At 34.5% G+C, this 72,089-nt stretch overlaps 2 protein-coding genes across 2 annotated transcripts; one reads left to right on the forward strand and one right to left on the reverse strand.

The window, feature by feature from the left end:
• The first annotated feature begins 1,250 nt into the window (after positions 1 to 1,250).
• Positions 1,251 to 4,112, forward strand: LOC127080529 (cation/H(+) antiporter 14). Its single transcript, XM_051020849.1, has 3 exons — positions 1,251 to 1,549; positions 1,705 to 2,703; positions 2,997 to 4,112. Exons 1-3 carry the CDS (start codon positions 1,307 to 1,309, stop codon positions 4,110 to 4,112), a joined length of 2,358 nt encoding a protein of 785 aa, XP_050876806.1. The 5' UTR covers positions 1,251 to 1,306.
• A 7,662-nt stretch (positions 4,113 to 11,774) lies between these two features.
• Positions 11,775 to 12,605, reverse strand: LOC127084465 (uncharacterized). Its single transcript, XM_051024919.1, has one exon. The coding sequence runs from the start codon at positions 12,489 to 12,491 to the stop codon at positions 11,985 to 11,987; it is 507 nt and encodes a 168-aa protein (XP_050880876.1). The 5' UTR covers positions 12,492 to 12,605; the 3' UTR covers positions 11,775 to 11,984.
• Between the last annotated feature and the right edge of the window lie 59,484 nt (positions 12,606 to 72,089).

Here is a 72,089-nt window from a genome sequence, read left to right on the forward strand (position 1 = left end):
TATACAATTATTTAAAAATAGTATATTTTTTCGTATTTAAATATTAATTTTGATTTTGATCAACCCTATGCAAATATTTATAATAATAGTCATTAAACAGTGTGTTTAAATTTTGTAAATATCCCTGATAACATATATTTTATAGGATGGATATATTTATTCCTAGAGTAAATAAAGAGTTATTTTGAATCATGACCTTTGAGTTTAACATCAAAGCTAAGATTTGCTTTTTTATTTCTCTCATAAAATGGTACGTTAATTTTCTCTTTCTTCTCTTATTGTTTTTTATTTTAACATCATGACTTTTATTATAATTATTGTTTTAGTGTAAAAAGAAAAGAAGCACGACGATGAAGGTAATCGAAGACAACAAATTTCATCTAAAAATGAATTTGTAAGGATGCATTCATTTGATCTGGGCATATCTTTGTTAGATATGGGTAGATGTACATCCTAAACCAAATAAAAGGAACTAATATTAAAAACTCAACAAATCCATCACAATACTCAGAAAATCATCTATCATCACTCAAAATCAACAAACTTAATTTCTATTCTAAAAACCCTAACCACAAATTATCCCCTTTTTATTACCTCCATTTGTGATGAACCCTAATAGTAATTTTTCACAACTCCTTGTCTCTGATGTCCTTTATCATCTTAAACGATCGAGTTATCATTGTAGATAAAGTAAACAAAATAAATACAGTTTCGATGAAAGAAGAAGAAGAAACACGGGGAGAGAAAATAAGAAGAAAGAGAAATGAGAGAGGAGATTGCAAATTAGAAAAGAAGAAAAAAGAGAAATAAAAAGAAAAGAGACATGGAGACATTAGAAATCGCAAAGAAAAATGGATAAATTGCAAAACATATTTTTATATAAAAGATGACACCGATATAAGATGACTAAACAAAATAAAAACAAATATTTGTGTACTTGGATCTCCGTATTACAAAATAACAATCTTATTTTATTTGATTGTTAAAAATAAAGCGACAAAGATTTACCCTACTCATGGTTTTACCAATCTCCATCCTCATTTTCACTAAAGAAAAAAACCATAAAAATTCATTTTTTGTTAGGAAATTTCTATATTTAGCAACTACGCAACTTTATCGGATAAAAACAATTGCTATTTTTCAACCATTAAGCTTCTAACTTCCTCCTTCACTCATTATCAAAATTATTGCAATTCACTCTCTTTTCATTACCTTTCTCACAAACACATTCTCTATATTCCATTGTTTTGAGGACATCATTTTTGTTAATCCTTTGGATGATTAACTTTCATCAATCAATAGAAAAATGGATGAAGCATCAAATAAAAGACTAGATCAATTGACTTCGTATGGAATGATTAATAATAAAAAATTAGCTTGTCAATACATTGCAAATACCGCAAACAAGGGTGTATGGTATGGAGATAATCCCCTCCATGCAACCACATCTATTCTAGTATTCCAAATTATTCTTATGTTCTTTGTTAGCAGACTCACTCATTTCTTGTTAAGCCCTTTTCATCAAACTCTTCTCATTGCACAAATTCTGGTAACTTATTCCTTTTAAACATAATTAACATCTACTTTCTCTTATCCTATTAATACATTGATTATTCAATTAATTTAAATAGTAATTTTTCGTATGATTTATCAATCCTTTATCATCATCATTGTAATAATGTTTTTTTTTGTCTATCTTATCAGACCGGTATCATAGTTGGTCCATTAGTCTTTGGTCGACACGATACAAGTTTTGAGATACTATTTCCAGCATCAAGCATAATGACACTTTCAACATTTGCAGAATTTGGAATTATTATTTATTTCTTTAAGATGGGAGTGCAAATAAATTACAAGCAACTGATGAGGATTGAAAAACGTGCAGTAATAATTGGAGTATTTGGCCATATATCTGCTATAGCATTTGGCCTATTCGTTTTAAGTATTGTTGAAAGGATATCACCTTTAGGATCTGAAAAATATGAAATTGTAGGTTTAATATTTTTTGGGGCATTAACCTCATGTCCAGTTATAAGTAACTTCTTGAGTGAAATGAACATTCTAAGTTCAGAAATTGGAAGAATGGCACTATCAACATCAATGGTTAGTGATGCATGTATGTGGATAATTTATTTTATCATACTAACTGGAGCTAAAGCAGTTGGAGACAAATCATTTCAAGTTCTTATAGAAAGGGCTTTATCATTTTTATTTTTTGGAATCTTATATTATTTGTTAAGGCCATTGGTTATATGGATCGCTAACCGCGAAACGGAAAGAAAATCCATGACACAAGGCCAATTTTTGTGTATAATTTGTATAATTTTGTTCATTGGATTCTTCGGAATAATTGTGGGACTACCTACTTTCATGACTGCCTTTTGGTTTGGTGTGATTTTGCCTGATGGTCCTCCTTTAGGTTCTATTCTGGTTGAAAAGCTTGATATCGTTGGTTCTACCTTGATTGTACCAGCTTATTGTACTATTAGTGGTTTAAGGACAAGTGTTCCTAAAATAGTAGGATCAAAAACACCTTACATGGAGGTTGTTATCATTGCAGTATATGCAGGAAAGTTTCTTGGAACCATATTACCATCACTTCATTATCATATTGAATTTTGGGATTCTCTTGCTTTGGGTCTAATCATGTGTTGCAAAGGTTTAATGGATCTATCTATGTTCAACATATTATTAAATGCTAAGGTACTACTTTTCTTTTTCTCTCTAAATATAGCACTCTTTTTCATATTTATTTATCGGGTTAATAGCATTGTATCCCCTATTATATAGACGAATTCTAGGTTAGTTTTATAAAAAAAATATTTTTTCTGAATCTAAAATAATAGATGACAAAGTTAGATTAAAAAAAAAATATTCACCTATATGATAGAAGGTAAATAATATTAACCCTTATTTATTTATTTTTGTAATATTTTTTTCTTAAAATATTATAATAAAAACACAAACTAATTATCAGAATTCTCTATATATGACAGAATCTAGGTGAAGTTTTGTACACTCTAATGGTATATACAATGGTGCTGATGACAGGATTCGCGAGTCTAATTGTTTATTACATATATGACCCTTCAAGGAGATACAGAGCCTATATGAGAAAATCAGTAAAAGACTCAGAAAGAGATTTTGATTTCAAAGTACTGGTATGCATTCACAATGAAGAAAATGTTTCTCCAATGATTGACCTTCTTCAAGCCACAAACCCAACAAACACATCACCTATTTCAGTCTTTGTTCTACATCTCATGGAATTATCAGGAAGAGCAGCTTCAATTAGTACAAAAAATGAGTATGCTCATAAATCAAATTATTATAAAGATACTTCAACTCAAACTATAAGCAATGTGTTTAATAAATTTCTCTTACACAACAAAGAATGTATCACGTTGAAACTTTTTACAGCAATTGCACCACATGCTAGCATGCATGATGATATATGCTACATGGCAATGGATACAAAATCAAACATCGTGATTGTGCCATTTCACAGACAATGGTCAATGAATGGAACTGTTGAAGTTTCCAATGCTTCAATTAGGTTGGTGAACCAAAGACTACTAAACAAAGCTCCATGTTCGATCGGCGTCTTAATCGACCGAAGCCAAATGAGTGGAAAATTAGAAGTTGAACACAAAAAGTGTTTCTGTAAAATTGCTATGATTTTCTTAGGAGGCCCAGATGATCAAGAAGCATTGGCTTACGGTATGCGAGTCGCGGAACATCCGAACATAAGACTCACCGTGATTTGGGTGAGATGCAAAGCGCAGCAAAAGAATTGTAGCGTAAAGAGTCCTTACATTGATATGATGGAACATATAAAGTATAGAAGTAACCTTAAAGACAAAGTTTATTTCAACGAGGAAGTTGTGGAAGATGGTGAAGGAACGACACAAGCTATTCGTATGATGGAAAATATTTTTAATTTAGTTATAGTGGGCAGACATCATATACCAGATTCTCCATGTACTTTGGGAATGACAGAATGGTGTGAACTTCCTGAGCTTGGGCCTATTGGGAACCTCTTAGCAACATCAGATTTTACATTTTCTGTTTTAGTTGTGCAACAACAACCCTTGGATAAACATTTTAGATAAATATATTTATATATATCTCTATATATGCCAATACATAATACAAAACTAGGTCTTTGTTGTTTCTTAACTCTGAAATCTTTGTTCATAAAATACTTTTTTATTCATAATCTTTGTGTCAAAGATTACTTGCATTCACCATAAGATCTATTGCGATTGATTAATCTGCAGCAGCGTATATGAGTGCTGTAAATTTAAAAATATTCAAAAATTGTTCACAAAACACAATCATTTTAAAGGGATAAAGTTTCATACATTAAAAATATATAGAATTTCGCTATTGTAAATATATTGTGATAGAAGAATTTCTCTATTTTAAAGACCGTGTATAATTTTATACTCATTGATTTATAAAATTTAAACTTGTATATTTAAGATCTAATGAAGTGATTCAAAATTATATATTTAACTAAATTGAGACAATGAGGAAATATAATGTATCTTTTGAAATTTTTACTATATTTTATATATTGAGTTGAACGAAATTTATTTTAAAATACATGCATTTGTTTTTTACTAATATAGGTATTTCATAAATAAAAAATTGTTTAATAAAAAAAAAATTGCATCATCTAGAGAAGAATTACAATCTAATAAGAAGTGAATGTTACGAATTTGAAAAGGAAACAATACAACGTGTTACTTTCTTTTTAATTTTTTATTGTTCACCATTTTCTTTTTGAGTTATAATTGTTTCGCTAGATGATGCAAGTTCTTCTTTGCTAAACAAATGGTTATAATTTTGTGAAATAGATAAATTAATAAAAAAATACTTATATTTCAAGATAAATTTTATTTTGTTAAGTCAAAAATATCTAAAACACAATAATGTGACAGAAGATACAAAATTTAGAAAGCCACAATTAACAGGAGGAATACACAAATCTAAAATATTACCTTATCATTCAAATGAACCATAATATAAATAATTTCACTATGTCATCCATTGATGTCATTACCTTATAAGGACTTTAGTCTTCTTCTTGTTTAAGATGTGTTATATCAAAATCAAATATAAGGAGTTGAGTCATCTCAACAACAACAATAACACACAACAAGAATAATAATAAACCTTAAATATGGTGTTATATCAGGAACAACAACATCAGAATCAATAGATTCTTTTCATCTTAAATATAACTAACGAACAACAACAACACTAAACATTACCCTACACAACAAGAATAAAACAATTTAAATTGTTAAGTTAAATATGTGATTTCATTGCCTCGATAGAGTTGGAGAATAGATGATGGCTCTCAAACTCAATAATGGAATAAATGTTGTTTTCGAATTTTGTTTATGCTTTAAATTATATTTTCGAGTTTGGTTTAGTAGAGAAGTAGGATTTGGTTAATGGAAGCTGAAGTTTAGAGGTAGAGGAAAGCAAGTATGTCTAAGGTTTCGTTAATGAAACTGCAAGAAATAAAGAGCGTAAAGCGTTATATATACCTTTGAAACTGGTTGACTTCTTCCCACGGTTGGTAATCCCGACCAGGGGAAATATAATGTATTTTTAATTTAAAAATTAACAAAAAAAGAAAAAAGAAAAAAGAAAAAAAAAAGGAGGCATCTCTATTTTATAAATAAAATATAATTGTTGTAACTCATAATCTTATTTTGGAAAATAAACAAGTTTGTTAGAAAATATATATTTTATTGTAGTATCTGTTGGAAATCCCCAAAAATCTATGGAGAATTTCAATCAATCTTGATGACCAAGATTGTAACTACCCACACAATAACAACGAAAAGAGAAGAACAATGGAGAAAGAAAGAAAATAAAGAATGATGAAGGAGAAGAGTAATAAAATTCTACAGAGTTTCTCTCTGCCCATAACAAACTGTGGAAAACTTCTTATTCCCTTTGCAACTGCAAAATACTGTGAATTACAAGTGTTGTGAATACTCTATTCATCTCTGTTACAAAATAAGGGTTACTCCCTCTATTTATAGATTTAGGTTAACTTGGACCTCAAGCCAAAGCCCAAAACTATAAAAATCTAAAATAACTAACATTACTTAACACACTAGGTGGTTGGACACTTCCTTGATTTGTCGAGCAACCTGCTTCGACACAAGGAATTACAATTCAACACACCACCTAATTAATTGTGTCTAAGCTATCTATATTCATCATAGCTTTTAGCCTTCTGAACACTTCGTCCTGCACTCCCTTTGTCATGATGTCTGCAATCTGATTCTCAGTTCTGCAGTGTTCCGCATTCATCTTCCCATCTGCTACCTGCTCTCGAAGATAATGGAACTCATCTCGATGTGCTTGCTTCGACCATGTGCTATCGGATTCTTTGCCAGATTGATAGCTGACATGTTGTCGATCTTCATGGCAATTGCTCCATGATTCTTTGTTGTTATCTCTTTGACCAGATTCACCATCCATGTTGCTTGACATGCACAAAGAGAAGCAACTATGTATTCTGCTTCGCATGACGATAATGCCATTACTGGCTCTTTTCCCAAACTCCAAGCAACTGGTGCACCACCTAACATAAACACATAACCAGCTGTGGATTTTCGATCCTAAGCATCACTACACCAACTTGAGTCGGTGTATCCCACTAATTTGCATTCTTTTTCTTCATCAGCTACAGGAAACAAAATGCCATAGTCGAGAGTTTCTTTCAGATACCTTAGTATCCTCTTCACTGCTGCTAAATGTGATACCTTTGGCTTTTGCATGAACCTACTCACCATACCTACACTGTATACTAAGTCAGGCCTTGTGAGGCAAAGGTATCGAAGTGACCCAATAAGTCTTCTGTATTGGGTTGGGTCGACATCATTTTCATCTAAATCTTTCGACAGTTGTAATCTGGGCTCAGCTGGAGTCGAAGTTGGGTTGCAATCTTGCATCTTAAATGTCTTGAGAATTTCGCTTGCATACCTTCTTTGGTACATCATCAAACCTCTACCACTCTTGTAGAATTTGATGCCAAGGAAATATGAATGTCATAAAGATCTGACATTTCGAATTCCTTATTGAGATCACCTTTGAAGTCTTCGATCTCCCTCTTGCAGCTACATGTTATCAACAGGTCATCGACATAGAGACATAATATAAGAAATTTACTATTGCTTCTTCTTACATATACTCCATGTTCAGATTTGCACTTCACAAATTCCTTCTCCCTTAGAAAGCCATCTATCTTCTTGTTCCAAGCTCTTGGAGCTTGTTTAAGTCCGTATATGGCTTTATGCATCCTGTACACCTTTCTTTCTTCACCTTGTTTCACAAACCCAGCTTGTTGTGCAACATAAACTTCTTCTTCTAAGGGGCCATTAAGGAATGCACATTTCACGTCCATCTGACACATATGTCAATTGTTCATGTTTGCTAGACCAACAACCAACCTGATTATTTCGATCCTAGCAACAAGTGCAAGATGTTGTTAGAGGTGTTTGTTGTCATGGTAATCTACATAAGAATTAATGAAAATATAAGTATCAATAACATATTTAATTAGGCCTTTAATTAAATATGCTCCCACTATTTTACTCAAAACAAATGACCCTCACCATTTGATTCGGAAAATCCCGTTGGAAGATTTTCTAGTGGGTCGAAATCCATATTTCACTTCGTTTTAAGTCTGCGTAGGCGGATTACACAAAACTAGGTTATTTAGGTAGGAACTTCTTCCAATTGTATCTAATACAACTCTCGAATATTTTAGTTGGGTGAATAACTCCTTATTCCAATCCATCACATGGATCATTTCCAACTCTTGCTTCTAAACATATATAATCTTATTATAATTTGTTTAGTTAAGTTTGACCCATTGTTTTAACAATTGGATATTACAATTATCCCATCGCACCTTACTAATATAGAACATGCACCTCGCATAGGCGAAACCTACATTATCCGATACTAGTCTTGATGAGTGTTAAAACTTGGAAAGCATAAACTTAATATTTAATTTGAGGGAATTTGCAATTATTCTGATCTCACCGGCTTATTTATCATATAAATCGTCTCTCACATACATCAATATACATTCACATGCATCAACATACATATATAATGAAACAGTTATGGCCCCTAGCGCAATTGTTCTCCCAAGCCAATGAGAGAACCTAAGCTAACCTAATAACGATCTAAGCTTCTCCAAGCAAGATCTTCAAGGTTGTCCTCCTTTGGCACTGACTTCTTTGCTTTCTTCATAACATTACATTACATAAAGAAACTCGTTTTACATACGAGGGAGTGAGATGAGAAAAGAAGTTACATATGATGACAAATCTCGTTGGCATGGATCAATCAAATACCTTGGCTCAGACATAAATTGTAGCGTTGTAACCGACCTAAACCATGTCATATAATGTTAAGTTGGTCTAGCACCCTGTATGACTGGTTCGTTTAAGATGTGTTGTCGTCGATTCCTCCAATGACGACGCATCTCTTTTGCGAAGTCTCTTAAGTTGGAATAATCCCATTGGGCATCGACTCTTTGTTGATGCCAATCTCCCAAACACGTTGGAGGTTCTGGAATTTGTTGTTGCATGCCGAACTGCAGTTTTACATGGTCACTCTGGTGCATCTCCATAGTAGTGAACCGAATAATTGGTGTTTTTGTTGTCCAAGCTGCATCATCATCATGGTTAACCTGGTGATCAAGACCCAGATATGGCCTCCAGATAAATTGTACAATAATATGACATGATTAGATGATATGTAATTGGATAATTTTTTTAAAAATCAAATGTAGAGTTGTGTAGTAGTATTATATTGTCTGGTCCAATGTGGTCTAATAGATTGCGATAGACTATTACAGCGTGTTTCAGACACATGTTGTAGTTTATCCCTTTAACTGACCACCTAGATAGAAAACATTGAAAATATTATTTACAGTTAGTTATAATATAAAGTCTAATAAATTAGATGGTAAAATTTAAACTTACTTTATTGCAAAGGGGAATATGAATGACTTCTCGTTTACCGGGGCGAGTGACGACATTCTTGACCAACCCCATGCTTGTAGCAAATGCGCATATGAATAAAACTTACAAGTATTTTTTTTGGCATTTTTACACAACACACTATATAGATGGGTCAAAAAAGTTGAACCCCGACTATATGTGTTTACCTTGTTTATGTTTCGTAACAACGGTAAATACATAATATTTACCGTATTACTAGTACTTTCAGGAAATAAAAAATTACCAAATAGAATCATAATATAACACCGAGCTTTAATTATTTTTTCATACTCGGTAGATTCTTCGGTTAATGTTATACTCGCATAATATTGTTTAAGATATTTTAAGTTGATACTTTGACCCCTAGCTTAACCAGAAGTCTCTCACGTAGTTGTGTCACCACACAAAGGGGCAGCCAACAATTCCTTGCATATAGAGTTATCCTGGTTAACTCTACCATTTACGACCTTACCATCGATACGTGGACCTAACAACATGTAGACATCCACAAGTGTGATGGTACACTCACCGAAAGGAAGGTAAAATATGAGGGTCTCGGGTCTCCATCTCTCTAACAAAGCAAGAATAAATTTGTAGTCAACCGAGTATGAGACTATGTTGAGTAGATTACTAAAACCATATCCTCGAATATATGGTTCTATCAAAGGATCGTGTGGTACATATTCATGTAAACGACATCAAAATCGCTTTGGGTCCTAATAAAACATAAGTAAGAAATACCGAGGGGACATTATCATGTACACGACATCGAAATCGCTTTGACCGTACTAAAGGTTGGTACAATGTTGTTGAGTCCATGGATCACAATGAAGGCATACCGAGGGGATAATCTAGAGTGGAACTAGATAGAGGTTGATGCGATTGCGGAAAGTTATGTTCAAAGGTTCGACGGGATCTATCCTACTTACTATCCAACGTTTACAAAGTCATAAGTCTGTCCAATATTTACAAAATTAGCTTTTCAGTGGTAGCAAAAGAGGATTATTGGTCGGGATATCAAGTGGACATTCTTTGGCACAATGAAGTAATGCGAAGAAAGAAAAAGGGTTGTCCAAACAGCACCCGTATTCGAACCGAAATGGATACGGCGAACAAAATGGTTCGATTATGTAGTTCATGTCGCCAGCCTGGTCATAATCGTACTAACTGTCCCAGTGTTGGAGCAAGTACAACAAGATAATTTTAATTGTACCTCTTTTGCTTTATATTAAAAAATAACATTTATTTCATATGATAACTTTGTGAGGAAAGACCATCACAAACAAATACAACACATTCAACACACAAGCAACAACACAACAGACTACAACAAATAAAATACCATTACTATAACTATGCGATTACAACCATCAAAACAATTTTGAACATATTCTACATCATCCTGTGAACGTCTCACTCAGTCTTAATATCCACCCATACACGAACTTCTCCATTTTGGTTGAACGTGGACTCAAGTCACTGCATTCTTTTAATTCTTTCACTCTCTGCAATTTCTCTATCTAACCAACGGTTCAACGTCCGATTAAGATGTTCAAACGATTCTATATTCCAAAGTCGAATCTTTATCGGAGGTTGCACTGCTGAAAAGATTAAATCGACATTTCTCTTGTGAATAAGGTGGTAAGAAGTTGTGTGAAAAAATATGAAAGATGCGTATGATATTTATAGAAGAACCAAAGCATGCATGCGTCAATGCACTAGGCTCCACACACACATAACACATGCATGCGCCAATGCATGTGACACACACATGCACACATGCATGTGGTGCCTACATGCATTAACTTTGCATGCATGCGCCCAGTGCCTTGGCGCCTCCTATGTAGGTTAGTTGGATGCGTCAGTTCAACTGACGCATCAATGAAAAAAGTGGTTATTTTGATTTATTTTTTAAAATTTTGATTATTTGAATATTTTATTTGAAAAAACTAGTTATTTAAAAAAAAAGTCTTATAATTACTCTATTGGAGGATGCTTGGAAAATCACAACTCCGTATCCTAAATTTTCATCTCCTTTTAGTTTAGGGAATAGTAAAAAAACTCTAAAAATATAGTACAACTGAATAATTTTGATATTTTTAATTCTTTTAAAATAAAATTAATTTTATCTTTAAGATTAATTCTACTATAACTAACATTTTTAGTTTTGCAAAAAATGTTCCTTTTATATTAAAATTTATTGTTTGATGAAAAAATAAATGATGTATTGACTCTGTAAATTTATTTTACACCGTCAATAAATCATGATCACGCATCCCATCAAATCAATTTAAAATTTTTAAACTAATTAATATGATAAAATAATATATTTGTATTAAATGATATTATAAAATATTTATACTGTCAGAACATTATTAATAGACCTTTATTTAATTCATTTATACATAAATTTATATATGCATAAATTAATTTACCTTCAACTTGTTTACTGATAAAATTACGAATTTCTCTAAAATTAATATTTTTTATCTTAGAATTAATAATTTCGAATGGTGGGACACAAAGAAATGCTCATTTCAAATGGTGGGACACAAAGAAGTGCTCAGCACTCATTTATTTTAATCCTTTATTTATTTATCACCAAACTGAAAAAGAAAAGCAAGATCCAAACTTATTAATTTTTCACATTCTTGCATTTTTTTCCTCTTTCTTTTAAAGGAAGCAAATAAATATCATATGATTTTAATAAAATTTAACTCACCCATATTCGAGAAGCAAGGTAAAATAATTTTATCCACAAAATAAATCCTCACATACACTTATAAAACAATAGAAATTAAAAAAAAAAAACTTTGCTATAACTCAATAACTGAATCATTAATTTAATTAATGATTCTTCTTCTCTTCTTCGACCAATGTCATGATCGACATGTCTAAACGTGATCATGATATTGATCGAAAATTCAAAAGATTATTTTAATCTTCTGAAATACTTGTTAAATGAGGCTGCCATATTCCAACACGACCTTTCTTACGATCTCGTCGCGATGATTTCTTCTCCATATATTGTAATTGTGATGTTGATGAGTAAAAATGACTAGTATCACCACTTTCATCTTTATCTTCATCGTTGTTACACTTACTGTTTCTTTTCTTTGAAGATCTCGACGTTCTCTTGTTGAGGTTAGAGTCATTGACAACGGATCCGCTTCGTTTCTTCTCCGGTAAAGACGTTGTCGGGATCAAGAAGTAAATGCTGCCTCTCTTGAGCTCGGTCTCCGGCGAAACAATCAAAATCCGGCGAACAACGCCTTGAGAGCTTGGTTTGCTTAGAACATGGTTAGGGTTAGCTTTGAGAACTTCTCCTGCTGTGATTGAATGTGTAATCTCATCTACACAGCCATTCAAATGCACTATTCGGATTAAATCTAGTGCTCCACAAGGAAGAACACAAGCCAAACAACACCTTAAGCTATTTCCCATACTAATAGCTTTTTCTATGTGGAAAATTTATGAAGCTTTTTTTATAATCTAGTTTGAACCGAGGAAAAAGGTGTGAGATGAGTTTGGTATATATAGCAACAACCGTACTCATTGCTCATAATGCAAATGGAGGATTGGACTTAAAAATAATTGTGATGTGATGCTGTTGTTAATAATTATTAATAATTATGAAACTGTACGTGGATGTGAATTGACAAAATTGTCCTTTGAGATTAGGGTGTCTTTTTTCAATTTATGTGGTTTGGATTTTCACATGGTGGGGTTCATTGTTTTTTGTAATTATAGCTTCTTGGAGGTTGCTTTAAGGAAGTGATTAGTACTTTTATTATAGATTCTAATTAAACAATAAACTAGACTAACACTTTCAAGCATTAAAGGGTATAGTATATTAGTATTTTTAATTAATTTATTGGGTTTATAGTTTTAATATGGGTTATGGTTGGTAACACAGCTATGTAACATTTGTTCTATATATATTTTTTAAAGTGAGTTTGACCAAGTACGATTAATTATTAGTACTATTAAAGTGAGTTAGATGCAATATACAATATCAAAATAAATAAGAAAATATTCCTAATTTACTATATGTATTTGTGTGTTGGATTGTACTATGGAAAAATTAGTTTTAAAACTAATTGTTTGTTAAAAGTAATTATAACTTTATCGTGAAATAGTTTATGCCTAGAAAAGAACCAAAGTAACTTCATCCGGTAAGGTAGATCCACACCCTAAAAAAATAGGTAGGCAAAAAATTGATTATACTATTCAATTAGAGAAAGAACAAGCACACTCGATCTACCAAATATTATTTTCAAGTAAATGAGATACATTTATCTTTAAATATCTCTTAATTGTTGATCCACACCACTGAATGTCAAATCACGATAAAAACATCCTTAATCCTAATAAAAATCCAAAAGAATAAAAAAATTATCAAACAGAGATAGAATATCACTAGATAGGACAACTATCTTCCCTAGCCAGCGAAAAAAAGATCTTATACCATGGGATTACAAACATATTACAAATGACAAACAAGTGAGGGGTTGCCTTTAAAGATCAAGAACATAACCTGCATGAAAGAACATCAAGATTTAGAATAACCTACATAATACAGAGATTCACTCTAGTCGAAGTATTAGCTTGGTGAAGTTGTCAAGAAAAGATCACCACTTTTAAAGGATCACAACTACACCAAATGGAAACCTAGAGGAAAAGATAGAAAGACAATAATGAGACTAAAAAAGATCAGAGTAGGTAGAGGCGATAATGTAGATATTATTCTCCTCCCAACGACCATCACCAACAATTGCTTTCCAGCGAGAGGGTGACACTTTGAATGGTCAGGATAATATCATCCACCAAATCTTGCTTGTAGTCAAAGAGATGTCCTCCAAAGAAAATTCTAAAGCATGATCTCATTTTCCCAAGTACCAATATCACATACCTTACTCCTTTTTTACTAAGAAATTGGGAAAAGCCTATCAAAAGTAACTTGAGGGTGGGCCCTGCCCCAAGGTCATCCCAAAAAGATGTGAGCATACTCGGTCCCACCTTGCTCTTTGACCATCCATAAACCAATCAGAGTAATCAGGAGATTTAGAATCTAAAATGGAAACTCATATCCACCAACGAGAAACAGACTAAAGCATAATCACCTAATCTCCTTTAAAGGAGATGACAAAGTGAATCTCATAACTAGCATCAAAATATCTTTCAAAAGATCGGTGGAGTAAGAAAATCAAACACCAACTTCATTTGCTTAGGGGAGCTAGATTTATTAAGCGAAGGTCACAGACTTCAAGTCCGTCGTTCTTCTTGGGTTTACACACATATCTCTAACTAATTTAGGGGATGTTTTCATCATCATTCACCCCACCTCATAGGAACCACCTTTGAAGCTTAATAATACTCTTCCACACCTTAACATACAATTTCATTAGTAGTCACCGTCCAACTCACATGTATTTTAATCCATATTTAAAGACATATAGAGTTAAAATATATGACTTAATTTCGACCCTCTGATAACAATAGGACGACGATTGTGATTTATGTTAAACATCATTTATGTTAAACAATAGGACTCACATGTATTTTAATCCATATTTAAAGACATATAGAGTTAAAATATATGACTTAATTTCGACCCTCTGATAATAATAGGACGATGATTGTGATTTATGTTAAACAATAGCACGACGACCCTTTTTAACATATCTTATTTTTGTCTTTAGCTTCACTTCGAATTAATATTGTTTGTAGAAATAGAGGTTCTAAGAGACATAAGGATGATTGATAGACCTTTTAATCTCTTAGTTTTGTTTGAGTATTATTACTCAGATACATTTTAAAGTATCATATTATTTAAGAAACATATTTGATAAAGCACAAAACTAAGAAGAATTTATGCGTGTTGTTTATTACGTGGTGAAAAAAAATAATTTTGAATGAACTAATTTTATAAAATTGATTATCATTAAATGCAAGTTAAAAGAAAAATAATTTATTTTTGGATAACTTTTTACAAGAATTGATTTTTTCTTTCAATTATTCTACAAAATTGAGTTAAAAAGTAAATTTCATTATTAATTCTGAAAATATTACATGAATAATAAAAAAGATACAAATCAATATTTAGATGTAATTAATTCTGAAAATCATAATGAAGTTACTGAACAACAATCAAATACATCAAATCAATTATACAATTTCAAAATTATTTATATTTCCTCCTTTTTTTACCCTATACGTATTACATTAACTTTATGTTGTGACAACAAATACATAAATAAAATAAAAAATAAAAAACAGAAGAAACAAATCACCATTTCCCATAAACTGTGATCAGAGATTAATCTAGATTCAGAAACTGCCAAGAGAAGTAATGTGCATGACACCTGATCTGAAACACATTCACCGATGAATAAAAACAAAGAAAGAAACGTAAAATAAATTTAAAAATGAATGAAATACAGCTTCAAATAAAAACAAATAAAACTCGTAAATTAAGAAATCCGCGTTTAAAGGTAACCGTGTTTACTGGCAGAATCTTCAGACTTCAAATTATTCACCAAAGTAGGTAGGAAACTAAGTACACATCTCCAAATGTGTACGGTAGTGTGTGTCTAAAAATTAAATATTAATAGTTTGGTATTTGTTGCCCTATGTTCATCACAAAATTAAAATACAACTGTAAAATTAGTTATATTTTTTTAACTAAATGTTTGATTTGTTTTGCATATGATATGATATAAATGTCGTTTAAATTTTTGAAGAGATTAAAAATTTAATAAAAATGTGTACATGATACTTTTATATTATTGTGTTTATCATGTTACCGAGGTTTTACATTAAAAAAAATATAAAGATTAATAATTTTACCAAATTATCTTGATCAATTATTAGTGTATTCAAATTAGTATTAATGCAAAGTGATAAAATAATAAATTAAATATATTAATTAGATGGTAGAGTTGAAAGATAAAAATTAAAATTACTTTGACAAATATTCTAAAACAAATAATTTTACTAAGGATAATATTAACTTGTGTCCTAAAGGCACGCAATAAAAAATCCATTTATAAAAAATTTATATAGGAAAAAATAATTAAAAAATTAATTTTATATTTTTATTAAAATTAATGCACAATTTCTAATACAATATTATTTTATTTAGTTCTTAACTTGTGTCCCTAAGACATAAGTTAGCATTACCTTTTTTTTAAATGTGACACTTATTTTGAGACAAACAGAATAATATTTTTAAATAGTTCAGATGATTTTAATTATATAATAAATTAAAAATAGTTAATTTTACATTTAAAATTAAAAATGACTTTATTAATTTAAAGATTTATTTTCTTTATTAAGATAACACCGGTCATAAGGATAAAAAGAATACTATGCTTTTGACAGCTTGTGAGATAAAGTATGAATGAAAATATATTTATTTTAAAAAAATGACATTTCTAATGGAGCAACAAAAGTTCTTAGAGAGAACCATAAGGTTGGTAAAAATAGTTGAATGTAGAGAGAGAATGAGAGAGAGTGACAATTGAGGGTGAAAATATGTACATTACTTCATTCATAAGATACTCAAAATGTATATATACAACATTATAAGATGAGGTACAATTAACAAACGAAAAACTTGAAAACTCGTAGGTGTAATATCAATCATTTGCACTTTGCTTATGACTTAGTTTTTACATAAAAGTTATAGTATGTAACCGGTTACACTAATATGTCAATCGTTTACAACATGGGAATTACTCTTTTTTCTCTTAACACACCACCTTAACTCATGTGCTCAAAGTCTTTTATGCCCATATTGTTCTTCAATCTCTTGAACACTTCAATTATGATTCTCTTGATCAATAAACCGGTCACTTGGTCTTCACTTCTACAATACCCCAATATTAACCTTCTTGCACTTACAAGTTCTCTCAAGTAGTAAATGAAAGTGTAGTCACATTATCGTATGATATTGTTTAGTTATGTTGATGTGTTTGCTAATTTGAGTATCGTTGTTAAAGTTTCTTTGCGTATTTATAATTTTCTTACCATTTAATATTCGTGTGTTTATACTTTATTCGCATCTGAATTATATTATAATCACTTTGGTTATTTAGCAAATTGTACCATTAAGATTCCTCATTATTCAATATATTTAGAGAGTTTGATTCCTTGATAATGTTTGTTTTTGAGCCTAGAAAGTTGTCCTTTTGTCGTTTCATCAAACTTGGCTTAAATCATAAGTTAGAACTATTAAAATCTAGATATTGAATGTTTGATTGGAATCATGTACTAAATGTGAGTCGAATCATAAACTTGTGAAAAATTGGGATTTACTTATGGACTGCTTGATTCAAATCATAAAACAGACCTGATTCGAATCACTAACTCTTGTGACTCGAATCAAGTGATATCCATGAGTCGAATCATATGTTTGAAAGAAAGCATATTTGGGCTCTACTTTCATTGACTCGAATCAGGAATCTAACTTGATTTGAATCATGATTTTCTCTTGACTCAAATCATGATATCACAAAACCCAATTTTCCATCTTTGATATGTATAGTTGTTTTCTTGGTGAAAGTAACAAGTGTGTGAAAATCCAAAAAGGGTGAAAATCATTTACGATAGAAAATACGATTTTTCTTCTCTTCTTTAGTGTGTCTATATCCAACACCATTATTCTTTCTCTTTTTCTCTAGAACAATAAGTGTTAATCCATGCTAGATTCACTTATTTTTTGTTGCACTTTGTTCTTGTGCAATTTTGTTATTGTTGCTTGTGAATTAGAGAAAGTGAGTTGATTGATCTTGTGTGTTCATCATGATTAATCAAGTTCATGATATGAATCAAGAACCAATACCCATTTACCCAGATATTAGAGAGAATCTTGTGTATGTGTGTGTGCACGTGTGTTCTTCTTTCACCTATATCTAATTACTTAACTAACACCTTGTGAATTAGAGTGTCTGTGAGATATTTTGACATTGTTCATCATCTTCATCCTTAGTCTTTTTTCATTATTGAGGATTTTCATCTCTAAAGATTGAGTGTTGAGGGAGAATAGTGATACATTAAGGTATCTAATATTTTTGTGTGAAGTTTGTTGTGTGCATATCTCATTTCTTGAATCTAGTTTGATCCTTATTGATATCTATCAAGAAGGCAATTTCAATATACTTCAAAGAAGACTTTGGCGAGATCAAGTATCAATGATCCGTAAGGTGGAATTTGAATTTTTCCTTCTTTGATAGCGCCGGAGAAAAATTGATTCTTATTCATCCAAATTAATTCAGATTATCTTCAAAATTGAAATTTAACTTCAAGATTTGAGTTTAACTCCAACAATATATTTATAATAAATGATTGTTCTTAATAGCTTAAGTAATATTAAATCATAAAATCTTATCGAATAAAATGACTTTTGAGTTGATGAATTCTCTCCTCATCTGATGAACATATTTAAGAATAAATGTAAAAACATAATTAAATAATTCAATGATATTGCAAAGAAGATTATTAGAATCTTAGTTGTCTTTTTATAATCGAAAATTCTTTATTACCGTTTATATACTTTACGTCTTTTGAATGATTCAAAATTATAGTTTCTTTTGTTTTATATTTAAAATTAATGATAATTTATGTAGAGACGATTTTTACTTATTAGTATCATCTATTCGAATTAAAGTGATAATGTGGGAGTTGATACCAAGTTAATTTGCAAGGATCCTCTCTTGATTTTTGAAAGGATGGGTAATTGGACTCGGATTTATTGATGTTTCTTTTTCTCTAATATTATGTTCTTGAATTTATTTTTTATTCTCTTGTTTTGGTTTGATTAGTGAGTGGCCTTTGTACTCCTCATTAATATAATTGTTTATTTATAAAAAGTATTATTTATATGAATTAATACACTTATTTAATTGTTATATTTTTTATCTTTCACATTTTTATATAACTGAAAATAATTATTTCAGTTTTTTCATGAATTTTTACTCATAAACTAATAACTTTATCGTATGGCCTGCACAAACTCGCGCGTTCCGTTTGCAATTAATTCTAAAATGAATAAGTTAAATTTATTATTCATTGATTTGATTAAAAAAATTGTATGTAATTAAATAATAGAAAATAACGATTTTTTTTTTAAAATAATCATATTTTAAAAAAAAAAATACGAAAATAATCAAATTTTCAATTTTTTTCCAAAATAACCATGTTTGGGGAGGATAGTGAAACACATTACCATTGCACCACAAACCCTTCATGTTAATTTGTTTCATCATATATTTAATGAGCCATTGTTCTTAGATCATAAGAGAAAACACATAGGCGCCAACTATATTGACGCCTCCTCTTGGAGGCCCATGCATGCGCCAGTTGTATTGGCGTCTCTTCATGAGGCCCAATGCCAATGCATCTGGCGCCTCCTCTTATTTTTTTTGGGTGCGCCAACTCCCCCGACGCATGCTCCCCTAAATATGGTTATTTTGGAAAAAGATTTGAAAAGTTGGTTATTTTCGTATTTTTTTTTAAAAACATAGTTATTTTAAAAAAAATTGAAAATAACATTAAAAAAACATAAATTATAATAAGCATATTCGATCCATTAAATAATGTGGCATGCAATGTCATGATGTGGAATAATCAATACCAATAATGGAATAGTCCAATTTCATAAATTATTCTACTAGGTTATTTAGATAATGACATAAATAATTAATTTATTGAATCAATTCTACATCATCGGATGATATATCACATCATTTAAAATACAGTGTGTTATTACTTTGAGTTTAAAACACTAATAAATGAACTAAAACTGTTAAACTAATTTTATAAAATGATAAAAATAGAGGAATCAAAATAAAAATCAAACCTAAAATCATTAAATATTTTTAGCTCAAAACTGACTCTCAAATTATTCAAGTCATAGTTACTATTATACTCATTAAGTTTTTCCTTTTAATTAAAAGAGTTAAATAAATTTTAAACTCATACAAATTTTTAAATTTTAAGTTTTCAAAATAATTTTTTGAGTCAAAGCATTACTTTCTTTTCTCAAAATAATTATTCATTTTTAATCTTTATTATGCATTTTATAAAGATTATTTTGATATTTAAATGTTTTTAAAATATGAATTATTTTTATAAAATTCAATATTATTAAATACTAAAATTAAAATTTAATAGGGACTCAATTTCAAAGCCCATGATTTTATAAATATAAAACCATACTTAACTCTAATTAAAATGTTAATCAATTAAGCTTCATAAAAAAGAAATAAAAAAAAGTGGACCTGTCTACCATTATAATATGTCATTTCTATGTCCCAAACTACTTTTCATTTCATGTAATTGGAAGAAATGGGGACTACTCTGATGTGATACTTCTATTACATCAAAATAATTATTTTTTATGACAGATATTTAATTTCTCTTTTATATTAAAGAATTTAAGTGATGATATGTACAACTCATCATTGATGGAACTGATAAGGTCCATATATAAGAAAAGAAATAAATAAAAACAAACAAACAAATAAATAATTATAAGTTTTATGGATAAATTTTTTTATTTTGTTGAAAGCGTGTGAAAATTAGACAGCTCTTCAATACTAATTCGGTGATGAGATTTCTCCATCACACTTTATTTTTGTTTTCTTTTTCTGGTATGATCATTATTTTAAATCAAATGTTGCATCATATTAAATATTTTCTCAATTTTTTACCATCTGAATTTTATGGACTGAATTCTAAAAAGAATAATAGTCGTGGACTAAACTTTTCTGATAGAGAATTACTGTTACTGTTTTTTATATATAGTAAGTTTGAAAAAGAACCAAAAATTGTAATCAAATTAAATCTACAGAAAACCTTTATAAAATATTTAAATGTTAATTTGTACTTTTTTTACATTTTAATAAGATAATATATTTATTTATCCTTTTTATTAAAAATAGGTAAAAATCCGCCCTTCAAATTCTTTTTGGGAGAATTTATATTATACAAACTCTTAAAATGAAAATACTTATATTTAAGTGATGAGACAAAGTGAATAAGGTTTTGAATTTATTCAAAGTGAACCCAACACCACTTTATCAATACAATTTTGAATTTATTTTGTTTACTTTGTTCTGTTTCTTAAATGATCACAATTAGAGTCTGGTTAAAAAAAGGTTTTTACCTCGATTTTATTGACGAATTAACAAATGATGTCATGAAAACTTACCACTTTTTCCTTAAATAAAGTTCCACCGAGGGGGAGACTGTACTCACCATGGGTTCGATCTCCAGCAATAACATTTTTTGAATTTTCAAAACTACGCTGCTTTTTATTTTGATTGGAAATAATACCCAAAGTAAAATAGTCTGTTTATATAATTTTTGTTTTAACCTATTTTATTTTTTCGTTTCAAAATTGTAAAACATCAAAATTGTTAAAAAAAATTGAATCCTCCTCCTCATCAACAACAAGAACAACAACAATAAATAAATAAATAGAATTGTTGAAAATCAAATCTCAACAAAAACAAAAACAAAAACAATAACGAAACAAAATAAATAGAATCGTTGAATATTTAATCTCAACAATAAACACATTAAATATTTTACTTGACACAACAATAACAATTAACATTGATAGGTTACATCCATGCTTTCCTAACTTATATTAAACATTTTTAACAAGAAATTATAAAAGAAGAGATTACATTAGGGACCCAACCTTAAATTTTTTTCCTTCTCTTGCAATCAATCATAGATAATAGTGTTGTACTTCATTATGTTACTTCATTATCATTGCTTTCATTATATTAAATTTGCATTTCATCACTTTGGATCCAATATGGATCGTTAAGACACTCACGTTCTGATTGTTTGGTGAAGGTTTTACCTGGATCACTAATGTTTCATGTGGACTGATGAGTTGACAATATCTTGAAAATTGTTACTATATAAATGGATGACAAACATTTGTTACTTAATTTTTCGTCAAACTGGATACAAGTTTTACCCTCGGTTGTTAGTTCAACCGAGATATTATGTCATAAATAAAAAATAAAATAAAATACTTTTTCCCTCGGTAGTCAGCTAAATCAAGGAAGTAGGTCATAAAAAAATTAAAATAAATAAACGAAACTAAAATGAAGTTGTTGGGATTCAAAGACATATCCACTAAATACTTTTCTCCTGGGTTGCCAACTCAACCGAGGTAATAGATCATAAACAAAAAAAGTTTCTAAAATTTAGCTGTTGGAATTCGAAGGCGTGTTCCCTCAATAACTTTCTTTCGATTGTCAGATCAACCAAGAAAATAGGTAGTATTTTTTTAAAAATAAAATAAAATATGTGGTTTACACCTCAGTTATTCGTTGGCTGAAGTGAAAGATTTGTCATAGAATGTATTATTTACAATAGTGATTACACAAAACTTTTATCTCAAGTTCAACTTGCAACATTTATAATAATATCGGAGTCACAAAAGAACAATATTCTCTTGATTTACAACTACAATCCAAACAGATTAACCAACAATTACACAAGAACAACTTTTACTAAGTATTTTGCTCTCTCAATGCTAAGTGAATATGAAATTTCTAAGAAGAAATTAAGAGAAGAGAAGAAGTAATATCCAAATTTCATTTATGTTTTTTTTCTTCAATTGAGCACAACACCTCCTTTCAATAGTAAATTCACAAAAAGGAAACAATTTGAAAAAACCCAAATCTAAACCATAATTGATAATGATTTAGAAAATAAGAAAATATTTGTTTGGATCCGAAGCATAATTGATTACAAGCTCTTCATAATCGATTTGTAAGAAAAATACACCTCATAATCAATTACATTACAATCATAATCGATTATAGTATGAATTCGCTTCATAATCGATTATATGACCGATTGCATAATTGGTTATGCTTAGTTAAAAAATTGCTTTTCCAATTTTTTTTAAAAGAGTTTGAAAAGATATGAAATTTTGAAATAGAAATTATGGGGGTGTTTAGATATTTTATGTCGTTTTGAAAAACACGCCGGATAATACAAACTAATTATCTTAAATAGAGAAATGTAACTAAACAACGATATTAAATGGCTAGCATTTTTTTATAAATGTTTGTTTCTTAGCATTTGATTATTTTGCCTCCAAATATCAGAACTTTCTTACTTTTCTTACTTTTTGATTTGCTTCAATATTATTTTGGGATATTTTTTATCTATTCCTTTGTAATCATCAAAGCTTATTATACATTATGAACACATACAACCACACCCACTTCTAGTTTATTGACTATACTTTCAATGAGTTTGATTTTCAACCTTAATGTTAATAGCTCTTATTTAAGTGAAGAAAATGATATGTTAAATTGTAAAGTATACAAAACTTATTTTAAGTATTAAGGTATTTCTATTAGGGATAATTTGCATGAATCGGTGTTTTGGACTCATATTATTCATAGAGATCAAAGTAACAATGCCTTCATGGAAGACTCATAATTTATTTATGGGAGGACAACTTATTATTTTAAAAATTATTATTTATATTTATTATCGATTACCTTTTTTTTTTTTTTTGTTAAAACCTCCTTCAAAAACCATTTTAAATTTAGTCTTTATTTAAATATATTTTTATGGGAAAGGGAGCGAGAACATTTTTTGAATTGAGTTAAGTTGAAAAAAGTTTATTTATCTAATGAAAAAGGTGGAGTGGGGATCCTTAATCTAAAAACGTTTAATTAGACATTATTGAACAAGTGATCTTAGATGTTGAGATGGGGAGAGAGAAGTGTCTCAGTTTAAAGTGTTCAGAAATAAATAAGAGACTTATGAAGGATTTGGGGTAGTGGAGAGATGTGTGTGTTTTGATAGATGAATGAATATCCTTGTTTGCAAGCTTGGAGGTTATTAAATGACCGAATTTCAACGAACGATGTGGAATCACTTCTAGTAGTCTCCCATTGCACTAGTGATTCTTAAACACATAGAAAAAAGAGACAAATAACGATTCTCCACTTGTGATTCCTTTTCAACCAAAACTCCTTATGTATTGGACACTATTTAGATGGAAAGAATAGTCCATATGCAATGTGAATGATATATTATGGATCATATATATATATATATATATTGATGATTTATTATTTTGAAACAGAATATTTTCATATTCATTCATATTGAGATCAAATCAATTAGTTGAATATACAATGACTCAATAAAAATATAATTAATTTTATCGTTAAACAAATAAAGTTTTAATCGATAAATAATTCATATAATTAAATAAAGATATAGACTCACATAATAATATTAAAATAAATATTTAATAAAATATTTCAACATTTGAAAGTAATTATTCAAATTTATTTAACATGGTATAGGAGAAAAAAATGATAGTAACATGGAAATTAAAACTAAAATACACACTAGGTGTGAGAGTGAATTTTTTTTACCATAATTCCCATATTCCACACCCCAATTCTTCAAATATCCAACATTCCAATTTAAATCTTAAAGTACTCATATTTTAAATAAAAAATCTACATGAAATGACTACGTTAGATCAATTGGCGCAAGCAGTCCGTCTTGAAGAAGCCACACCACTTCAACTAGAACGTCTTCCTATCTTTAATAGGTCGTGACAATTGGATTTAAGTGTCCTCTATTTTATGTTTTTAAAAAATATTTTTATTAATTAATTATTAATATTTTAGTTTTTAATAATTAATTAACAAAAAATATTAATATTATATAATTAAAGTTGAATTACATATGTGGAATTTTTTTTTTATATTATTGATTACGACGCAAATATTTTTTTATATTATTGATTACGACGCAATTGATTGAAGTGACCCCTAGTTCTGCTTAGACGAGCTTATATTTTTCGTATAAGTCTTGTTCGATTCTCCTCAAGTGCTTGATACGAAGTCCTTAGGTTTGGACCACCCATAAGCAATTCACGTAATTCGTGAAAGCTCTGTGCGTGAATGTCAATGCTACAATGATTGAGTTCGTTTCCCATATTTTCATATTGTGGTTATGTTGTTTGACTTGACGTGTTCACGGTTGGGCGATAACAAGATTAATTGAGTGGGAACATTGGTGAGAATGTTTCATTGGGGAAAAATAAATTTATGTTATGGTGTTTGGTAGTTTATGTATCTTTGAGGTGTTTGTTGTGTGTTTTGGTGTGTGTATGGTAGGTTGGTGGATGATGTTTATTGGTGGGAAGATTGATAAAAAAATATTGTGTTTGTTGTTGTTAGTATGATGCATATTTTTGGTTTTGTGATTGTGTGTGTGACATCTATTGGTTTTTGGTTATGATGTTTGTGGGTTGGTAATTTTGTTGGGTTGACAGTTGAGTGTAAGTTTGTTGTTGATTTCATTGAGTGTTTGATGAAGATGCTTGTTGATGTGAGTTAACGAAATATACGAGTTCAGAAAAAAAATCCAATTGTAATTGACTTATAATAATACATGTAATGATAAGTTGGTTTAGATTCAGTTGGTATTATAAATTCGTTTAGGAAAAGGTTGTAGGAGTACCTCCATTGATGACACTCTGCTTTGGTGTAGTAAGTCCATTTGTCTGAGACTTTATTATTTTTATTTTTTGAATCACCTCGGAGGATTTGGGATTTATTGATGCATGCCGAATGTTAGGGACCAATTATCACTACTTTTCATATATTATTATTGATCCGTTTTACCATTTTCTTATCAAATTTACACACTTTTATTCTCACAATTTAGTAAATATGCAATTAAGTTTATTTTAATTATGTTTTGAGTAGATATTTCACTTATTTGTTAGTTTTGTAGAAATTGTGGACAAGAGAACATTGGATTACATGAGCAAAATTTGGAAGGAGCTTGATGGGCATTTTGGAAGCATTTGAAGAATAAAGTTTGGAAGAAATATTATTGAGGAAGCTTGCAAGGCAAAGAAGCTGTACTTCCTTCAGTTCGCGCCGCGACCCATGTTGGCGCCGCGAACCCTGCGAAGACAGCAAGCTTTTTTATTAGTTTGGGCCACTTGTTATGTTTTGAACCCAACTTAAGTGTGACATTTTTAGAACATTTGGAGATCACTTTTCTATTTTAGACCAAAATGAGATTATTAGGGAAAGAATGAACTCTTTAAACACATAATGGGAGAAAAGGAGAGATTATCACAAGTTTTGGAGAAGAAAAACAAAGGCCTTTTTTGTGTATTCCATTTTGCTGTCAAACATGGTGATGAAGAGCTAAACTCCACCTTGTCAAGATTGGAGGTAGTAGCTATCCCTTATTGATTATGTAATCCTATTAACTCTTGTATGTGACAATTGATTATTGATGTAATGATTGATACTTTTACCCTATTTTGAATATTCAGATTTGAGTTATTGTTGAGAAAGATTATTCAAGTCTTGACTTAAAGTATGCTTTCAAGTAGTGAATAAATTGTAGAAATAGATTTATACACTACTTTTCTTTTGTATCAAACATTAAAGATTGTTATATTAATAGTTAGATGGAGAAATCGTCTAAAGATTAATATAATGATTATCACAATCTCATTTAGAAATAAATGTTATTGAGAGGATACTTGAATATTATCAATAATCTTGAATCCATATAGTTGTCACTAGGGAAACATAAGAAATTGGGATATTGAACTCCAATCTTGGCAAGCCTTTTATATTTGATTTTAAAACTAATTTCATTGTCTTAGTGTCATTTTAATTAAGAGATAACAATTCACTCAAAAACAACTTGGTTGCTTTTCAAACTTACAACAATTGAAATTATAGAACGGCAGTAATATCAACCAATCTCTGTGGATACGATATAAAAATATTTGTCGGAAATATACTTTTCAACAAATTGGCGCCGTTACCGGGGATTGGTGTTCGATATTGCAAGCATTGCAATAATTCATTGTTCAAAGATTTTTTTTATTTTACTACTATCACTCTTGTGTTTCACTTGGTTTGTTAGTTTTATAGATTCTAGTGCATGCGAGGAAAGGCTACCGAGGAGCAATTTCAATTCGATTCCGAAATTGAAAGAACACTTCGAAAGCTCAATAGCAAAATACGAAGAAGAAGGAAACTAGCCGAAGAGAGGAACCAGAGAGAAGAAGTATCTACTTATTCACTTGTTCAAATTGAAGAAGTGGTTGTAGAAACTTGTGAAGGAAACATGGCGGATGAAGCTCCTACCGAAATGTCCGGCAATAGTCCAAGGCGGAATGCCCAATTTGCTCGTGGTGGAAGGAACACGGAGATGAAAATCGGAATCCTCCAACTCCTTTATGCAAATCCATTCATCGGAATGGACCATGAAGATCCGTATACCCATCTCATCAAATTCTATGAGATTGTGGGTTCTACGGGAATAGAGGAAGCGAGTGAAGAAGCATTATTCAAGAGAATGTTCCCACATTCCTTAGTGGGGAAGGCAATAGAGTGGTATCTTGATCAAGCACCAAGAGTGATGACGAATTGGAATTTATTAGAAGAAAAGTTTCTAGAAAGATATTTTCCTCAATCCCGATTCATGGAAGCCAAAACGGCTATTGCGGTATTCACTCAAGGGAGCAACGAGACTCTAAACGAGGCTTAGGAAAGATTCAAGTCAATGTTGAGAAAATGCAAAGGCCATGGTTTTGATGAACTCACTCAAATCCATATTTTTCTAAATGGGCTCCAATCGACTCACAAAACACTTTTGGATGCTATCGTGGGTGGCTCTCTTATGTCAAAGAACACGGAAGAGGCAAAAGTCATTATTGACCGGATGACACTCAATGATCGTCAAAGTCAACATGATCGTAGTCCTCACAAAGGAAACCGGGAGTCCTTGAATTAAACACCAATGATGCTATTCTTGCCCAAAACAAGTTACTTTCTCAACAAGTGGAGTTACTCACTCAACAAATGTCCAAACTTCCACAACAAATGAAGGAAATTCAAGGATCTCAAGCTAGACATCAAGTAGCATATTGTGAACTATGTCAAGGAGATCATCCCACTGGTTATTACCCTCCATTGGAAGAAGTGAGTTATGTGAACAACCAAAATCAAGGTTATCGAAGGCAACCTCCACCCCACAACAACTCATATCAAAGGAACAACCAAGGCTATCAACAATCAAGATTCAACAACCAAAATTTTCAGCAACAAAGTCCATATCAAAATCCAAATTCTCAAGTCCAAAAATCACAAGGCGGAAGTTCAAAGCTAGAAGGCGCCCTCACACAATTCATGCAAGCCTCCATGGCAAACCAGAAGAGCAATGAGGCAGCTATCAAAAATTTGGAGAATCAAGTAGGCCAACTTACGAAGCAATTGTCGGAACAACAAGCGGGTTCTTCTTTCTCCGCCAACACTCAAACTAATTCGAAGGAGCATTGTAAAGCAATTGTTACTAAAAGCGGTAAAGATGTGACAAGTGGAAGAAGTGAAGATGTTGCATTAGAGGATGATATGAATGTCGTAACTGAAAATGAAGAGAACGAAGTGGTGGTGGAATATGAAAAGAAAAAAGAGGAAAAAACTGTTCAGTTCGCGCCGCGATCCCCTTTGGCGCCGCGAAAAGAACATGGTCAGAATGGTTAATCAGAACAGGAGGGTGAAGCAGGTGAGAAGAAAGAAGTAGAGGCAAGAAAGAAGAAAAAAGGAGATAAAGGAGTGAGTGCTATTCCAGCTCAACATCTACCTTACCCGCACGCACCATCAAAGAAGGAGAATGCTAGACACTATGCACGGTTTATGGATATATTTAAGCAACTTCAAATAAATATTCCATTTGCCGAAGAATTAGAGCAAATGCCAAGGTATGAGAAGTTCATGAAAGATATTCTCACAAAGAAGAAGAGATATGTGGAAGACGAGACAATCTTGCTTGATGCACGTTGTAGCGCCATAATCCAAAAAACTCTCCCAAGGAAGGAATCCGATCCGGGCCGAGTCGTTTTACCGGTAACCATTGGAGGCACTTACATTGGCAATGGTTTGTTCGATTTGGGATCTAGCATCAATTTAATTCCCTTATCCATTGTTAAAAGATTGGGGAATTTTGAGGTGAAATCTACGAGGATGACTTTACAACTAGCCAATAAGTCTATCACTTCACCATATGGAGTTGGTCAAGATATGCTAGTGAAGGTGGAAAAATTCTTGTTTCTGGTAGATTTTGTGGTAGTGGACATGGATGAGGATTGTGATGTTCCTCTAATTCTTGGAAGACCATTTATGAAAACAGCCCGAATGATGATTGACATTGATGATGGACTCATGAAAGTAAGAGTGCAAGATGAAGAGGTAACTTTCTATCTTTTTGAAGCCATGAAGCACCCTAATGACAAGCATGACTCTTTCCGAATCGATGCCACCGAGGAGGAAATCGTGGAGGTTGCAAATCAAGTTCATCTTTCTAATCCGTTAGAGAGATCTCTTATAGGAGCTTACAATGTTTTAACCGAAAATGAAGAAAAAGAAATTGAAGCAATTTTGCATGAATTTGAGTCTTGCGGAGAGATTGCTTATCATGAGGAGAAAAATGAGGACTTGGATGTGAAAAAGAAAGTGGAAGAACCAAAATTAGAGTTAAAGATGCTACCTCCACACTTGAAATATGTGTTCCTTGGTGATGATTTCACTAAACCGGTAATAATTAGCAATGCCTTGTCCACAAAAGAGGAGCATAAGTTGATACAAGTGCTGAAAAAGAATGAAGGTGCAATAGGGTGGGTATTATCTGATTTAAAGGGTATTAGTCCGACTTATTGCATGCATAAGATCATGATGGAAGAAAATTACAAGCCCGTTGCACAACCTCAAAGGCGCTTAAATCCATCAATGAAAGAAGTGGTGAGAAAAGAAGTTGTCAAATTATTGGAGGCCGAAATGATTTATCCTATCTTTGATAGTGAATGGGTGAGTCCGGTACAAGTAGTCCCAAAGAAGGGTGGTATGACGGTTGTTAAAAATTATAAAAATGAGTTGATTCCAACTAGAACGGTAACCGGATGGAGGATGTGCATTGGCTATAAGAGGCTAAATCAAGCTACAAGGAAAGATCACTTCCCGCTACCTTTCATGGACCAAATGTTGGAAAGGTTGGCCGGAAAGAATTTCTATTGTTTCTTAGATGGTTATTAGGGTTACAACCAAATTTCGGTCAATTCGACGGATCATGAGAAAACGGATTTTACATGTCCTTTCGGCATTTTTGCTTACCGAAGAATGCCTTTTAGATTGTGTAATGCACCGTCAACATTTCAACGGTGTATGCAAGCAATATTCTCAGACTTGATCGAAGAGTGCATCGAGGTGTTTATGGATGACTTTTCCGTTTGTGGGTCATCCTTTGACTTATGCTTGAAAAATCTTGATGTGGTTTTGGAAAGATGTGTGGAAACAAATTTAGTGCTCAATTGGGAGAAATGCAACTTTATGGTCACCGAAGGTGTTGTTCTTGGCCATAAAATCTCTTCTGAAGGGCTAGAAGTTGATAGAGCAAAGGTGGAAGTCATTGAAAAACTACCACCTCCAACAAACATCAAAGGAGTAAGAAGCTTTCTTGGACATGCCAGATTCTATCGAAGATTCATCAAGGACTTCTCAAAGATAGCAAAGGCCTTGAGTAATTTGCTCAACAAAGGTACGCAATTTCTTTTTGATGAGTCGTGTCTAAAAGCATTCCATGAGTTAAAAGAAAAGTTAGTCACCACACCCATAATCGTTGCACCTAATTGGACACTTGATTTTGAACTTATGTGTGATGCAAGTGATTATGCGGTTGGTGCGATTTTGGGTCAAAGAAGAGCTAAATTTTTTCATGCCATCCACTATGCTAGTAAAGTTTTAAATGAGGCGCAAGTCAATTATGCGACAACCGAAAAGGAGTTACTAGCTATAGTGTATGCATTGGAAAAATTTAGAGCTTATTTGATCGGGTCCAAAGTTGTAGTTTACACCAACCATTCGGCAATCAAGTATCTGCTAACCAAGCCGGATTCCAAACAAAGACTAATTTGTTAGATTTTTTTATTACAAGAATTTGATTTGGAAATCCGGGATAAAAAGGGTTCCGAAAACTTGGTAGCGGATCATTTGTCCCGATTGGTTAATATGGAAATTACAAATAAAGAAGAAGAAGTGAGGGAAGAATTTCCGGACGAAAAGCTTTATGCGATTCAAGTGAGGCCTTGGTTTGCCGATTTTGCTAATTATAAGGCAACCGGTTTGACACCGGAAGACCTAACTAGTAATCAAAGAAAGAAATTTTTAGCGGATGCAAAGTACTATGTGTGGGATGACCCGTATTTGTTCAAAGCGGGCGTGGACAACATTTTAAGAAGGTGTGTGACACTTGAAGAGTCAAAAGACATCCTTTGGTATTGTCATAACTCTCTGTATGGAGGTCATTATAGCGGTTTGCGAACAACCACTAAAGTCCTCCAAGCGGGATTTTATTGGTCGTCCGTGTTTAAAGACACACATGAACATGCAAAGAATTGTGACACATGCCAAAGAAGCGGAGGGATAGGCAAACGAGATGAAATGCCTCTAACCAACATGTTGGAAGTGGAAGTCTTTGATTGTTGGGGCATTGATTTTGTTGGCCCATTCCCCTCTTCTTTCTCTAATGAGTATATTCTTATAGTCGTTGCATGTGTCAAAGTGGGTGGAAGCAATTGTTTCACCTAAGGTCGACTCCAAAATCGTGATAAGATTTCTAAAGAAAAACATATTTTCACGTTTTGGTGTGCCTAGGGTGTTAGTAAGCGATGAGGGATCACATTTTTGCAATACACCCTTGGAAAAAGTCTTGGAACATTATGGTGTAAAGCATAAAGTGACTACTCCTTACCATCCACAAGCAAATGGTCAAACGGAAGTGTCAAATAGAGAAGTAAAAAGGATACTTGAAAAAACTGTTTCGAGCTCAAGAAAAGATTGGTCTTCAAAATTGGATGAAGCTTTGTGGGCGTATCGTACCGCCTACAAAGCTCCTATTGGACTAACCCCGTTTCAGATGGTTTATGGGAAGACTTGTCATCTCCCGGTAGAGATGGAACATAGAGCACTTTGGGCTCTTAAATTCTTGAACTTTGACTCCACTCTAGCCGGTGAGAAAAGAAAAGAGCAACTCCATGAATTAGAGGAATCAAGGAACAATGCTTACCACTCAAACAAACTTTACAAGGAGAATGTGAAAGCATACCATGATGGAGAGGTCTGTCACAAGGATTTCAAAGTTGGACAAATGGTGCTCCTTTTTAATTCAAGACTCAAGTTGTTTCCGGGTAAGTTGAAGTCCAAATGGTCGGGACCATTTGTAGTGAAAGAGGTGCGAGATTATGGAGCCATTGTGGTTGAGGACCCAATGTCAAAAGAGAGCTGGACTGTGAATGGGCAGAGATTAAAAGTCTACCATGGTGGAGAAGTAAACCGAGACGTCTATGTCGTTTCGCTCGCCGAAATGTGAAGTACCACCGAACCGTCGAGCTCAAACGACGTTAAACAAAGCGCTTGTTGGGAGGCAACCCAACTTTGTAAGCCTGCATTTCAAGTTTTGTTACTTCATTTGTGTAAGGTATTTTGTTTTGTTTTTCGAAAGTAGAATGGAGGTTAGTCCAATTTCCAGCATTTTTTTGAAAATTCCTTCAGTTCGCCCTGCGAACAGCTTTCGCCCTGCGAACTGAATGGAAACTTAATGTTCGCGCTGCGAACCAAGTTCGCCCCGCGAACTGAGCGGGGCAGACCCTTTTAATTTCTGTTGTGTTTTACTTTTGTTTCCTTATTATATTTTATAACTTCATATCTCTCTTCACCACTTTCACTCTCTCACTTCCAAACTCAAACTTAACCCTCTCAATCTCAAAAATCCCAATTTTTTTTAGCAAGAATCAATTCAATCTCCTTCTCTCATCAAGGTATGTTTACTCTTTTTCCTTTTTCCTTCTTTGTCTCTCATCAAGGTGAACTAGGGTAATTGTTAAAGGATGATTTGTTTGTTAAAATTCACTTTGCATGTGTAGAGATTCTTTAAATTAGGATAGGTTAAGAGTTTGTGGTATCAATTTTGAAAAGATTTGAGCAGTAGGAAAAACCCTAGGGCTGCTGATTTTTCTGGTTTTCCCAGAGGTCGTGCCGCGATCTGGCCTTCGCACCGCGAACTGGAAGAATTTCGGCTTCATTTTTGTTGTTGTTATGTATGCTGACTTAAGTCTTGGCTGTTGTGTGGTTGCTTGTGGTTTTATTGCAGATGCCTAAGCGCACAAAAATAGTAAGCTCCGGTCCCTCAAGGTCCGTGCGGAGATTCATTAGTGATGAGCATGAGGAAAGGTTTGAAAAGCTGATTAAAAGAACCATTCAGTCAGAGAGATTCATTCTTTTGTCATCAGGTGGCAACTATAGGAAGCTTGTGGTAAACTTTGAAAAGAGAAAGTGGGGCAAAATTTGTGAGCCGGAAGCGGAAATCAACTACGACATTGTGCGTGAATTTTACGCCAATGCTCTTCAATTGGAAGAAGGTGTAGCATACCATTATCAAACTAGGGTGAGGGGGAAGATCATCACTTTCAATAGGGATGCAATCAACGCTTATTTGGGTCATCCTCTCACCTTGGCGGATAACATACGGTGTGAATACCGTGCCAAAGAGATCGCAAATGATTGGGATCTTGCCGTTATTAGTGCTCACCTTTGCCTTGAGGGAAGGACATTTGACTTGAATGATCAAGGATTTCCAAAATCTTGGAAGAGGGAGAACCTGAATTTGGAAGCAAGGGCTTATTTGGTTCTTTTGTTGAACAACATTCGGTCGAGAAGCCATAGCACCACAATTCCACTCGATGTCGGCTGCCTTTTGTATTAAATCATGATTGGGAAATCGGTGGATGTAACGTCTATCATCGCGGGGGAGATGAGAAAAGTGGCAACTAACGGGACAAAGTTCGGAGGGAAAGCTGGTGCGCTCATGTATTCGGGGCTGATTATGGGACTTTTTTGAAGGGCAAATATGCCTATTCCGGATGAGGTGCACCTTTCCATTACTAGTGTAATTAATGATGCATTTTTGAACAGGTTCTGCCAGAGTCAGATGGATAGAGCTGAGGGAGCAGGCACTTCTTCATTTAGACCTCGCGCCCGCAGTACACCAGTTTTTGATCAGATGGCGTTCGCCACTTATTGCTGTGAAAACTTTGAGGCTTCTAGGAGGTCTCAATCATTCTTATTTGATGCCATGCAGCAGCAGTTCTAGAACACCTTCTTAGCACCCAAAGCGTGCACTTTTTCGACTCAGGCGGAGTATGTATCTTATTCTAATTGGCCTGAGGGTAGGCCAACATTCATGGGAGGTGTAGGAGGTAGTGGTCGAGCTAGTGGTGCGGGTCATGATGAAGACATGGAAGATGTCATTGGGTCCATAGGCGGTGGTGTTGATGAGGAGGATTGAAGACTTTGTTTTGAGTAGTATTAGATTTTTATTTGTTAGTTTTTATTATTATTATTGTTTTGTGTTTTTTATTATGGTTGTACTTTTGGTGGCTCTCGTTTCACCGTAAACTTTTGTTTTATTAATTGCATGGATCTTTATTGTGAGGTTTAATTGTGTGTTTCTATGAACTTTGGTATGCCCCACTTTTTTGTTTAATTGTTCTCATTCTTGAGTTAAGCTTGAAAGAACCAAGTGATGCTTGCAAGAAAGGAAGCGTAGGAAACTTCGAGTGGTGATGATAAGAATTGGTTGTCGGCATTTCAAGGTACACTTTACCGCTTTCTAGACTTAACATGGATAGTTTGATGGCGTGTTGCAATTTTCCTCTCATAAATTCCTTGAGATACATGTCAATTTTGAATCAAAGTAGAACTTAACCAATTGCGAGGTAGCCTTCCATTGTGCACTAAATGCGGGAGACCGAATATTATTTCAATTCATTCTTATCATGCTAAATCATGCATTAGTCTATTTTTGTGAAAATTGTGAAAGTGATAGAGGCATTGTTTGTTATTGAGAAAAACCACTTGGCCAAAAAAGTTTTGAATCAACTAACCTTGTGAGGAGTGATCCTTAGTTTAACCCCTTTGAGCTTGTATTAGGATTCATTTGATTGATAAGTGCAAATTCCATTGAAAATATTGCGAATAAATGAATCCTAATTTCTTTCGTTTCAATTGAACCTTCAACCGAATTTGGTTGCAATTCTTGTCTTTTGCCTATGTCTAAGTAGGGAGCATTATTGCATAAATTTTGTCTTGAAGTCTAAAGTTGGGGAGAATAACTTAGAAGAGATGATAAAAACTTGAAAAAGTGTGAAAAGAAACAAAAACAATAAGTCACCTTTGAAATTATGGAGCAAAGAAAAAGAAAAGAAAGAAAAAACAAAAAGAGAGCTCATGGTGGTGTTGTTATTGAAAAATAAGAAAAGAAGAAAAATTGGGATCAAAAATAGAATTTGTTGTTGAGTTTGAATTTATGGGAATGCTCCCTTGGGATAAGCACTTTTGTTTGAATTCTCTTAATCATATCCTTTCTTTGTAACCCAAGCCAAATTACAACCTTTGAAAGACCTTTTGATTCTCATTTTTTCACATGATTTAGTGTTTGCTTTGATGACCGCATGATTCGAGTTGATGTTGATTTAATTGTTCAGATGAGTGAAAGAAAACCCTCATGTTTATTCATCATTACTATGACGTGTGTGTAGGTTTGATTCAATTTTGACATGCACTGCTTTGAATTTCTTGGTATGTCATTTGCACTCAACCATTGTTCTTATTCATGTTTTGTCTAGCATTGAGGTAAGTGGATTGAGAAAGGGCCGTACACTTCTGAACCATTTGAGTGTCTTTGGTTGATCCTTGTTTCATTACTTTGGTTACTTTGGTGAAAAACTTTTGTTTAGGGACAAACAAAATGATAAGTTGGGGAGAGTTGTTAGGGACCAATTATCATTACTTTTCATATATTATTATTGGTCCCTTTTACCATTTTCTTATCAAATTTACACACTTTTATTCTCACAATTTAGTAAATATGCAATTAAGTTTATTTTAATTATGTTTTTGAGTAGATATTTCACTTATTTGTTAGTTTTATAGAAATTATGGACAAGAGAGCATTGGATTGCATGAGAAAAATTCGGAAGGAGCTTGATGGGCATTTCGAAAGCATTTGAAGAATAAAGTTTGGAAGAAATATTGTTGAGGAAGCTTGCAAGGCAAAGAAGTTGTATTTCCTTCAGTTTGCGCCGCGACCCATGTTGGCGCCACGAACCCTGCGAAGACAGCAAGCTTTTTTATTAGTTTGGGCCACTTGTTATGTTTTGAACCCAACTTAAGTGTGACATTTTTAGAACATTTGGAGATCACTTTTCTGTTTTAGACTAAAAGGAGATTATTAGGGAAAGAATGAACTCTTTAAACACATAATGGGAGAAAAGGAGAGATTATCACAAGTTTTGGAGAAAAAAAACAGAGGCCATTTTTGTGTATTCCATTTTGCTGTCAAACATTGTGATGAGGAGCTAAGCCCTACTTTGTCAAGATTAGAGGTAGTAGCCATCCTTTATTGATTATGTAATCCTATTAACTCTTGTATGTGACAATTGATTATTGATGTAATGATTGATACTTTTACCCTATTTTGAGTATTCAGATTTGAGTTATTGTTGAGAAAGATTATTCAAGTCTTGACTTAAAGTATGCTTTCAAGTAGTGAATAAATTGTAGAAATAGATTTATACACTACTTTTCTTTTGTATCAAACATTAAAGATTGTTATATTAATAGTTAGATGGAGAAATCGTCTAAAGATTAATATAGTGATTATCACAATCTCATTTAGAAATAAATGCTATTGAGAGGATACTTGAATATTATCAATAATCTTGAATCCATATAGTTGTCACTAGGGAAACATAAGAAATTGGGATAGTGAACTTCAATCTTGGCAAGCCTTTTATATTTGATTTTAAAACTAATTTCATTGTCTTAGTGTCATTTTAATTAAGAGATAACAATTCACTCAAAAACAACTTGGTTGCTTTTCAAACTTACAACAATTGAAATTATAGAACGGCGGTAATATCAACCAATCTCTGTGGATACGGTATAAAAATATTTGCCGGAAATATACTTTTCAACACCGAACTGAAATTTCACATGATCACTATGGTGCATCTCCGTAGTAGTGAACATGATAATGAATGTTGTTGTCGCCTAGATGGACCAATCGTCTCCATTCCTTTCACGACGATCTTCTAAATCCAAATACGACCTCCAAATAAACTATTACGAAAAATATATTTGTTAGTTTATTAAAAGTTAATATTAAATTAAGATATATTTCATGAAATTAATAGTTTAATGGTGATACATCGCTTGGTCCCAGATGATTTAAGAGAGATCGATACACCATGATGTAATGTTGAGGATATCTTTCGTAATTCATCCCATTGATGGACCATATAAACACAATTTTTTTAGAGTTAATAGTATAAATTAATCAAATGTTATGAGGTTAGAAACTTACTTTGTTGTGTATGACAATCTAAAATTGCGACGTCTTAACTGGCGCAAGGGAAGGCATTCTCGACTAACACAGCAATACGGCGCATCCTGCAAAAGTAGATGAATCTACCTTTGCGGTTTTACACAAAGATCTATACAAACATGTCAAACAAGAGGAACCCTAATTATATGATCCTATTTTATCTATATTTATTAGAAAATGTAAATACATAATATGTATACTACAACTCAAAGTATATTTTGATCCGCTGTCGCACAGAGGTCAAAAACGAGTTTAAAAGTGTAGTAAAATGGAAGCGACACTCAAATGTCGTATCACAAGGACTCTTGAATGTTGTAACAAAACGAATGAAAAAAATGGGTTTTTTTAAGGTTCAGAACTTAAATCGAATATGATTAAAGGTAAAAGCAAAATTGATAAATAAGTTAATCTAATGTATCGATTTTTAACTTATCATCGATTCTTATAATTTCAATTCCCTAGCGGATTTTTTTTGAGAATATAAAAACAGAAAATAAACCAAATAAAATAGAAAAATAAGGAATTTGTGATTTTGAGGGTCAAAATCCCTTAGAAGTCTCTTCAAAGGGAGTACTATTTCTTGAATTGTTTATGATTTTCCAGAAATTTTTTGGAGCAATTCGAAACAATAGCTTATAGAGTCACCCGATAAATTGTTGGGATGGTTACACCATTATACTGCAACCCTGAAAATCTACAAACAAACAAACAAAAAACAAAAAACAAAAAAAATTCTAACAAGACTTTAATCTAGGATTCTAAAATTAGTTAATATTATCAAAGTAGAAATAAAAATACACCTATTAGTAGCATGAAAATATGGTTATACGTAAATACAAGGGAATACTACTTATGGTAATGACATAAGGCGATAACAGTAATAATTTTCCAATTACTTTTGATCTGCTTGAAGATGATACTGGTGGTGGTTGGAGTTTCTTTCTCAAGAATCTTATAACGTACGTCGCTCCACAACCCAACCTTTGTTTGATTTTAGACATGCATGAATATATTGAGAATGCGTATAATAATCCAGATAATGGCTGGAAAAATCCTCCTTCTACACATGTCTACTGCATAAGACACATTGTACAAAACTTCATGCGGAAAATCAAAGAAAAAATCTTTGAAAAAAAAGTTGTGAGTGCATGGTATGGTTTAAACTGACCATCATTCAGAAACTACCACGAGGAAATAAGATTGTCAAATGCGTAAGCTTTAAAGTGAGTGGATAACATTCTAGTTGAGAAATAGATAAGGGAAATTGATGAGGATTGACGATGGGGTCACATGACAACAATCTTTATGGAATCATCGAACTCTGTCTTTAAAGACACGAGAAACCTACCTATAACTACGTTGGTGAGAGCAACCTATTATAGGTTGGGAACACTGTTTGCTAACATAGGTTCAAAATAGAGTTTAGTGTTAGATTTGGCGTAATTGTTTAGTGAAAACTACATGAAAGTTATGAAGGAGGAAATTAGAAAATCTAACACACATCTAGTCACAAGATTTGGCTGTCAAAATTTAAGTTTCAGTATCCAGGAGACAATGGACCATAATGATGGGTGGCCAACGGGATACTATCGGGTCGAACTACATATAGGTTGGTGTCACCGTGGTAAGTTTCAAGTCTTCCATCTAATTTGCTCACATGTCATTGTTGCACGTTTCAATGTTCGCCATGACGCATTCTTGCATATATCATTACTACAAAGAATATATTTTATGACAAAACTTTCACCTCACCCAACCAAAAACCGAGGTAAAATGTCAAGGTGCACCATATTTTTTTTAATAAATACCACATATTTCCTCAATTTCTAAATATAACCAAGGGGAAAAATAATCCGGGACATGCTTCAAATTCCAGCAACAATAATTTATGTTTTTATTTTTTTAAAAGTGGTTCTTTTTATTTTTTATTTTTTATTTATTTTTAATTAATGATCTACTTCTTCTGTTATATTTAATAACTGAGGGATTATATTATCAAATTTTACTATAAAATTACCCGTTAATCAGATTTTACCCTAAACCTAACTTATATATAGCCGCTCCAAATCTGTACACATCATTCTATGAGATGGACTGCAAGACAATTTTTTTTCAATGTTCTTCTATCTTGAGCAAATCATTTTTCTGCTCTTCTAATCCATCCCAATATAATGGTGTTGATGTTGTTGTTGTATTTTTGGAATAAGATTTCTATAGTGTCAATAAAAAAAATATTGAGAAATTTATTGCTTTCCTCGGTTGACAACATTCAGAAATTTATTCTTAAACACAATTATCTTGTTCTCTTTCATGTGAAAGCATTTTTCATGAAAATATTTGCTCAAGATAATGAAATCTCTATGGGATGGATTGCAAGTAAAGAATTTTTTTTTCTCTTGGTAGAAATAGATAACCTATTAGAAATTTCAAAAAAAAATTATTCTCAAAGAATTTATTGTCAAAATCTGGATTTATAAAAAAAAACTTATTTCCCTAAGTTTATTTTATAGAAACTGAGAGGTGTGTGGCGCTTGGGATGAATCATATTTTATTACATTTTTTTTATCTAAAATGAAACACATTTTACCTCGGTTTTAAGTAATAACTGAAGTAACATATAAGAGTGTTTATTTAGTTTCTTCATCGTCCATTTAAATAAATTTTTGTCATCTATTTAATGAGTATCAACGATCAACACACTGCCATTATTGATCTGCGTGAAACCTAAAATCATTATTATAAAAGCATTATGAATATTAAAATTTGATAATGAAACATTTGACATGAAAACTTTGAATCTTAAAAAAGAATTTATTTTATTTTGGAAATTTTCTCTAGGATAGATTGGAAGAGTAGAAAATTATTTAGGTTCAATGTTTGTATTCTTAAATTATCATATAACTGAATATTTATTTTATTTATCTAACTTTTTTGTTTGTTTTATATCAGACATTTAATTTTCCTCAAAATTAATGAAATGAGGATCCCCAACATTTGCTCTTCCCAAAGATTTCAAACATTTGTTCTTCATCGACAATGATGACGATGAATAACAGATGTAATATTTTGTGTAAACAATGTAGTTTGTAAACAAACTAATTTATTAATATTTTGTGTAAACAATGTAATGAGTATTATATATATAAATATATATATATATATATATATATATATATATATATATATATATATATATATATATATATATATATATATATATATATATATATATATATATTTCCATTCGATTTTGTTAATAAATCGAGAGATATATAGTGCTAGTTATGAAAATATAAAAAATTATTGTTGGGGATCGAACCAATGACCCTTTAAACTATCCCCTCGATTATTAAGAAATTGAGGGATAAAGTGACAATTTTTCATGACGCCCTTCGTTACCCCACCTCTTTAACTGAGGTTAACTCAACTTCGCATCTGAGGTTACATGTGTTTTTGTTGTAGTGTATCCTACGTTTACAAGGCCGTAAACTTATTTAGTGTCTAGAACAATAACTTCTCAGTGGTAACTAGCGAGGAATATTAATCTACATGTCAAGGGGGTGTAATTTACCACGACAAAAATATGAGAAGGAATAAAAACATGTCGCTCAAACAACATACATACTATAACCAAAATAGACATGGCTAACAAAATGGAAAGAAAGTGTGGTATATATCGTCTTACCGGCCACACTCAGAAACATTGTCTCAATGTTGGAACCAATTCTAGTTAAAAATAAATTTAATTGTTAAATTTCTTGTAAACTTCGAATTTAATACACTTAACACTGTAAAATATCTAATCGTATGCAATAATCAAAACAATATCATCTTTTCTATCAAGAGCGTTCAACATCATATCCCTAACATGATTGTCATTCTTAATTGGCCACCAATGATGCTGGATATCGTCATTGTCATCCACAATATATATGTATGAAACAAAAATATCTATTCTTATAATCCTTCTTTCACCTCCATTAAGTTATTCGTGTAACCAACTATTAAAGCTTGCCTCAAGTTGCTTGAAATTTCAATAAACCATAAAAGATCTCTTCATGAAAGACTTGGTTCTCAAATAAATAACACGCCGAACAATACTCACTTATGTTATAAAAAGTTATAGGAAATTGAAAATGGTGCGAGGAAATGGTTTACAAGACAACTTTATTTATATAAAATTTTGTCGGAAATACGATCCAATCCGATGTGTCATATTAAAATATAATATAAAATATTATATAACAAAATTTTATTATATAAACACACAAAAAATTATAATAAGAAAAAATGGTTTACCACACCCTTTCAATAATAAAGAGGTCACATCAATTTTAATTGATGTGTCTATATAATACATAGAGCATGCGCCAATTGAATCAATTTAAATGTATGTGGCCTCTAAATATATCGTGGACATGCCAATTGAATTCACAATTTTTATAATTTTAGATTTTTTTTTTTTGGGTATTGATTTAGAAAACATGGTTAATGGGATAATTTTGTTGTAAAAGTACATATTAAAATTGTATTTGAATCTCGAATTGTCAAGAAATATTTCATGATTGTTAAATGTAATGATGTGATTAGACACAATCATCTTATAATTACTCCATTCGAAATTAATTATAAACAAAATGGTTGATTGATTAGATTCTCTAACAAAAAATTTACTCCCTCTGTTCCTTTTTAAATGTTACTTTTAAGAAAAAAATATTATTCATTTTTAAGTGTCATTATAAAATTTAATGTAATATTAATTGTAGTATTGACAAAATTACCCTTAATCATTTATTATATATAGAGAAAAATTAAATAAATTATCAAAAAGATAAGGATATTATAGAAAAAAAAATAATCATGATTTAAAAAATAACAATAATCATGTGTAAAAAGTATAAAAAAAGGACACTTAAAAAAGAACATTGAAAGTTTTTTTTTTACTAGATTAAATATTTATCTTTTGTTCACAACCATAACAATATATCAGAAAAAAGAATGTTGACATTGGTCAATCCAGTCAACTTTATACATTAACTGCAGTTTTTGGCAGCTAGTATAATAATATGCACAATATATAAGACGAAGCTTCGTGGCACTGAGGTTTCAAGCACCGACCACAAAAGCTAAAAACCTCAATCAAACGTTTCTAATAAACAATACTAGTGGTTACATGAACGCACGAGCTATACCATTTTTATACAATTAAATCTAACAGAAACACCAATCCATTATTGAACAACGTGAACTTAGTCTGTCATTACATTAAATCCAAGGTGGATGCACATTTATTAATGAAACCTCACTTTTTATTTTTATGATCTTTCGTAAAGTATAAACAAATGTACTTGATGTGTAAATGATTAGCAATATTATAAGATCTTCCAATTCAATGCTACCGTGGTATGGCTAATTAAGCTACATGCTGATAATGTTTGTAATCTTGTTATAATTTGTGTGAACTGCACACACTAACTTGAGTGGTTTTAAGTTTTGTTAGTATTATTATGCGTCAAGTGCATGTTCTTTTACTTGATTCAGGTGCAGATGCTTGGGTCCATAGTCTTGAGTATATTTAACTTAACCGTGTGAGTTACTCCATTGTTTTCATAATTATTCGTGGGTCTTTAAATATATGATTTTGTTAGCTAAATTATCAGAGAAAATTAGTTTGTGTTTATATTTTAGTTATGGAGAAAAATATAAGACAATTATGTATTTAAGTGTATAAAAGTTTTTTAACCTCAAATCCATATTATTACATTTTTGTGTTGAGTTGGTGTGATTCATCTTTTTTTAAGGTGTTTGAATGAAAAAAATGATTATTGTCTACAAACTCACTTAAGTGATTTTCTATCTGTTATACAAGTATTTTTTATTTAAATTTGCTGGTGCGGGGTAATAAGTGTGTCGTAGAAAATGTATCATTTTTTTATTGATTATTTAATTGAGAAAAAATATTTAACTAATCATTGATTCAATCCTTAGCGACATTATTTTTCTATTTTCTTAAAAACAAGCTATATATATATATATATATATATATATATATATATATATATATATATATATATATATATATATATATATATATATATATATATATATATATATATATATATATATATATATATATATATATATATATATATATATATATATATATATATATATATATATATATATATATATATATATTAAAATTCAAATTTTCTTAATTTTTATTATTTTTGTTTCGGTACATAAATATAATTTATTTTTTTGAAATGAATTATAGGGTGAAAATCAAATGTTAGATTTTATTGCATACTCGTATGTATGCAATATATTCTTAATGGTTTTGCATGCATTTGTTTATGGTAAAAAATTCACAAAGGTTAGATAAGAAAATAATTGATCATGTTATAAGACAATAAATTATGTAAAGAATACTGACCTTTAACAAAGACTTTTTCTCCACTTGCATTCCATCCCATACATTATTTTCACGCTTATTTAGGTTTCCTTTTTTTTTTCAATCTTAATGTTTTTCTTGTAAATGTTTGTCATTCACAACGTATCATGCAAGATATATATTTGTCGTGTTTGCGTTCTAATTGGCTAGTGTGAGGGTTTCACGCGGATCACTAATGTTTCTGGTGGATTCATGAGTTGACAATATCTTGAGCGTTGATAATGAATACATAAACGAGAAAGATTCATTTATAATCAAAACTATGTCACTTTCCTCCTTGGATATATATGAACATTGAGGTAATACGTTTTTTTAAATAAAAAATAAATAAAATAATGTCTCCCCTAATGAATGAATGTTGGCATACCCTAGAGAATGATATTTACGAGTTTGGAGTGGTAGTAGATGAGTTAAATTAGGGAAAACTTAATGAATGAATGTTGGCATACCCTAATTTTACCCATAAGATTCCACCTACCATATCATTTGCATTTCAATCAAGATCACAAGCATGATATCCTTCTAACCTTCACCTTTTTGGGTTTGCCTTTATGGGAGATCATCAAGCACCCTTTGTGTTTTCTTTTTACCTTTTTTCTTTCTTGCATCTAACTTTTCTAAACTTATTCAAAATATAAAAAAAATGTGTTGTTTCATTTTTCTTATTGTACAAGGTGGGGACTTGCAATGAAATGATCAAGCTTGATTTCTAAATTAGGGTTTTGATTCTCAAGGTCAAAGTTTGATCAACAAGTGGTCCACAAGAGCGTTTCCTTCAAAGCATGACCTAAATCTTAGGTCTCATTCATGTAAATCTTAATTCAACATCATTTGATCAAGATAAGTTCAAGTTTGGTTCCTAATTTCAAAGTTGATTCAAGTATGGTTCATTTGTTTATTTCCATGTCATCTACGTCCAATTTTTAAGAAATTATCAAGATTATTCAAGGGACAATTAAGTTTCCTTCATTTGGTATTCAAGTGTTCATCATTGAGCCTTTGGATGCAAGAAATGGCAAGAAATCATAGTTAGTACATGTTTGGTTGACCTAAAATTAAGTATGGCATGTCACTTGGTTCAAACACCATAACTATCTCATTTCTCAACATTTTGGAATCTACTTTGAGCCAAATGTCACATTTGAACTCCTCTACAAGTTTGCTTCACGGGCCAAACATCAATATGGTCTCTAAGTCCATCAATTTTGGAATTTTCTAAGATGCCTAGGTGTGCACAAAAGTAGGCCCAAGGCCTGGTCGACCTAATGCCTGGCCCAAAATTTCAGGTCATGACAAGAACATTTCATCCATGCCATTTTCAACTTAAGCATCATTTTGATATGATTCTTTTTACAACTGATTCTTCACCATGGGGAGATCATTTGGCACAAGGAACATATCAAAACGCACGAGTGAATTTCATTTGGCCTAAGCTCCAACATGGTACCTCAAACTCTGCATTTCACGAAAGCACAAAAGTGAAAATTCACTCAAATCTTAAGTTGGGATCACAAGCACATGTGCAAACTTATTTTTCATGTTGAAATACATTTGAACAAATGCAAGACGACTTGTTTCGTCACAAACTCACGCATTTCATGTTTCATTTCACACGGATTGCAAAACACCAAAACTCAACCCTAATTCAGACAAATTTGCCTCCATTTCACATGTACCATGACCTCACTTAATTCCCTATAAATAGAGGGTTGATTTGTCTTAATTAAAAATCTTGGATAGCCAAAGAAACTCTTAAACCATTTGAACTCGATATCTCAAAAAAATAGTTAACCATTTCCTTGATTCAAGCTCTTTTAACTTCGGATTTTCGCCCAAAACTCTTCACCAGCCTCCTCTGAAGCTAATTAAAGCATTATCGTGGCTTGAAACTCCTTGGAACCAGACTTCCAAATCCACCATTCTTGACCTCTGAAGGTTCAACTAGAAAGGTAGATAAGAGTTAAATTTCTGAGCAAGCAAGTTACCAGTCTCTTCGTCTTGATTCACTGATCAAAACCCCTCACCTACCTAGAATTTATTCTTCATATTCATCATTTAATTTTACTTTGAAGAACTAGAGTTCTTCGTGTTCTTGAGCAAATTCTCTTTGCTCAGAGCCAATCAATGACTTTGAAGCAAAGAGACATGAATAATGATTTGTTAGGCAACTGAGTCCATGCTTGATTCATGATAAAAACACGAGTTCATGATTTTGAAAAATCTGGTTGGAGGTTGAAGATGAACATGTTTCACGCGTGTTTTAGACTTCACTCCAAAAATTATTTGAATTCGTCCAATGAGACAAGGCAACACGTGTTTTATTCAAATTTCTTTTGTCTGCTGTGATCTGGTGTTGTGACCATTGGTGAATGTGTTTTGAATTTAAATCCAGACCATGTGATCTTCGACTAGACTTTAGTAATCAGATCTGATGGCTCAGACTTTTTTCGCTTATTTTAATTTTGTTTTAAATTGTTTTTAATTCCTTTTTCTTTCAAAAATTATTTAAAATAGCTCCATAACTCTTTTTTATTCCAATTTTTTTTACAGAAAATCTCTAAAAATATTTTTTATCTGATTTTATTTTCAAAACATTTTAAAAATCTTTTTTAATATTTATTTGCTATTTTTTCTTTTTTTATTTATTATTTTCATTTTAATTTAAATTTCAAGCATTTTAAAACATTTTTAGATTCAACTTTTGATATCTACTTATTCATATTTTCTCAATCGTTTCTTATACATTTTGATCTTTCTTTTGTATTTTTCATTAAATTTCCATTTTTAATCAAATTTAAAAATCATTTTTGTTTTATTTTTATTCAAAATTTTGTTTGGCTTTATTTTGGCTCTTGATGATTGTTTGGTTGATCATGTTCTCCACTTTTCTAATCCTTGAGAATTGGTTCTTTGGTTGATTCAACCTTTTTTGGTTCAGACATGCTTTTGAGTGATCATCCGATCATTGTTGGCACTTTGAGTCAAAGATAAGTTATCCCTAATTGGATCATGCCTTGAGACTTTGGGTTATTAATATATGATCCCTACATGATGCCCCAACCTTCTCTTCTTCTCTATCTCTCTTCTCTTGTTTTAACTATTGTGTTATATTATTTTAAGAGAATGGTTTTTGTATCATTTCTCTAAAATGTATGACAAATAAATTGTTATTGACCGATCTCAGATAAGTGTGACTTCTACATAAGTCCACTTACAATTGTTTAATATAGGGCTAAATTTCTCCGACTCGGTTGTACCCTCATTAATACTAACATTGACATATTAATTATGGTAACATCTAATATTTAATTTTATGTCTTTACATTTATGTCATTTACATTTATGTCATTTACATTCATGTCATTTACATTATTGTCTTTTACTTTTTGATTTTTTCTTTCTTATTTCAAAAGAACAAAAACATTATAAAATGGCTAAAACCTTAAAAAGCTTTAATCTGATCTTATGGACTTTGTGTTACTATCCATTGCCTTAGGAGTATTTTAGACTTTGGACCTTAGGACTTAGTGCTTTCCCCTTGCTTGGAGTACATCAAATTTGTGATTCATTTGAGACCTTGTGATCCCTCTGGACCCTTTGATATTCAATTTTAGGACTTGGATGTTTCTTTGTGGCTTTCTTGTTCATCTGGATATTTTGATATTCATCTGCTTATGTGCTTTTTTTAATCTCGTGGCTCAATCCAAATGTAAAGGAATGCTTGTTTTGACCAACGTCAAATGCTTGCTCCATCTTGTGGTTAATACACTTGCACACACAAAGGCTTTATCCTGGTCTACCTTACAATGAGACCTTTTATTTCATTTCATTTACTTTATGCTTTAGGATAGTCTCTTCATATCCTTCCCACTTCTTCAATTTTCAAAACTCCTCCCTATTTCAAAAACCTTTTGTTTTTAAACTTCACACATTTTCTTAAAAAACCTTGACTTTGTCAAGTGATCCAAAAAACATTTTTCTCAATAAATGCTAAAATAATTAAGCATACTTAAACTCTTTTTTCAAACTTCTAAAAAAGACGAACCTCATCAAACTTCTTTTTGTGCCTTTGTTCACTTTCCTTAAGAGCCTTTTTTAAAAGATTGGATATTAGTCTATTCTTGTAGTGATGCAAACTACTATACCTCTATATTATGTTGAGAAATGATTGACATTTTCCACTTGAATGTTGATACATGCTTGTAAGAAAGTCCAAGTAAAAGTTCTCCATATCAAGATGATTCAAATGCTCATTTCCTCTTACTTATGGGTAGTAAGCTAAGTTTTCCATTCGAATACGACAAAATATCTTTTCAAATTAAAATCAATCAACAAACAACCCAACTTTTTTTATAAACACAATTTTGCAGTGGTTCATATGAAGTACCATAGATGTGGGGGGTATTAATACCTTCCTCTTACATAACCAACCCTCGTATCCAGATTTCTCTTTTGTTTCACTTTTTGTGGGTTTTGTTCGACCTTTTTTCCATTTCCATTCGAAACAATAAAGTTCGGTGGAGACTCTTGCTTTTAATGAGTTAAGTTAATAAATAGCTTAATCTCAAATTTTTCCCACAACGACAGCTGGCAACTCTGTTGGGACAAAATTCTCTAAGTAGGTTAAGCCTAGCTTGTTTATATGTGTTTATGTTATTGATTTTTGTTTGTTGTTTTTATTTGTGGGTGCTTGGTGATCTATGTGTGGTGAGATAAGTCTCTTACCCGGAATTGAGTGCACTTAAGCTAGGATGGTGATATAGTCATGTTGACCTTATTGGGCGTTAGGCTTTGTTAGGTTGGCATGAGAATCCCACTCATATGAGACCCCTTTGGTGGTACTAATGTCTTGCGAGTAGTCGTAATGGCGTTATTATTTCCGACTTGGGAGTTCGAGATTCTGAGAGACCTTAGAACACTTTAACCCCTCTTATCTTTTTAGGATGTAGTGTGGTGACCTTTACGGTGTAGGCCTGGTATGGTTGATACATGATACTACACTCATACTAGGTTCTCTTGAGAATATTATTGGTCTACGAGCTAGTCGTTAAACCGGTAATATATGAAAGATGGATTTACGACTCTAGGAACTTTTTTAGAACCTGGTTACTATTTGAGACATCCAAAGCTATAGAACATACCCTGCGGGATGGTTGTCACCCTGTCCACCTGACTCCATGCTCGTGATGTTGAACCTTTGCACCCCCAATGTTTATGATTGTGGAATAATCATGCATTCATGCATTCATGAACATCTCTTATTCATCTGGTTTTCAATGAACTTAGGAACTTTATTTGCAAACATCGCAGGTAATTTGAGTATGGACTCTGGAAGGAGAAACCCCCATTAGTTCCATTTCAAACATCTTGAATTGAAAGAGTTAAGGAAGCTAAGATATTTGGTGGCTTATCCTTCTGATTTTAAAGACCGATATGGAAGACTTCCGACTGTGTTGAATACTGATGTAGAAGACAGAGTTCTTAACACCTTGGTCCAGTTCTATAATTTAGCGTATAGGTGTTTCACTTTCCCTGATTATCAACTTACACCTACTTTATAGGAGTATTCTTATTACCTGGGCTTTTCTGTATCAAATCAGATATTGTTCTGTGGTTTAGAGGAGATTCCTAAGTCTTATGTCATTGGAGAGGCCGTGCGTTTGAGAAAAGGGGAGATAAATGCTAATATTATGACTAAAGGAGGTATTCTTGGTCTACCTGCTAAGTTATTGATGGACAAGGTTGCTACTCTTGCTAGTGTTGGGAGTATGGTTGCTTTCGAAGTTGTTCTCGCTTTGCTTATATATGGCATCGTCTTGTTCCCTATTGTTGACAACTTTGTTGACATCAATGATATCCGTATCTTTATGATTCGGAATCCAGTTCCTAATTTTCTCGCAGATACCTACTATTCTATCCATCACATAACGGAGGAACTATTAGGTGTTGTGCACCTTTCGTGTACAAGTGGTTTATTTCGCAGTTGTCGTAGTCCAACTTATTCAAGGATAACGAGAAGTGTTTGAGATGGTCTAAGAGGATCATGTATCTCACCAATGTGGATGTTACTTGGTATTCTAGAGTCCATGATGACGTGAAGATTATTTACAATTATGGTGAATTCCCTAATGTATCTTTTCTTGGTACAAAAAGAGGTATCGACTACAATTCTATTTTGGCTCGACGTCAACTTGGGTATGCTATGAAGGATAAATCGAGAAATATTATTTTAGAAGGGTTTTTCATTCAAGAAGGTGTTGATAGCAAGATATTGAAGGAAAAGATAGTCCACGCCTGACATAAGATTCACAAAAAAAGAAAGGATGAATTAGGAAACAAAGATTGTGTTGCCTTGGAGCCTTACACTCCAACCGTGCAAGTAAGAGCTGCTAATATCAAGATACCTTATCCTCAAGAAGAACCAATGTTCTCTAAAGTCATAGGAACCAATCCTATTCCAGTTGAAGATCTAAAAGGACTCCAAGTTTCTTTAGCTCATATGAAGCTGTAAGACCCTAATTTTGACCCTAAGATCCCTCATGGCATCATATCATTTTCTCAATGCATTGCCTCAAGGATCATTGCATGTGTGACTCCTTAACCCTAGGGTGAGACTTGTGTGAGTGGTTTGAGACCACCAAGCATGCTTGTATTGTATATTATTGCTTTTATTATTTTGTTTACTAACCAAAAGCACAAAAATATGTCACTAACTCTTTTGTTTTGAAGCTCAAGTGATCATGTGATCCTCTACTCCTAGGAGGCTCCTATGCTCAATGAAGTGGCTAGATGAAGATGAAAACAAGCATGACAATGGTCCACAAAGTTCCTAATCATCATATATGTCTCTCAAGTATCTCAATTTTCTAATTTGATCAATATAATCCAAAGGGCTTGAGGATTGTTTCCCATGGAAACCCTAATTCAACTGTGCATTGATTGTGCCTTGCTCATGAAACAACCTCAACCTATGATCAAATTCAATCAAGGAAAGTTATTTAATTCATTATTTTATGCATATTTAGCTTATGTGAGGTTCCTCAATCATTCATTCATCAAGATTTGAAGTTTGGCCTTGAGAAGTTGACCAGTCAAGTCATCTGACTAAACTGAGGATCACTGAGACAAAACTTTTAATGTGTTTGTAAAATGAAGATGACCTAAAGAGAAAATATGTTCTTAAGAATCATATTAACAACGTTTATGTTCATCAAAAATCCATTTGAAAATTGGAAGGTCATCATTCATTTCAAAACATTATAGGTCATTTTGACTGAAACCCTAATTTTGGGTCAACTTCCCAAGGACCTAACTTCCTTATTTTTTATGATTTTTAGGTGAGACCAATTGAATTGGAAGTTTTAAAATGTATACTTAAAATGTTATGTTGAACAAAATTTCATAATCATAAAATAAACACATGTGATAATACAAAACATTACAGGTCACTTTGGACCAAAGTCATTGAATTTGAAAAATGTCCAACTTCAAGTGCCCATAACTTTATCATTAAAAATCCAAATGATGCACAATTTAAGTCTAAATTTATCATCTTGAAAATATATACAACTTTGATGTTTGAGGTTTTTCCATTTGAGGCTTGTATCATTGAAGCAGAAGGGCTTGAAGTTGATCACTTTTGGTAAAACAATTCAAAGGGAACCTAGACATGTTTTGTACCTCAAACTTCAAAGCCAGTTTTCATAAATTTCCAAACTCCAAATGTATTTTTGCCCAACATAGCTTTTGTTCCTTATGTCAAGAGCTTTCCAACCATTACTCACATGACCATGTTTGGATTTTCCATGTGTGATTTTCGAAGGGCTTAATGTTTATGATCAATTATGCAATTCACATTGAAACTTCATATGAAAGCAAATGCCAGGCCTTGTGCACATCCAATTCACTCCAAAATGATCTCAGCATGCAATTCCATTCAATTTTGGGCCTCACATGCGCCTATACAGGCCCATGCATGGAGGATCCAAAATTCATGCACACGAGCATTACACCTCCTTGCATCAAGCTCAGCTATAAATACATGTGCTTGCTCATTCAAAAACCAACCTGGAGGAGATCTGAAACTCTGCTGAATTGGAAACCCAACCTTACTCAAAGGAATTTCAGTTTTCATTTCTCAATTTCAAGCTTGAATTTCAACATCCTTAGTTGATCTTCAAGTCTTAATTCCTTAGCCTTGCATCATCATCACATCTCCAGGTCAAAATTGGATCAAGAACTTGAGCAAATCGTGTTGTTCAAAGCTGCATTTCAGAGGTATATAACCAAACTTGTTTGATCTGGATCTTGCTATACAATGTGAATTGCTTGAGTTTGAACTGTTTTCTGAAGTCCTCGAGCAAGAGGCAGGCCAGTGGTGGTCTTAATTTCATGAATCGTGCCATTTCAGTTTGTGTACCTTGATCTTCAAGCTCTGATTTCTCATTAAATAGAAACATTGAGGAAGATCCAAGGTTACAGAGGTGATGTACATCACCCCAACTTCATTTTGATACCTGGCTTGTTTATTTTGGTTAAGTTTCAAAAACCTGCGCGTGGTGGCCGGAGTTTGTTCTCTGGCCGGAGAAGATGGTGGTTTCCACCACCACCCTGTAGCGGGGTATTCGTTACCATTAGAGATATTGACTAAATCCAAGGTAAATCATACAAGTCGAGTCGCCACCGCACTTCTATTTATCCAAAGGAATGGTTAGAAAGCGAACAAAAACCTAAAAGTTTTATCGAATCAAAAACTAGTAAAAATGTCAGAGATCTGAGTAAGGGGGTTGGTTATGCAATGGGAAGATGTTAGGCACCCAAAGCATCCTAGGTACTCCTAGGGAGCCCTTTTCACATTTGTTACAAAGGTTGTTGTTTTTTTTTGAAAATTTATTTGTGCAAACATGATTGAAGGGATGAGAAAAGCATGTATGTTTATCTAATGTACTACTTACTAAAAGAAGGGTCAAAAGAAAATGACTCGCACGGACATCGCATCCACTGCATACGTATCTCATCTGAATCTGAGAATCAGAGTCTTTGTAGCTCGACTACCTATGGGTTAAAGAGGAGTGTACTCGCTAAGACATCGCATCTTATGCCTACGTATCTCATCTGGGATGAAAATCAGAGCAAAACGTAGTTCGACCACCTATGGGGTAAGGGTTGTGTTTTGGGTGAACGATGTTACTACGCAATCTACTGGATGCTCGACCTTTGGAGACTTACTCGCCTGTAGTAGAAGGAGATAACGTGTTCTTAGGAGAAGAAAAATCAATGAGTTTGGGGTGTTTAGGGATGCTCATGCAAAAAGGCAGTCCTAGATGAAGGAACCGCGCAACCTTAATTGACATGCCACGAGAGGCTAAACGAAACCTAAGAAATCGGTAACATGCGGGAAAAGTAAAAGGATCGAGAGATCTACCGTACGGATAAAGATCCAAAGTAACAATAATTAGATAAATAAGAAACCCAAAGACTCTTCCAAGCTAAACACCATCAAAGAAAGCGAGTCGGTACAGGTAATCGGAATAGACCTCCAGGTGGTACCCCATAAATAAAGTGGAACACTAGGCAAGCCATCTCTGCAAGAGTCATATGAGCCCTCACAAAACAAAACTCAACAAACAGGTTAGAGAAACAAGATAGGGTAATCAAGAGTTGCACCCAAATCAAAATGTAACCACATGAATCATGCCATTAAAATTCACGAAAAGCTCACAAAAAGCAACCAAGGGTAGGAGGCCTAAACCTCTTGTCAAACACATGCATCAAAAGGGTATCAAATTCACCCATAATACCTCATACATTCAGAGCATTCAAATTAAAAGCATAAATTAATGGGAATAAGGCAAACCTGACTGGAGAGATCGAATGAAATTGAATTGCCCGGTTGGGTTTGCAAAGCACTCTTAGGGTTTATATGAGAGGGAATTGGTTCTTTGCAGATGAGTTCCCTTCAGTCTCTGGAGGTTGCTCTGAACTCTGTTAGCTCTTCTCTCACTATCTTTTTCCTGCCAGGGTAATAGGAATAGAATTGCCTTTTGTTTCACTGAAACTCTGAATTTATAACCTGATTTTTGTGGACCTGTGGGCTTAAATGAGAGAGGCCCAAGTCCAAAAATTTTCTGTTATATTTTATTTATTTATTATTTTTTTTTTAACACGTGGGCTTCGCCTAGCGAGCATGACAGTTCAAGAAATTCCTCTGAGCGTAGGTGATTCTGGTGGCTTTTCTTGGGACTCGCTAGGCGACCCATTCTGCTCGCCTAGCGAGCATGACAACTGATGAACAAACTTTTGCTCCTTCAAGATTAACGTTTTGACTGACGAATAGACCCCATTTGAACCTGTTGGAAGTATCTCAAGCCATTCCCTTGTGTTGACTGATCATCTAAATAGAACCCACAAAGTGTCTTGGATGATACTCAAGCTTCAAACAAAAGATGTTAGTGACACATTTTTGTGCTTTTGGTTAGTAAACAAAAGTAAGAGAAACAATGATGTATAATTCAAGCATGCTTGGTGATCTCAAACCAATCACAAGGAGTCCCACCCAAAGGCAAAGGGAACCAAGATGCTAAAGATCCTTGAGGCAATGCAAATGCAATGTTATGATGCCATGAGGGATCTTAGGGTCAAAATTGGGGTTTTACATATGCCCCTATTTAAGGTCATTCTAGCAGGAGAAGTGAAGGTTAAAATCTTCGTCTCGACGGGGTAGAATGGGCTTAAATAATAACATAGAGACGAATTTTGGTCCCTAAGAGACCTCATGATGCAAATGTAGGTATGAAAAATGGTAGCACTCTATGGAGATATGTGTCCACAAAAGCGAAGAAATCAGAAGCCACTGATAATCCATATGAGCAATTCACTCCATGGGACCAAGACCCTAGGGACTCTCCTGGGGATAGAAAAGGGATAAAAATGCGCGAGCAGGTCACGATTCAAAGCGTGGGGAACATAATTCCAAAGGGAAAAGATCCAATGGAAAGACTCGAGCTGACTCGAAGATGCATGTATTGGGGAAAATGCCAATACAGCAAAAAACTATCCACAACGGATACTTCGGATAAAATCCGGATGAAAACAATCCACTAAGGGACTTCGCTGGGGATGTCCACAAGGACACTCCTGGGGAAGCAGCGGGACGAGGTATTACCGGTTACTGGGTAATAAGCTCAAGGAGACATGTGATCTGAACGCCAGGTATGAGGGTGAGAGATACAACATGCTCAGGAAGAGATGAATATCCAAGACTGGTATAAGGGTGAGAGATATCAAAACTTCAAAACGTCTGAGGAAAACCTAAAAGGTATACTTCAACTCAGGATTCTGACTCCACAGGGGACAAAAAGTCATAATAGGGAGCAGAGAGGAAGGAACACCAGGGATACCGGTTACTGGGCATATAATAGGTGACCAACCAAGGCGTGAATTGGGGAATATTCCCAAAACACTCATCATCCAAAAGAGGGCTAAAAGCAAACTCGATTACAGGATGGATATTCGACTCCACAAAGGGGATACGAATCTTACTCAACCGGGGAAGAACAAAAGGCTTCAGACCCGAGAGTGCATGAGATATACTATCTATTACCGTCAGAGCGTAGATAATATACTCGCATGGACGATTATCCACAACCGGTTACTGGGTTAATAAAGGATAAATTGACCGAAAAGAAAAGGCATCGGGATACCGAAACTAGGTATATAATGATGACCAATTCAGGGGAGAAACAATCGTTACCAACAACAACAAGGTAGACGAGAGATGACCCGCTGGGGATAAATTGCGTAATCAGGGCAATTATCCAAGCAGATGAGGGGATATCATCACCGAATATTGGATGAAGATAACTGTCACCAATTAAAGATGAGCAAAAATAGTTACTCTGCAAAAAGGGAAGAACTAGGGTTTACAACTACCGGTATGAGGGTAGAGAAACACAGACTCCGCCGGGGATAATAATTACTAATTATTGAGCAATTATTCATTTACCACGGGGAAACAGGAAAAGAGTCCCAAGAGACCGACCTAGGATCAAACTAGATAGGCACACCAAATCAAGACTTGTCCCGGTGAGGATATAACTCAATGGGGAAAACCATCCCAATATATGTGTTGGGAAGGAACAAAAACAATTAACATCCACGAGGATATAACCCGGTGGGGAATATGGAAGAAAGGATAGACGCTTTCTGCTTATGGAGCTGACTCTATATGGAGAGATCAGACACACACATCTGCTCGGGGAAGTATATCACCAAATAGCAGGAGACAGCAAACAACGATATATGGCAAAGAATGCAACATGAATATCTGAATGTTATAATTATGCATGTATGCGCGTGGTTTATGTACGATGTATGTTGACAAATAGACATATTTAACACAACCAGGTCCAGGAATCAACCACCCAGTACTACATCTCAAAAGAGAAAGCCAAGTTCACCGGAGAGTATCCAATCTGCTGGGGATCAGAGATACGAGGAAGCACAGAACTCTGCAGGGGATGAATCATCAATCATTCCAGCTGGGGACGAGAGTTATCACAGACAAGGTCCACCACACCAACAACTCTACTGGGGAATCTATCCGAGGAGATAAATGATTTATCGGGATCAACCACCAAATACCGCTCTTGCCCAAAGAGATCCAAGCTGCTGAGGAAGAAAGATTGCTACTCTGCTGAAGGGAAGAGAGGTGACTCTCAACAAGCAATCCACTTGGTAGGATAAACCACAAGGGGTTCCGGAGGGAGGAGATACAGTCATGCCAGGAATATGGACAAAAATCTTACCCTGTTGGGGATCGTGCCACCCTTGGGAGAGCACTGAGGATCTCCTAAGTATCCTTTCGTCATTGTGAATGTTCACTTTGTTTAAAAACAAATTATAATAAATTTGATCATTTAAAACAATGATATTTTCTTAATCAAAACATGCAAAACATTTGTTGAATAAAAACAGATAAGAGTGCCAATAATTGGATAAAAGGCTCAAATTTATTTGATAGAATGGTAGTCTGCGAATGGCAAGACTCCATAGATCTTTACAAATTTGAAATTGGTGATATATATTGGAAAAGGGCTACATTGAACATAATGACCATTTCTCCACCAATTCTGAATCTGATGTATTTGAAGCTTTGGCTGATAATGAGCAAGGATCTCTGACGGACGACAGTTGTAGAACAAAGTGTTATCAGGATGCAGTTACTTGCCAAGTCCCTAATTTTTGCCTAGATTGCCCCAGGATGAGGTACTCAATATAGCGGGATACATATATCATTATATTTTTTGTGTCTCTAACTTTTGCCTGGATCGCCCTTTCGGGTTTTCAATCCACCGAGACGCTCATTTTTGCCTAAGCCACCCTTTCGGGTTTTCAACTTAGCGAGCTATTCAGTTTTTATTTTTTTAGGCGAAGTATTTCTTGACTGCATCTGAATTCACAGGACGAGTGAAATCCTCCCCATCCATAGTTGTAAGTATCAAAGCACTGCCTGAAAAGGCTCTCTTAACAACATATGGACCTTCATAGTTTGGAGTCCACTTGCCCCTGGAATCGGGCGCGAAAGACAAGACTTTCTTGAGCACAAGGTCACCTTCTCGGAACACACGAGGCTTGACCTTCTTATCAAAAGCTTTCTTCATTCTCTGCTGATATAACTGACCATGGCACATGGCAGTCAATCTCTTCTCTTCTATCAAATTCAGCTGGTCATAACGACTTTGAACCCATTCAGCATCAGTCAACTTGGCTTCCATCAAGACCCTCATTGACGGGATCTCCACCTCTACAGGGAGTACAACCTTTGATCTTGACTTAACGATTATATCGTCAACGTACACCTCAATCTCCTTATGCATTATATCATGAAACAAGGTAGTCATAGCTCGTTGATACGTGGCTCTGGCGATCTTCAAACCGAAGGGCATCACTCGATAACATAATGTTCCCCAAGGTGTGATGAATGTTGTCTTCTCCATATCCTCGAGTGCTATTTTAATCTGATTATATCCGGAAAATCCATCCATAAACGAGAAGACTTTGAATTTAGCTGTATTATCTACCAACATATCAATATGTGGTAGAGGGAAATCATCTTTCGGACTAGCTTTATTCAAGTCTCTATAGTCCACACACATCCGAACTTTTCCATCTTTCTTAGGCACAGGCACAATATTGGCCACCCATTGAGGATATGTAGAAGTCACCAGAAACCCCGCATCAATTTGCTTCTGAACTTCCTCTTTGATCTTTACTGCCATATCAGGATGAGTTCTTCTGAGCTTTTGCTTCACAGGCACGCACTATGGTTTCAAAGGTAGGAAATGTTGCACAATATTTGTATATAGACCAGGCATGTCTTCATATGACCAGGCAAAGACGTCAACATATTCTCGTAGCAACTTAATCAACCCCTTCTTAACAGATTCTTCCAGAAGTGCCCCAATCTTTACCTCTCGCACACAATCTTCAGACCCCAAGTTGACTGTTTCCAGATTCTCAAGATGCGGCTGAATGATCTTCTCTTCATGCTCAAGTATCCGGGTGATCTCATCAGGAATCTCTTCAACATCATCTTCCTCTGCCTCAAATACAAGGAATTCAAAATTGGGAGATGGTGTTGGGTCATTATGTTCAATGGGTTTAGAAATCATCCTGCATAATGATTTTGGATATGAAAAGATTTAGAATTCAAACAAGGCAAATCATTATGCAGATGAAAAGATTTATTTTATTCCATTTTGGGGTTTTATGTGATCACCGATTTCATGCAAAAAGCGAAAAGGGAAAATAAATGGAAAAACAAACATTTAGCATGAATTTATTGAATGAAAATATCATTGTACTTATGCGCCAACAATGTCATCACTCCTCCTTTTGGCATGGGAGAAGGGTTTTTAAACAAAGTGATCATTACGTTGACTTATGGACAACTGTTGGAATATCCACAGCGACCCAATTGTTGCAGACCCCTCCAAGGATGATGAAATTGCCAGAATCCTCTGCATCTTCTTCTAAGACAGCAGCAGCCTCCTCGTCCTGACCGGTGTGGATAAAACCTCCACTCTTGAATAACCCTTGCTTGTTGAAAGTACCAGAAGAAAAACCTATGCCAGCCCGGGACTCGTTGTCTTCTAACTCAATCATTTTTCCTAAACAAGTGGTTGCACCACGCTCAATGGCCAGCTTTGCATCTTTGTAGGAAGCAAATGAAGGAGTTCTCTTCTCAATAGGCTCAGCAATAGATAAAGCTTGGAAAGGAGTTCCAACTTCAACCTCAGCATCTATATAAGAGAAGGAAGACAAATGGCTAACCAGGAGAGCCCTTTCTCCCCCTACCACCACCAGTTTCTTGTTCTTCACAAATTTCAGCTTCTGGTGTAGGGTGGATGTCACGGCGCCTGCCTCGTGAATCCATGGTCTACCTAAGAGAGAGCTGTACGATGGGTGAATGTCCATAACCTGGAAGGTAATTTGGAAATCACTTGGTCTGATCTTGACTGGGAGATCAACTTCCCCAATCACGGTCTTACGAGACCCATCGAAAGCCTTCACAACTACTCCACTCTGCCTCATGGGAGGCCCTTGATATGATAGCTTTGAGAGAGTGGACTTTGGCAATACGTTCAATGATGACCCAATGTCCACCAGCACATTGGACATGGCGTCGTCTTTGCAATTCATAGATATGTGTAAAGCCAAGTTGTGGTCTCTTCCCTCCTCAGGGAGATCAGAGTCACAAAAGCTCAGGTTGTTACAAGCAGTAATGTTTGCAACAATGCTATCAAATTGCTCTAAAGTGACACCGTGATCCATATATGCCACATCCAACACCTTCTGCAGAGCCTCTCGGTGTGGTTCTGAATTCAGAAGCAATGATAACACAAATATTTTGGATGGCGTTTGTAGAAGCTGGTCTACAACATTGTACTCGCTCCTTTTGATGAGTCTCAGCATCTCATCACAGTCTTCTTTCACATTGCCACTCGGGCCAATAGAAGTAGGGGTTTTCAGTACGGAGGAGGGCTTAACAGCAAGTGCCGGATTCGGAGAATTCACAACATTCCCAATCGGGCGTTTAACAAAATCAGCATTAATTTGAGGCTTCGGCGGTGCTGAAAATACACGGCCACTACGGGTCAAACCGCTAACATCAACAATATTCACAACAGAAGAAGAGGGCAAGGACACCTCTTTCCCATTCTCTACTGCTACGGCGTTGTAGCGATAGGGAACTGCCTTTTCAGAGGAGTAAGGCACAGGACCAGCAGGCTTGATGATCAGAGCGGGAGAAGCCTTCTACTTGCTACCATTGTACTTAATGATAACAGGCTTGGGTATCCGGAACACTGGGGAGATCACATTGACCTCAGGCTCATTTTCATCAACATTCCTGTTTTGAAGGATCTCAATGACTCCTTCGTCCAGCATTTCCTGAACATCCTTGCGCACCTGACAACAACCCAATCGATTAACAGAGCAAACTCGACATCTATCATGGTCATGCTCATAATGAATGTAGTCACACAACAAACGATGCATCTGGACCAGAGATTGTCGAATATGACTGACATATTTGACCTTGTATTTTCCAGGGCAACCCTGGACCATGTTGACAGATTTCCCATGTTCGGGCAATGGGTTCTTCTTCACATTAGGGCCTACGTCCTCAAAACATAAAATACCACACCTCACAAGGTCTTGAACCTTGGTCTTCAAAGGGTAACAATTCTCCACGTCGTGGCCGGGAGCACCAGAATGGTAAACACAATATAACTCAGGCTTATACCACCACTGGGGGTTAGCAGGTATAGCCGGTGGGTCTCTCGGAGTAATCAGCTTCCTTTCTATCAAAGAGGGATATAACTCTGCGTACGTCATAGGAATAGGATCGAAGGTGACCCTTTTCCTCTCGTAACTCATGCTGCTTTGATTACTGTTTCAAGGCTGGTAGGCCTGCTGCTGCGGTCGGTGTTGTTGTTGCTGATATTGCGGATGTGGTTGCTGATTGTTACTATGTTGCTGATACTGTTGATTGTCTCTGAAAATAGGTGCTATATGAGCCACCTAGTGCTGGTTACTGGCGGGACGCACAGTCTTCCTCCTCACAGAGGGTCTTCTTGGTTTCTCATGGGAGATCACAACATGTGCCTCTCCATCTTTCTTCTTTGCAAATGCCCCATAACGTTTGGCAGAAAAGCCTTCTTCTCTAGTTAACCGTCCTTCACGGACCCCTTCTTCTAGACGCATCCCCATATTCACCATCTCGGTGAAGTCAGAAGGAGCGCTAGCAATCATTCACTCATAATAAAAAGAACTTAAAGTCTTCAAAAAGATCTTACTCATCTCTTTCTCTTCTAGCGGAGGCACGACCTGTGCTGCCACCTCTCGCCACCTTTGGGCGTACTCCTTAAATGTTTCTTTATCCTTCTGGGACATGGCTCTCAATTGATCTCTATCGGGAGCCATATCCACGTTGTACTTGTACTGCTTGACGAAGGCTTCGCCGAGATCATTGAAGGATCGGATGTTCGCGCTGTCTAAACCCATGTACCAACGCAAAGCGGGACCGGACAGACTGTCCTGAAAGTAGTGGATGAGTAGTTGGTCATTATCGGTTTGAGTCGACATCTTCCAGGCATACATGACCAGGTGGCTGAGAGGACAAGTATTTCCTTTGTACTTTTCAAAATCAGGGACCTTGAATTTCACAGGGATCTTCACATTTGGAACCAAGCAGAGTTCGGCAGCAGACTTGCCGAAAAGATCCTTCCCTCTGAGAGTTTTCAATTCCTTGCGAAGCTCAAGAAATTGATCGTTCATAGCATCCATCTTCTCATAAACATCTGGACCCTCAGACGGCTCAGAATGATAGATGGTGTCGTCTACCCTGGGCAAAGTATGCACGACAGGAGGAGGAACGGCAAGGACCGTGCTAGATGCCGACAGAGAAGCAAAGGTGGGAACAGGACCCTCAGGTATGAAATTGGGAGGCATCCCCCACGGGAACCCGGTTGGCATGGCTGTTGGAACAAAGTGGGCACTGGCAGCGGGCACAGTAGAGGAGACAATCTCGGAGATAACTGTCCTCTGGGGAGGAGTTGAAGGTGTCAGAGAAGACTGGCTCTGGGCAGCCATGAGTGACTCCATTAAGGCAGTCAATCTGGCCACTTCCTCTTTCAGCTCACGGTTCTCTTGTTCTAGGTGATCCATCAGTCTTGAAATGTTGGCTCTAGTGTAGTACCGGTGAGTCAGCTTGTCTTCAAAATAAATGAAGGACACAGAGTTAGACCACAGGGCAAGGGACCGGAAACAAAACTTGTTTATGCATATGATGCATGCAATGCTTGTGCATATGATTTGTTTTTTATTTCAAAGGAACTTTAGAGTTTTATTTGCAAATTCTGGAAATATTAAGTATTTTATCACATATGGAAATATCTCATCAAATAATATCAGGGAAAAGAAGTGCAGCATCGTCAATCATATACAAGAGAAAAGGAAAATAATCGTCTTATGGATCCCTAGAAACAATCATCTAAAGCTCGGGACACAGGAAGATAAGATGCGCGAAGCCTCTTCACCTCCCTCTCGTAGGCTGCCTCCATATCGGCCTTCTCTTTGGCGAGTCGATCATACCTCCTCTTCCAGAACTTAGAAGACTGAGGAAGTAGAGAAGTCCATACATCGTCAGGGTCATCAATAACCGGATGCTCGAGAAACTCAATCAACGCATCCTTCTCCTTAATCTACTGAAGCAATTCTTCACGTTCACGGATCCAGACCCGTGAACGGTCTTCGTCTCTCAACTCCTCTACTCCTTGTTTAGGGAGGGTTGAAGGCCCAACCATAATCATAGGTGTAGGTCTCGGATACTCGTAAGGCATGAGATACTCAGACGCCCTCTTCCTAACCCAAACAATGTAAGGCTCCAAAGCGATGCAATTCTTAGGACCCAACTCTTTCCTTCCTTTCCTATGAATCTTGCGCCAAGCGCGGACCATCCTAGCTTTCAAGCCTTGGGGATCTTTACCATCCTGAAAGAATACACCCTCTAACAGAATGTTATTGGGTTTATCCTTTAAGGGGAACCCAAGCTGACGACGTGCCAAAACAGGATTGTAGTTAATCCCACCACATGTACCAAGAAGAGGTACATTGGAGATATACACGAGTCAATAATCCCACCACAAGAGTCAATAATCCGCACACCATCATACACACGGTTATACCAAGAGATATCATCATTAGTGAGAGACATAAGTCTCGTGGACCACCGTAGACATTCCTTGTTCTCCTTGAAAGCGACCGTCTGAGGTAAGTGAGAAATAAACCACTTATACAACAGAGGCAAACAACACACAATGGCGCCACCACCCTTTGCATTCCTCATATGCAAGAGAAGTAGGTATCTCCCAACAGAGTCGGAACGGGATTAAGAGTAGAGAAAATCCTAATAGCATTCACATCCACAAACTTGTCGATGTTGGGGAACAATACCAATCCATAGATGAGAAGTACAAATATGGCCTCAAAGGCGTCCTCACTCATGGCCTTCCCATACATAGTAGCTTGAGCAATGAGGAACTCAGAAGGGAGACCTTGAATTCCCCCTTTGGTAGTCGTATGATCACCAACTAGAGATTCATCTATGTGTAACATGTCTGCTATCTCTTGAGAAGTGGGAACCCTTTCCAAGCCACTGAACGACAACTGATCCAGAACAGGTATACCCACAAGATAAGCATACTCCTCAAGCGTAGGCAAAAGCTGAAAATCCGGAAACGTGAAGCAACGATACAGAGGATCGTAAAACTGCACCAATACACTCATCAATCCTTCATCCACCTGAGTGGTCAGAAGAGGAAGAAGCTTCCCAAAACGAGCCTTGAAACCCTAGGGATCTAATACATAAGATGTCAAATTCCTTAGCTTTTTCAAGTCTGGTTGTCTGAAACTGTACTTCTTTGTATTCCTTCTTTGTCTTTCCATGTCTGAAAATTTTGCAAATAGACCTCTTAAGTTCCTTGAAAATTTTCTCATTATTTTGATGATATGAATGCAAATGGGTGCATGAATGCATGAATGCAACAATCACACTCAAGGATCAAGCAAAGCACACCAAACAAAGGTCATGGGATGGATCATGTTATCCTTAATATCAACCATCCATTTTGGTGGATTATGGTTTACACCTTATCAACACCCAAGTTCCATTGATATTAAGGATACCTGAACGGATCAATCATGAATCAAGGGTTTGTTGTAAGTCACGAGCATGGAGTTAGGTTAAGAACCACCCAAAAGGGAGTGTACTAGGGTTTAAACCTGCCAAACATGTTCTACAAGAGGTTCCCATAGTCATCATCCCATCTTTCGGATATTATTGGAGAAACGACTACTCGTATTCCAAAAATATTCTCAAGAGAGACTCTTATGAGTGTAGTATCGCGTAACAATCGTATCAAATCTTACACTTGAACGACTTTCGCACTACATCCTACGAATAAGCCAAGATGGGTTTGGTAAACTAAGGTCCTCGGCTTCTAAGGTCTATATTGGAAAAGTAATGTCTAACCACAACTACTTGTGTGACATTATTGATCCCAACATGACCTCCACCAAGTGAATGGACTCGCAAGTCAACTTGCTAAGGAATAACTTCACACAAGTCAACAAGACTATACCATTCTCCTATCCTAAGTGCACTCGAGTTCGGGTATAAAACTCATCTCACAAATATCACCAAGCATACAAGGAATTAATATTCAAGCAAATCCATCATTACATACAATACAGTAATCCCAAATTGCACAAAAATATGTCACAAAACAATATACAATACAACAAAAATGAAAAGTAGGCAAAACCCACTAGGCAACGTGATATCCCCAGCAAAGTCGCCATTTTTCTGTAGCGGGGTATTCGTTACCATTAGAGATATTGACTAAATCCAAGGTAAATCATACAAGTCGAGTCGCCACCGCACTTCTATTTATCCAAAGGAATGGTTAGAAAGCGAACAAAAACCTAAAAGTTTTATCGAATCAAAAACTAGTAAAAATGTCAGAGATCTGGGTAAGGGGGTTGGTTATGCAATGGGAAGGTGTTAGGCACCCAAAGCATCCTAGGTACTCCTAGGGAGCCCTTTTCACATTTGTTGCAAAGGTTGTTGTTTTTTTTTTTTTGAAAATTTATTTGTGCAAACATGATTGAAGGGATGAGAAAAGAGTGTATGTTTATCTAATGTACTACTTACTAAAAGAAGGGTCAAAAGAAAATGACTCGCACGGACGTCGCATCCACTGCATACGTATCTCATCTGAATCTGAGAATCAGAGTCTTCGTAGCTCGGCTACCTATGGGTTAAAGAGAAGTGTGCTCGCTAAGACATCGCGTCTTATGCCTACGTATCTCATCTGGGATGGAAATCAGAGCAAAACGTAGTTCGACCACCTATGGGGTAAGGGTTGTGTTTTGGGGTGAACGACGTTACTACGCAATCTACCGGATGCTCGACCTTTGGAGACTTACTCGCCTGTAGTAGAAGGAGATAATGTGTTCTTAGGAGAAGAAAAATCAATGAGTTTGGGGTGTTTAGGGATGCTCATGCAAAAAGGCAGTCCTAGATGAAGGAACCGCGCAACCTTAATTGACATGCCACGAGAGGCTAAACGAAACCTAAGAAATCGGTAACATGTGGGAAAAGTAAAGGGATCGAGAGATCTACCGTACGGATAAAGATCCGAAGTAACATCAATTAGATAAATAAGAAACCCAAAGACTCTTCCAAGCTAAACACCATCAAAGAAAGCGAGTCAGTACAGGTAATCGGAATAGACCTCCAGGTGGTACCCCACAAATAAAGTGGAACACCAGGCAAGCCATCTCTGCAAGAGTCATATGAGCCCTCACAAAACAAAACTCAACAAACATGTTAGAGAAACAAGATAGGGTAATCAAGAGTTTCCCCCAAATCAAAATGTAACCACATGAATCATGCCATTAAAATTCACAAAAAGCTCACAAAAAGCGACCAAGGGTAGGAGGCCTAAACCTCTTGCCAAACACATGCATCAAAAGGGTATCAAATTCACCCATAATACCTCATACATTCAGAGCATTCAAATTAAAAGCATAAAGTAATGGGAATAAGGCAAACCTGACTGGAGAGATCGAATGAAATTGAATTGCCCGGTTGGGTTTGCAAAGCACTCTTAGGGTTTATATGAGAGGGAATTGGTTCTTTGTAGATGAGTTCCCTTCAGTCTCTGGAGGTTGCTCTGAACTCTGTTAGCTCTTCTCTCACTATCTTTTTTCTGCCAGGGTAATAGGAATAGAATTGCCTTTTGTTTCACTGAAACTCTGAATTTATAACCTGATTTTTGTGGACCTGTGGGCTCAAATGAGAGAGGCCCAAGTCCAAAAATTTTCTGTTATATTTTATTTATTTATTTATTTTATTTTATTTTTTAACACGCGGGCTTCGCCTAGCGAGCATGACAGTTCAAGAAATTCCTCTGAGCGTAGGTGATTCTGGTGGCTTTTCTTAGGACTCGCTAGGCGACCCATTCTGCTCGCCTAGCGAGCATGACAGCTGATGAACAAACTTTTGCTCCTTCAAGATTAACGTTTTGACTGACGAATAGACCCCATTTGAACCTGTTGGAAGTATCTCAAGCCATTCCCTTGTGTTGACTGATCATCTAAATAGAACCCACAAAGTGTCTTGGATGATACTCAAGCTTCAAACAAAAGATGTTAGTGACACATTTTTGTGCTTTTGGTTAGTAAACAAAAGTAAGAGAAACAATGATGTATAATTCAAGCATGCTTGGTGATCTCAAACCAATCACAAGGAGTCCCACCCAAAGGCAAAGGGAACCAAGATGCTAAAGATCCTTGAGGTAATGCAAATACAATGTTATGATGCCATGAGGGATCTTAGGGTCAAAATTGGGGTCTTACACACCCCTACGTGGATGCTTCAGATCCCTTGGATCTCTTTCAAATGTTATAATCCTGCCCGTGTGTTATGTTGACTTGTTTTAATTACACATGTTGCGCGCTTGACCAAGGACCATGGTGTATCCGCGCATCTAAGCCTTTGGATATGGGCCACGTCATTTAGTGAACTCATCTAAGCGCCCTGGATTTTTGATATTTTCTTATTTCTGTTTTAATTTCTTTTAATTCCTTTTATTTTAAAAAATTCATAAATATTTTATTTGAAGTCACAAAAATATGAGACCAACACCAAAATTTTTCTTGAAAAATCTAGTTTCATATTTTGATTTTTAATTACTTTTGTGACTTCATTTAATATTTTTTGTGAATTATTTTGTTTTTAATGGTTTTTAACTCATTTTAAATACTTTTTGATATCTGAATATTCCAAAAATATTTTCTTAACACATATGGATCATGATAAGTCTATGAAAAATAGTCTCATCAATTTCTTAACTGATTTGAGATTTTAATTCATTTGTGTTATTTTTCATTGTTTTTAATTGATTTTAAATAGTTTCTGATTTCAAAAATTGTTGAGAAAGTTTGTCAAACTTTGTTTGACCATGTTAGATCTATGAGAATTTAATTGGACTTGTTGAAGTTGATTTGAATTGAATTTGAGGTTTGACCATATTTTGTCCATTTTAATTTTGCATTTATTTTAATTTCAAAAATACCAAAAAAATATGTTTGACTTGTTGACTTCTCATCTTCATTTCTCTTTTGTTTAACATTGGTTGATGATGACTTGGTTCACATTTGATCAATTATGTTTGATACTTTAATGTTCTTTCCATTTCATTTCATCTTCATCTCATTTCTTTTTTTTATTTTGGCCAATGAGTTAATGTCTTATGGTTGGTCTTGACATATGAGAGACTTAACCTTCTTTGATCCAAATCAAACTCAACTTGATCCAAGATCAAGTGAGTTGCTTTGTGTCCAAGATAGGTTGCTTCTTGGTCAAGCAAAAAACCTAAAGTCCGCAGAAGGCCTTCCTCTTTTCTTTTGGCATGGCAAGTTGTAGGAGCTTGGCTTACTAGTCATGATCTCTAACTTGTGTTTATTTGCCTATAGTTTTATTGACCGGCCTCAGATAGGCGTGACTACTACATTAGTCCACTTACGATTGCTTAACATAGCGCTAAATTGTCTTATGACACACTAACATAACCACTAATTACTAACTTTAATTTGAGCATTTAATTTCTTGCAATTTACTTTAATGCACTTTATTTCTTGCTCATTTATTCATATTGATTTTTACTTTGCTCACTTGAGCACATATTTTATGTTTATGTCATTTTCCTTTTGCTCATTTGAGCTCATTATTGTATATAAATATATTGTTGCTTTGTGTTTGTTTTGTCTTTGTTTGTGTGAACCCAATGCAAAAAAGGAGAAAGGACTTAGGATTAGGACCTTACCTATGCTTAAAGGAGTTCAAGAGCAACTAGGCCTCATGCCTTTAGAATGCTAAACTTGTTGAAGAGCAACTAGGTCTCATGCCTTTAGAATGCTAAATCTAAAAGTTGACTTCAAAGGACCCCTAATCTAAACTCATTCTTGGTCCATTCCTCTTATTGTGTTGTGAACTTTTTGATGTTTGCTCTTGTGTGATAGGGATTCCATCTTGAGATAGTAAGAAGGATCATTGTCATGAGTAGCCAAGTTATGAGAGACAAGCTAAATGGAGATCCTAGGAGCTTGAATGTGTATTTGTTTTGATTGCTTGTTGCTTGCTAAGTCCAAAGGAAAGGAGCATCTTGAATCATATCTATGATTTCAAGAAAAGGAACTCCAAGGGTTTTATCTCTTCTCTCATCTTTGTATGCTTTAGGACTAGCCCTTCTCTTCTTCTCTCCACTCTAACCCAATCCAAACTCTTTTTGTGCAAAATTTGACATTATTTTCGAAAAACTAGAAACCTAGGCCTTATGCCTTTGATTTTTCAAACTCTTTTCATTAATACTCATTATGAATGAACCTTAAGTCAGCTTTGACCCCATTTTGTAAATACTTCTAACTTGTAAATACAACTCACTTCAAGTTGTTTTTATGGTTCCAATGGCCACCTTTGTTTAAAACCTTTTTTCATAAACATTAACCATAGGTTTGAGTTATCATAGTGGTTGATGTAAACCTCACCTAATCCTTAGTGATTGAACTATAAGTCTTCCATACTTATTATAGGGTTAACCCCTCACTAGTATGTTGAAGATCTCCTCACATGGTGGATTGTTGGTTTAGGTTGAGTTTTCTCCTTTTGATAACAAAAGACCTTAAGGATTTTGATTAAATCAATTCACCAATCTTTTGAGATTTTTACCCCGAACTACGAGGTTTTGATCCTACGTTTGTGATGGTACGTAGGCAATGGGTTCATCCATTCAAACAACAAAATTGTAAATATAATGTATATTCTCTTCTCATCCCCCCAATCTCTTACACATATTTTCACAAATACCAACCTACAACACATTTTGCAAAAAGGGCTCCCTTAGAGTACTAAGGATGTTTTGGATGCGTAAAACCTTCCCATTTCATAACCAACCCCCTTACCCAGATCTCTGACATTTTTATTAGTTTTTGATTTGATAAAACTTCTTACTTGGTTTTTGTTCGCTTTTTAACCTTTCCTTTGGATAAATAAAAGTTCGGCGGCGACTCGAATTGTATGCTTACTTTTGGTTTAGTCAATAAACCATAAGGTAACGAATACCCCGCTACAGAAAAGTGGTGCCTCTGCTGGGGATATATGGTCCCTAGTGGGTTTAGCCTAATTTTTGCTTGTGTGTTGTATGTTTATATTTATTTGTGACATATTTTTGTGCAAAATTTGGGATGACTGTATTGTTTGTAATGTATGAATTGCTTGATATATCAATTGCTTGTATGCTTGGTGGTTTCTTGTGAGATGAGTTCTTTACCCGAACTCGAGTGCACTTATGATAGGAGAATGGCATAGCCTTTTTGACTTGGGTGGAGTTATTCCTTAGCAAGTTGACTTGCAAGCCCATTCACTTGGTGGAGGTCTTGTTGGGATTAATAATGTCACACGAGTAGTCATGGTTAGGCATTACTCTTTCCAATATAAACCTTGGAAGCCAAGGACCTTAGATTACCTAGCCCATCTTGGCCTATTTTAGGATGTAGTGCGAAGGTCGTTCAAGTGTAAGATTTGATACGATTGTTACGCGATACTACACTCATAAGAGTCTCTCTTGAGAATATTGTTGGAATACGAGTAGTCGTTTTATCCGATAATATCCGAAAGATGAGATGATGACTATGGGGACCTCTTTTAGAACATGATCGTCAGGTTTAACCATAGTACACTCCCATTGGGTGGTTCTTAACCGAGACTCCATGCTCGTGACTTACAACAAACCCGTTATTCGCGGTTGACCCGTTCTCGTATATCCTCAATATCAATGGAACTTGGGTGTTGATAAGGTGTAAACCATAATCCACCAAAATGGATGATTGATATTGAGGATGACTTGAGCCATCCCGTGACCTTTGTGTGGTGTGACTTACTTGATCCTTGAGTGTGATTCTTGCATCCATGCATTCATGCATTCATACGCATCCATATCATCAACAGTGAAATTTTCAAGGAACTTAAGAGGTTTATTTGCAAAAATTTCAGACATGGATAAGCAAAGAAGGAATACGAAGAAGTACAGTTTCAAACAACCCGACTTGAAAGAGTTAAAGAGTTTGACATCTTATGTATTAGAGCCTTTGGAGTTTAAAGCTCGCCATGGGAAGCTTCTGTCTATTCTTTCTACTCAGGTGGATGAAGGTATGATGAGTGTGTCGGTGTAGTTCTACGATCCACTGTATCGGTGCTTCACTTTTCCGGATTTCCAGTTGTTGCCTACACTTGAGGAGTATGCCTATCTTCTGGGTATACCTATCTTGGATCAGTTTTCGTTCAGTGGTTCAGAGAGGGTTCCTTCTTCCCAATTGAATGCTGACATGCTTCATATAGATGTATCTGACATTGTTGCTCATATGACTACCAAAGGTGGAATTCAAGGTCTCCCATCTGATTTTCTCATTGCCCAAGCTACTTTGTCTGGGAAGGCCATGAGTGAGGACGCCTTTGAGGCCATATTTGTACTTCTCATCTATGGACTAGTGTTATTTCCCAACATCGACAATTTTGTGGATGTGAACGCCATTAGGATTTTTTCTACTCTTAATCCCGTTCCGACTCTGTCGGGTGACATTTATTTCTCTTTGCATATGAGGAATGCAATGGGTGGTGGATCCATCGTGTGTTGTGTGCCTCTGTTGTATAAGTGGTTTATTTCGCACTTGCCTCAGACGCTCGCCTTCAAGGAGAACAAGGGATGTCTACGGTGGTCTACGAGACTTTTGTCTCTCACTAATGATGATATCTTTTGGTATAACCGTGTGTATGATGGTGTTTAGATTATTGACTCTTGTGGTGAATTCTCCAATGTGCCTCTTCTTGGTACATGCGGTGGAATTAACTACAACCCTGTTTTGGCTCGCCGTCAGCTTGGGTTCCCCTTAAAGGATAAACCTAGTAACATTTTGTTAGAAGGTGTATTCTTTTAAGAGGGTAAAGATCCCAAGAACTTGAAGGAGAAGATGGTCCGCGCCTGGCGCAAAGTCCATAGGAAGGGAAGAAAGGAGCTTGGTCTGAAGAATTGCATTGCTTTGGAACCCTACATCGCTTGGGTGAGGAAGAGAGCCCTTGAGTACCACATGCCATATGATTATCCGAGACCTACCTCTATGGTTATGGTTGTGCCTTCAACCCTCTCTAACCAAGGAGTAGAGGAGTTGAGAGATGAAAACCGTTCGCGTGCATGGGTTCGTGAGCGAGAAGAACTTCTTCAGTAGCTTAGAGATAAAGATGCAGTGATAAAGTTTCTGGAGCATCAGGTTATTGATGAGCCTGATGATGTGGTTACTTCTCTTCTTCCTCGGTCATCCAAGTTTTGGAAGAGGAAGTATGATCGACTCGCCAAGGAGAAATC

This window comes from Lathyrus oleraceus, chromosome 5, assembly GCF_024323335.1.
Source record: "Lathyrus oleraceus cultivar Zhongwan6 chromosome 5, CAAS_Psat_ZW6_1.0, whole genome shotgun sequence".
NCBI classification, from domain to species: domain Eukaryota; kingdom Viridiplantae; phylum Streptophyta; class Magnoliopsida; order Fabales; family Fabaceae; genus Lathyrus; species Lathyrus oleraceus.

Bases quoted from the DNA above. Each gene is read 5' to 3' on its own strand.
- LOC127080529 (XM_051020849.1), top strand. From the start codon at position 1,307: ATGGATGAAGCATCAAATAAAAGACTAGATCAATTGACTTCGTATGGA. The intron at 1,550-1,704 runs GTAACTTATTCC...CTATCTTATCAG, and splicing joins TTCTCATTGCACAAATTCTG to ACCGGTATCATAGTTGGTCC. The intron at 2,704-2,996 runs GTACTACTTTTC...TATATATGACAG, and splicing joins ACATATTATTAAATGCTAAG to AATCTAGGTGAAGTTTTGTA.
- LOC127084465 (XM_051024919.1), bottom strand. From the start codon at position 12,491: ATGGGAAATAGCTTAAGGTGTTGTTTGGCTTGTGTTCTTCCTTGTGGA.